Source organism: Pelobates fuscus, chromosome 3 (genome assembly GCF_036172605.1).
Source record: "Pelobates fuscus isolate aPelFus1 chromosome 3, aPelFus1.pri, whole genome shotgun sequence".
NCBI classification, from domain to species: Eukaryota; Metazoa; Chordata; class Amphibia; order Anura; family Pelobatidae; genus Pelobates; species Pelobates fuscus.
In genome coordinates this window covers 109,248,412-109,320,500 of record NC_086319.1, presented here as the reverse complement: position 1 = coordinate 109,320,500, position 72,089 = coordinate 109,248,412, and the positions used below count along the sequence as shown (strand labels likewise).

The window sequence follows — 72,089 nt, the reverse complement described above, 5'->3', positions numbered from 1 at the left end:
TTATTTATATTAATCTGAATGGAAACTTGGGACACCTAGCCAAGAGTATAACAAAGCTTTGTTCAGTTTCAATTTGATGTCCTTGAAGAAACATTACAATGGCTATTTAGACAGCACACGAATCAATTGTTTGGAGAACTAGGTTTGCAAATAACACAAAATGAGACAATATTGAGAACCCCATTACAGTGGGAAAATATATTTGTTTAGTAAAACTTCAGTAACCAATGCAACTTATGCTAGTGGTCAGAATAGTGAAAGTGTAAAACAAAAACAAATATCCACACAAGGACAGATGACATTTCTGGAATAAAATCATGTGTCTTTGGTCCAGGAGTAAAATTACAGTAGGGACCAAACCCCTCTATTCATTATGAAAAAGTTAGAGCCGTGAAAGCAAGTTAAACTGGAAAGAGATATAAAGTTAATTTTACTATAATTTTAAAATTATGTGGTGTTTTGGGACAGAAAAAGAAAACAAAATAAATAATTTTCAAAACAATTCTTTGTGTACGTGTTGAGATTACTAACCTTGTGCGTCCGCTTCCCCTTATTGAAGCTTTGCTCGGTCTGTTTCTGGGTCTCTTTTGGGTGCTGCTTAGGTGCAATCTTTTCAATCGTGGGCTGCTCTGCATTTTTGTACGGCCATCCAGGAATCTGGGACAACAGGTTTGAGTCCTTTTTTACAATAAGAGGTAACTGATCCTCAGGGTCACTAAGGGGTGAAAGAAGCCGCTTCATAGGAGTTAATAATGAGCGATAAAAAATCTTCCTGCTCAATGGAGGGTTTTAGAGGAGATGTTCTATTGCTCTCTGAATTTTTAGACGTTTGGACTAAAGATGTTTTAACAAACTCTCTGGACTTCTGAAGGGATTTAGGTAAAGACTTAGACTTTTTATTCTCTGCTGCAAGGCAGGGAGAGGATTTGGGTTCTTTCTTCATGTTGGGTTTGTGAGAGCCATTTGTAGAAGCATTGGGTCTGTTAGGGGGCATATTTGTAGTAATTTCTGCTGTAGTAGCAATTTCTATTTTGTGTGCTTCAACAGATGCCTTTTCAGCTTTTTTGGACAAAGTTCTCCTTTGTGTTGTGCTCTCATATTGAGCTGGAGACTTATGCCTGCCCTGGCTGCTTTCATTGCCTTTTTGTGCAGTGTTGGTGTTTTGGATGGGGGTAGAGGAAGTGGTGGACTCCTTTGGGCTACTTGATTCTGTATAACCTGCTTCAGTGCCCTGCCCCAACTGCCACTTATTTAAAGATGAAAGGTCAGCCTAAAAAAATAAATAAATAAATCAAAGTTAAAAAAATTATTGATCGTAAATTTTGACATTTACAAAGCTATGCAGACTATGTGAAAAACAAAAATATTCTATGTGCATGTGATAAGATTACGTACCATGTGCTTCCACTTCCCATTGTTGGAGCTCTTCACTGTCTGCTTCTTGGTTCCTTTTTGTTGCTTCTCAGGTTCTGTCTTTTCAACTTTGGGCTGCCCTGATTTTTTGTAAGGCTGTCCAGGTATTGGGGATAACAGGGTTAAGCCAGTCTTTACAATAAGAGATAACTGATCCTCTGGGTCTCTAAGGGGTGAAAGAAGCTTCTTCGTAGGAGTAAACAATGATGAAAAGTGAAAAAAACTATCATCCTCATCAATAGAGAGTTTTAGAGGAACACTCTCTATTTTGAGTCCATCTCGTGGTGCCTCTACATATTCCTTTGCAAAATGTCTGGACTGATTTTTCAAAATATCTGTCCTTAGTGTGGTGTTTTGAAATTGAGATGGAGACTTCTTTCTGCCTCGTCTTCTTTCAGAGCCTTTTTGTGCATTCTTGGTGTCTCGGGTGGGGGTAAAAGAAGTGGTAAACTCCTTTGGACCACATGATTCTGTATTTCCTGCTCTAGTGCCCTGCTCTTGATTCTCTTTGTTGTATCCATGGGATGATACCATATTAGTATCTAATGAAGATGCAAGAGACACTTTGTCTGGATTCCCCTTCTTCAACCAGTTACCCAAGTACCACTTATTTGATGATGGAGGGTCAGACTAAAAGAAAAGTTAAAATTAAATTAATTGCAATTTCTGACATTCATAAAGCAACAAATACAATGAACAAAAAAAACATTGTTATAAAGGACATTATAGATACTAAAAAGAGGCAGACATCTATCAGCAAAAATATTTTACCTCAATTTCCAAAAGAAGCCATGTCAAGCCACATAAATCACAAAACACACTACTGTAGGAATTTAAAGTTTGCACTTGATCATAGTAAACTAAGCTGTCCTCTACAGGTGTGCTGCGAGCAATAAAAACACTAACAATGTGATCAATTTAAATTCAAATCAATTACAAAAATTAAGTTGGAAGGTGACAATGAATTTATAATATATAATGGAATAAAATGATTTGTGGACCCAGGACATACTTGAAAACAAGACAAATATCAATGTATCTTTCCTGGTAAAATATTTTATAAATAAAATAATAAATAAATAATTGATTTTTCACAGCATGGTTGGTGTGCCTATGAGCAATAAAAACACCAACACTATGATCATTTTATATTCAAATCAATTGCAAAAATTAAGTTGGATGGTGACAATGAAGGTATGTTACATAATGAAATAATTTATTTTTCACAGCATTCCAGGTAGACCAAACACACAATATGAAACTGAAAACAGTTAGCAATATCTTTGTAATGTAAATTTGTACAGATTTTGTTTCTAAAATAATTAAATTATATTCAAATATAATGTGATTGAGGAGATGGCTCGGATTTAAGTTCACAATGGGAAAACAAATATTTTAGAAAACTTTAGAAATATTTAGGGAAGTTGTATTTTCCTTCTAAAATGGGGAATACAAGTACTTAATCTTACTGTACAATTAACAATGTCATCATTTTAAATTCAAATCAACTGCAAAAATTAAGTTGGAAGGTGACAATGATGGTATAATATATAATATAATAATTTATTTTTCATAGAATTCCAGGTAGACCAAAACACAATATGAAACTGAGAACAGTTAGAACTTTCTTTATAGTGGAAATTTGAACAGATTTTGTTTCTAAAATAATTAAATTATATTCAAATATAATGTGATTGAGGAGATGACTGGAATTTAAGTTCACAATGTGTAAAGCCACAAGCATCAAAAAACACACTGCTGTTTGAAGTCAAAATTTGCACAAAACAAGACTGAACTGTCCTCTACAGGTTTAGTTTCAATTTGTGAGATTTCATAAAATGTGGACTTTTATGGTCAGGTATGTAGTAGCCTATCCATTAAAAATTGCTTAAGATAAATCAACCAAAGACAATAACCTTCCTCAATTAGAATATTTGTAGGAGTTAGTATGCCTGCAAGCCATGAAAACACTAACAATATAATGTGTGAGGAAGGCTGAACTTGATGGACGCAAGTCTCTTTTCAGCTATCTAACTATGTAACTATGTAATTTTAATTCATATCTATTTCAAAAATTAAGTTGGAAGGTTACAATAAAAGTTTAATATGTAATGGGCTTAAGTTATTTTCCTCTCCATTCCAGGTTGACAAAACCCAATATTGAATATTTGTATGTTTCTAAAAGAAACAAATTGCCTTCAAATATAATGTGATTGAGGAGATGGCTGGAATTTAAGTTCAAAATGTGAAAACAATTACTATATAAAACTTTAGACATATTTAGGGAAGTTGTATTTTCCTTCTAAAATGGGGAATGCAAGTTCTTAATCTTACTGTACAATTAAAAGATCCCATTATATAGGATCATGCACACCAATATAAATACAATTTGTACTACAAGTGGTAATTGTGAATTCATAAAGCTATGAAGATTATGGAAAAAAACAACATTGTTATAGAAGACATTAAAGCTACTAAAAGAAAGCAGAAATCTATAAACAAACATATATTACCTAATGAAAACAGAAATTCAGGACAGCAGCCATGTCAAGCCACACAAATCACAAAACACTCTGCTCTATGAATTCAATGATTGCTCTTGGTCACAAAACAAGACTGAACTGTCCTCTAAAGGTTTAAGTACAATTTGAGAGATTTCATAAAATATAGACTTTTATAGTCAGGTATGTAGTAGCCTACCCATTAAAAATGTCTAAATGCAAATCAGCCAAAAACAAAGACAATAACTTTCTTCAATTAGAATATTTTTAGGAGTTGGTGTGCCTGGGAGCAATAAAAACACTAACAATGTGATCATTTTAAATTCAAATCAATTGCAAAAATTAAGTTGGAAGGTGACAATGAAGGTATCATGCAAAATTACAAAAAAAGCAAGTAAAAATGGCGCTATAAAATCAGTGAAAATAATTTGAAATATCACAACAAAGGCTAGCAAGCACTGATAAAATGTATTACCTCATGAAAACAGAAATTCAGGACAGCAGCTATGCCAAGCCACAAAAATCACAAAACATCCTTGCAGCCCTTCATCCCACTCACCCACCAATGATATGAAAGCTGAGTAGGAGCCTGCTGTTTTGGGCAGGCGCTTACTCTGCATTGCCGCCTTCGGGTACCTAAGCTGCCGACCGGTGTCAGCAGTGACCCCATAAGCGATCTGGCAACCTATGGCTGCGTGCCCACAGAGAGGGCTCGGCATGACAGCTGTGGCACGCGTGCCATAGGTTCGTAATCACTGCCCTAGGGTATTTCAAATGGTGGTATTTTAACACTTTCCATGCATTTTTTTGTGTTATTTTTCTCTCAAATTGTACTTTAGGCATGGATTCTCAGTTCCTGTTATGTGTTACTGACAAAGAACACCCCGATATGTGTTCAGCAACATCTCCTGAGTACAGTGATACCACCCATGTATAGGTGTGTTGGGTTCTCTGGGGACTAAAATACCTTATACATTTAACATGAATGTGTGTGTGTCTATATATACATATACAATATACAGGTTGTATGGGTTTTTGCAAACTTACAGCAGTCAAATGTAGGGCATATAATATGTGTGTATGTATGTGTTTGTGTATATATATTTACATAGAAACATAGAAACATAGAATGTGACGACAGATAAGAACCATTCGGCCCATCTAGTCTGCCCAATTTTCTAAATACTTTCATTAGTCTCTTATAGTTAGGATAGCCGTATGCCTATCCCAAGATATTTAGATATATGTGAATATATTTCAAAGTACACGTACAATGAAATCATATATATGCATTATATATGTATAATATATTATAAAATGCTTTAATAATTTTACAATATATTATACATATATAATACAGACACTCCTCACTTACCAACCGGATTAATTTCCTACGATCCAGTCGTAGAACGAATAGGTCGGTAAGTGAGGAATTAAGGGATATCCTGCTCTGGCACATTCGTCTATGTTCAGGGAAGTTTCTTAGCCCAGACAGTCCCCCTCAGAAGAAGACCAATTGGGGTTGGGATCATTATGTACGTGGGGAGGAATAGGGAGGGAGAGGGAATGAGGGTACAGGTGAATGTTTAAAAAATTGTATTATTTTATTTTTTTTATTTTATTTTAACTGAGTGCCTCGACCTCTTGAGGCACTCAGTACAGGCAGAGCATAGGAAGCCTGCCTGAAGGCTTCCAATGCTCTTCTCCACACTGCCTGGCACCAAGTGCAGCAACAAGGAAGTGATCGCTCCAAGGAGAGTGATCACTCAGGTCCCCGGCAGTGTGGGGAGTATTACACATGTCTCAATATTGAGGCATCTTTTCATGCCCTTAGGGCGGCTGGAAGGACCATTTTTTTGTCGGACGTAACTTATACGTCTGCGGTCCTTACGGTGTTGCCTGTGGCTGCTTTCACCTGCTCTGTCAATTAAACAACTCCTCCTAGATGCTACTTTAGCTGTTTTGTCTATAATTCAGTGATTCATGTTACTTTTTGCATTATATAGTTATTAAACATTGTAGCGGAGGCCTGGTATTCCACAGGTTAACTCCACTAAAGATCCCAGTGAGGCTCAGGAACAAGTAGTAAAAACACCATGAAGCAATAATTCCGGCAAACAAAGTAATCCACGAATATCCCCATACAGATCCCAATGACTGGACGACACACAGCATCAGGAGCAGAACTGACTTTTAATCCACACAGTCTCCTTATAAAGCATTCTCCCATGCAAGGGAGGGATTCACAGTAATTAGTTTAGTATCCAATAGTGTAAACGTTACCTCCCACACATCTCCTCCCCTCCGTATGACACTTAATCCCATTATACATACTGTAGTTTTCCCCGAGTTCTGAATGTACCATAAAACAAGTAGTAATAATAATACTGTGGGTACCCTGTGGTAGCCCTGATCTGGGTGACTAACATATTCAAAATTCACCCAGATCGGACCAGGGGTTCGAGAATTAGGTGGAGGGTGTAATTTGACCGACCGCACAGGGGCACCAAAAGGGTTCCATGGGTTTTGGCCCTGCGGTCGGTCTTCATTCGGGAAGTAAAACACATAAAATACTGCCATCCACGATTAATCTTGTATTCGTATGAATCCCCTTGATCGGTACTTTGAACCTACCGAACGGGAGGCTGATTAGCCTTCCAGTTTGGGAGTTACGGAGCCCTGGAGGTCTCAGCGGTGTTCGGGTAATCGAGTGTCCGATTTGAGTTCCAGACACTCGACGACCAAACACCACTGAGATTTTCGTGCGTAAGATGGCCGCCGCCACGTGTTCGTATACCGAACAGCGGCCACCCAGATACATCAATAAAGTACTGATTAACCTGCGGTTAGAGAAGTGTGAATGCTTAATAAGGTACACACTTCTCTCTGGCTGGTCTATTGGTTCAGTAGTTTACATTCGTATGGAGTACAGATGGAAACTACCGAACAATCATACGAATCCCACATACATTTTAACCATAGAAACAGAAACAACACACGAATTACAATATTATTACAGTCTTTTAGGACAGCCCTGGTACCATCTGCTACAAAAATATTAAGAAAAAAGGAGGAGGTGGAAAGGTATATTTGCTCTTTTTTGGTGTAATTTTCTCTTTTACTTCAACTGGCGTTACTCGGTACCTTTTGTTGCAGGTTGCTGCTACCACTTGCGGCTATTTCCCAGTGAGGGTCCACAAATACTTTTCGTAAATGCCGTAGCCACTTGACAAAGCTCCGCTTACTTCAGGCTTTATTGTACGCTGCAGCTATGCAGCGAAACTCTGCATGTTTCGGGCGCTTGTCTCCCAGACCCTGCCATACCACTACGCGAGGACATCCTCATGTCATCTCGTCCTGCCGGCTGGATGAACTGGCATGCCATTTCACTGCATATTTAAAAGGTTAGTTACGCCTAAATATAAATGTCTTTTCAATGCTTAAATATGAATTCAAATTTCTCTATACTGACTTCTAACTCAAGATATTATTATGTTTAAGCATCATTTACTTTACACCTGTTGTGTATTATATGTTCCAGCTATCTCAAATATTTTCAATTTACTATTTTACTTGATTTGAGATGGCCTGATAAAATTAATTTAACTGAGGATCATGCTTTTCCTGCCACTTTTGGTATCTCATATCATTTGACATTAATTCACAAATGATATCACTGATATCAATAGATTTTTTTATTTAAAATCTTTCCAATACAAATATGAATATGACTGTTTCTTACTCCCTCTCCCTAGTGAACACAACTGAGACATGTTATGGGGTGAGTGAAGCAGCAGAGGTATGTATAAATTCACTTCACTTCTGTGTCTAGGATGACTACATTGTTTAATGATACTCTGGGAGCAAATGCCATACAAGCACATGCACACTCTGGCATTCCTTGCTGAACATTGGCATATGACACTCATGCACTCCATGAGAACTACATTTAATTACATGATATGCTCTTGCTAAGGCAGGACAGCCACACACAATAAAAACTATAAAATAAAAATAGGTTTGGATTATTATAAAAAACACGCTTAATGCTTAGATCAGGGGTCAGCAACCTATCACTCGCGGTGCCTTTTCACAGCACTCAAGGCTGCTAGAGTCAAACAGGCTCTGGCCTATCAGGAGTCCCAGTGGGACTTCAGATTTCTGCCCGTGCAAACTGAGTAGTGATTGCAGGTGTTGAGGGGCAATCCTCAATTCATGTATTGCAGCTCTTGATTGCAATTCATGTATCTTGCAGCTCAGATTACTTCCTCTTGTGAATGGGAATCCACACTTGAGCAGAGCAGCCCCAGCAACTATCGCAGCTCATGCAATTGACCTGTACCATGCCAGCCCTGGCCCCACTAGATCCCATGAAAGCCACCCACACTGCTAGCTATACCCAGAGCTGCAGAAGATACCTCACCCTCTTTCAAACAGACACACAGTCCCCACAAACACAACACTCATAAACCCTCACATTCAATACCACAGGCAGCCACACATACATCCCGAAACACAAATTTATTTGAAAAAAATATGGGAAAATACACACCTCAGTTTTAAAAAATAGGAATTTATTACATAATAAGCTGCAACAGTTCTTGATCAGCATTTATTTATATGTACATTTTTAATCTTTACAAAAATCATAAAAAGAAAATGTGAGGTTTATCATGTAAAGTACATTGAAGATGCACAATCATAGGATTTTTAAAAAAAGAGAGTAATTTTTCTTACTGCTTCAAATGTCTCAAACTTTAGCGTTATCTTATTTTGGATTTCATCGTTTGATTTAATTATTTACCACAGCAAAAAGAAAGTGTAGACATATCATTTGTCAATGCCCTTTTAAATGCAGGCCATCATGTACTCATGACATCTTCTAAACTGCTGAAAGCATTTATATTAAATAAAAAAAAATAATAAAGAAAAACTCTCTCTATGGCAGATTTAACGTTTTCTTAAAATAAATAGTTTTAAAAATGTATTGTGCATGAAATCAAGAATTTGGATTCCTCAGGAATTTTTAAATAATTTATTGTTAAATAAAAATAAAGATAGTGTCTTTTAGCAAGATGAACAGCAAAGCTTATTTTTAAAGGATATGTGTGAAAAGAAGACGTGCAGAATTCTTTGTCCATCGTGACCAGCCAGTCTGTAAATTATGTCAGTCTTGCAATCTCAACAAAACACAGTGTTGTGGATACAGTTAGAGGCAGCAAGAAAGGATTCTAGTTGGTTGGGGTCATTAATGTTTCAACTTGGCATCAAGGCGTAACCAGTGCAGGCCTTGACGGGTGTAGCATACCAGTTCTGGGATGGTGCTGGAATGGAAGTTCAGGAGGCCCATAACTTTATCCAGTTCAGAAAAAAATTCTGGAGAGAAGAAATAAATAAAATGTAAATATGAGGCCAATATCCTTTTTTTCTAGTTATAATATTCCATGTCAAGCTGCATTCCAGTATCTAGTCTAAAATCAGAGCAAGGACCTCCTCATCTTTTTAAAGTATGTCTATACTAGTAGTTGTAATTGTAAACTATAAGAGCCCTTTAATCTAGAATAAATATAATAAATAATACAGAGAAACTAAGCAGTTTATTACATATTATGTAAATAATAAGAAACCTTACCACTTTGCTCTGTGCAGAGTTGTTCTGCTTGGTCCCAAATTTCAGTGGCATAAAGGAAGTTGGACGTGTCCTGGACATAGCTGGCTGTCATCTGGTGAATCTTCTGTGATATAGTCACAAATGACGTGTCTCCAGTAGTATTGGACACATTGGAGGAATAGCTATTAGAATTGCCCGGAGACAGCTTCGGAGACACTGGGAAAGGCATACTCACGGATTTGCTATATGATAAATGAAAAAGTCATTGTTAGGATTTAACTTTAGTCAAAAAGAGCATGCTGCCTCATTTATATAATTATACTTGCATTCAGTTCCATTTCAGAGCGATTAAATATAGAAAACACATATATTTTGATTGTTAAGAAGCCTAAAAATGAATGCATAGCCTTACATGTTTGCAAATGTTATGCCTTGCAGGTATAAAAGGAACACTTGAGTGGTTTAAAATACATTTATTTATAACTCCTGAGTGCTGGGCACTTTTCGAAGTTCATTTCAAATTTTAGGCCAAAGCAGGTTTGCTTTAAAACAAAAACTTTTAGTTTCTGTTTTCTAGACACATATTGCCCAAAAATACTTTCCAAGGCATGTTCCAAACATTTAACTACAAAGAAATGAAATCACGTAGTTAAAGCAAACGTCTTACCTTCCCCTGGTAGGAGATGGAGCTTGAGAATTACCGTAAGAGATCTGCAAAGGGAAAAAAAAACATGTTAAATATTGAATAAAATCCCTGGAATTACAGTGGGCCTTTATGATTTAATCCTCCAGGACCACAACCAGTCTATTATTATGTATATTATTATCCTCCTAATGTGAACTTCAGATAAGTAAAAAAATGTAATGAATACATCTACAAATAATGTCACCAACAAAATGTATAAAACAGAAGTATAAACATGTGAAGATGTACCTGTAATACCCAAGATTTGTACATGGAAGTTGAATCATGTACAATATTTAATTGTAGAAGGATTCAAACTTTGAACTATGGACCTGATAAGAATTACCCCTTACATCTACATTTCTATAAAATATTTAAATTTAAATCAGTCATTAGTATTCAAAAATATCAGTCCTAAACAAAATCACTGACAACACAAATATAGAAAAAAAGAATAACCCAAAGACCCTAAAAATACAATATATAGAAATACCAAGCAATTGCTACCATTCTGAAAAAGCTCTTACGTTTAAGTATTCAGTTAATGTCTTGGAATCTTCCAATGCACTCTCCTTCTTCAGTTTGAATAACCTCAAGTACAAAAGGGATTGACAGCAAAGACTGAGGAGACAACAAAATCAATCACTAAATATGCAGCATGTAAAATCTGTATTAGTTAGTAGACCAGGTATCTCACTGGCTGGATGATTCATTTTAGCATAGTGTTTTCTTAGTTGATAAATTTCTTTGTTAAAATATCTACCAGCAAAGGAAAACAATGTGGTACTAACTGTTGACATTGGTATTATTTTTCTCCTATTAGTACAGGTAGTCATGCTTACCAAACTGGTTGCAAATCTTAAGGGAGAATAGCACTTTGATTATAAAACTCCCTGCCATATATACCTAGAACTTTTAGTTATCTGTTCACATTTAGAAGTATCGGTACGCAATGTATGATTCACAAGCATCCGGTTTCAAACTGGCTATTCCAAACAGATCATATTTGTTAAGTCCAACCAATGACTACCTCACTGGCATACACTTTTATAGACATATCTACTGGAAAGTGAAGAAGTTGTGCATGGAGACAGGCAAAACATAGCATGGCTTATATTTCCACTTTTAGATATTTGCTCTACTATCTGCCTTCAGAATTAATATCAGATAACGCTCGGTTATGGTTTTCTGACAATGGTGTGATTTTGGTTTACAATGCAAGAGTGAAAAAATACATACAAAAGAACAGCAAGTCTCTTATCAGCTGATGTAGCATCAGGGGCTGCAGGACATGCCAATTTCAAGGTGTACCTAGAAAGGTAATGCAAACTTATTAAAATATAGTAAAATTAATTGTTGTAGTAGTATATTTGTAAGACATTAACGTTTACTTTCACCAAGCCTCACTGCACACATTTCTAACAACATTCTTCCACTACTAAGATTCCTAATAGAATAGACTACATCAGACCCCTGGTAGTATTTAAATCCATCATTCTAATCTGTATAGAATACAAAAGAGCAGGAGAAGAGCAGGAGTTGAGCAGGAGTTGAGCAGTGGCCAAAGAGGAAAGGCTAGGTGACACCCACCACAGGCTGCAGGAGTTATGGCAAGTATTACTAATATTAACACTGCCTTGTTCTGGTTTCCCTACAGCCTAATTTGGTTTTAAGCTGGATGCCATAAAAATAGAGCATCCACAGAAAAATGTTCCTATCTCTAATATATTACTTGATGCTCTGCACAAAACATGGGCAGTGATTTAAAAAAAAAAAAAACAAAAAAAAAACCTCAAACTACTGCTTAACAAGTAATAATATTACAAGCATATCACATCCCATAAAAATGAAAGTTCAAATTAAAATACATACTTTATTAACTCTAATGTTTCACCATACATCCGAAATGGAGATTTTGATTCGTCGACACTCTTCTCTAAAGCGTTTCCGCACTCAATGAAAAAAAGCACCGCATCAAGGTAGAGTACTGCTTTCTCGAATCTGTCTGACTACAAAGGAAAAAAAAAAAGATATTTTTTTTTGCCAGGTTGGAAAAATACAAAGACAAACCCACTGAAAAATTACAACAATACATGCAAAATCCGCTATCTTCCACCCACCAGAATAAACGTAAGCAAAGTAAAATGCACCTTTGTAAAGATTTGGGGGTACTTCATTACCAACGCATCAGCCTTGTGCTTTACTTTCTTCGCTTCCAGTAGATAGTGATCAGCCGAATGGGTTCTGGAAGAGACAAAATGGATTAAGAGATGTTTTCATACCATTTTTTTTATGAAACTACTCATTGCAAAGGAAATAAGTGATAAAACATATTGTCTAGTTTAACCATTTGAGTGCTGGAGAGAAAGCAAGGCATACAAATCATTATTACACTGATCCTCGGAGTTATGTCTATATGACAATTTATAAGGACAGAAGACAATGGCAGTTGGGCCCTAAGATCAGATTGTAGCCACCACCTACCCCCAGCATCCCCAAACCTCCCCAGAGATTGTTAATGTGTAGATCAAAAATATTCTTTTGCTGACAAACATTGTAAATGATTTACTTGTTTTGTGTTTTTGAGTTTTCTACAATCTTAAAGATGTATCTAATAGAGAGAGTTAAGTAATGTGTTATAACACCTGAAGTCTTATAACTAGAAGGTTACAATAGCACCGGGACCTTTAAAGCCATCTGTTGTATGGACAAATTTTGGTGTTTTTGAGTTTTCTAATGTGATGTGTTCATTTAAGCAATGTGTTTGTTTAACACTAGAAGTCAAAAGTTATAATAGCCCAGGGACCTTTAAAGTGAGCTCTTGCTGGACAACATGGTCGGCATTATTTTTTTCTATCCAACAAAAGCTGAAGTAGAATAGAACTGCAGATACATTAAATTGTTTTGAAAAGAAAAATGCTATTTAGTTTTATGAAAAAAGATAAAACATGTTGTCTTGTGTTACCATTTGAGAGTCCTTCCCAGAGATTGTTAAGGTGTAAATCCGATATGGTCAAAAAATATATTTTTTGCTGATTAACATGTTAAATAATTAACTTGTTTGTTTGTGCTTTCATGTTATAAACTACCATAAAGGTCTATCTGTACAACACCATGTTAAAGAGATGATTTTGTGTTTCAAATGCCTCACCTGTCTTCGAAGGTCAGTTTTGCTCTCCACAATTTTTTATCGATTGCTGGCACAAAAGCGACAGAAGCTGTATTACCTGAGGGTTTATCCTGGAAAGGAAGAAATGTACAATTCATTACACAAAGTAAAGTTTTGCGGACTATATTGTTGTTACTGCTGTTCCAATTGTGATGTCTACATCACTGAAAATCCTTTAAATAAATTAAAAACCTGAGTGGAATAGGCATTCTATTTATCTATTTATGAATGAGATCTAATCCAGACAGTGGAACTCTTCTTCACAACAATACATTGGGTGTCCCATAATGGACCAAGTTATATTGTCAGAACTGTAAGAAATGTGCTTCTGTTTTGTTCTATATCCATAAACTGGTTTAAAGTTAAACGCATGTTGGCTGAAAGCAACACATAAAACCTTGAAAATATATTGTCGGCTATTACGTTGCTTATTGACTTCATTACAGACTAAGGGTCTGTAGCTGAATCCAATTGGATTGGACGATGTACAGGTTTAACAATACTCAGCTGCACAATATTCCCATTGAAGAAGGATTTACTCAGTTTAAGACGTAAACATGTTCAACTTCGTAAACAAACAATGCAACATTTGTTGGATTTAACAATCCCTTAAGATATTAACTTGGGCAAATCAGGTTTTTGAAACTATCATCCCTAAGAATTTCTGTCTGGAAAACCATTGCAATGTTTACCTTTGTCTCCTCGGTGCTACTTTTTCTTTGCTTATCAGAAGACTTACTTTCAGTGCCACTATCCTTTGTGCTGCCACTGCTGCTGGATTTCTGAGATGAAGACTGGCTAATGGTTCTTTTTCGAGACCCATGTTCAGACTTGAAATCTTTCTGTAGAGCTGGGGTTGCAGATGAAGGGAGTAACTCTCTTTCCTTTACAGGATTTGGTTTTGACAACCTGAAACATGAAAAAACAAATATATTAATGAGGTGTTGCAACACAATGTACATGAGAGGTTACACAGACGCACACACAATACAAACATACACACATAGTGAATGAATAAACAAGATCAGATATAGTACTTAGTCTCTACTGGGCACTTTGTAGTTTGTGGTCTTTTCTTCTACTTTTTGTTTCTTGGCATCATTACCTTTTAATTCTTCATCATTCTGTTAAAAAAATGTACATATTCTATAAATATAAAATATTTTAAAATATCCAATCACAGTGTAAAGCTCGAGTTTTTAACCCTTTAAGGACCAAACTTTTGGAATAAAAGGGAATCATGACGTGTCAGACATGTCATGTGTCCTTAAGGGGTTAAAGACACCATTGTTTAGAAAAAATAAAAATCAGAATTTTCTATTGAATTCATGTCAGTCAATAAATCTTAACATTTATTATTTATATTAATCTGAATGGAAACTTGGGACACCTAGCCAAGAGTATAACAAAGCTTTGTTCAGTTTCAATTTGATGTCCTTGAAGAAACATTACAATGGCTATTTAGACAGCACACGAATCAATTGTTTGGAGAACTAGGTTTGCAAATAACACAAAATGAGACAATATTGAGAACCCCATTACAGTGGGAAAATATATTTGTTTAGTAAAACTTCAGTAACCAATGCAACTTATGCTAGTGGTCAGAATAGTGAAAGTGTAAAACAAAAACAAATATCCACACAAGGACAGATGACATTTCTGGAATAAAATCATGTGTCTTTGGTCCAGGAGTAAAATTACAGTAGGGACCAAACCCCTCTATTCATTATGAAAAAGTTAGAGCCGTGAAAGCAAGTTAAACTGGAAAGAGATATAAAGTTAATTTTACTATAATTTTAAAATTATGTGGTGTTTTGGGACAGAAAAAGAAAACAAAATAAATAATTTTCAAAACAATTCTTTGTGTACGTGTTGAGATTACTAACCTTGTGCGTCCGCTTCCCCTTATTGAAGCTTTGCTCGGTCTGTTTCTGGGTCTCTTTTGGGTGCTGCTTAGGTGCAATCTTTTCAATCGTGGGCTGCTCTGCATTTTTGTACGGCCATCCAGGAATCTGGGACAACAGGTTTGAGTCCTTTTTTACAATAAGAGGTAACTGATCCTCAGGGTCACTAAGGGGTGAAAGAAGCCGCTTCATAGGAGTTAATAATGAGCGATAAAAAATCTTCCTGCTCAATGGAGGGTTTTAGAGGAGATGTTCTATTGCTCTCTGAATTTTTAGACGTTTGGACTAAAGATGTTTTAACAAACTCTCTGGACTTCTGAAGGGATTTAGGTAAAGACTTAGACTTTTTATTCTCTGCTGCAAGGCAGGGAGAGGATTTGGGTTCTTTCTTCATGTTGGGTTTGTGAGAGCCATTTGTAGAAGCATTGGGTCTGTTAGGGGGCATATTTGTAGTAATTTCTGCTGTAGTAGCAATTTCTATTTTGTCTGCTTCAACAGATGCCTTTTCAGCTTTTTTGGACAAAGTTCTCCTTTGTGTTGTGCTCTCATATTGAGCTGGAGACTTATGCCTGCCCTGGCTGCTTTCATTGCCTTTTTGTGCAGTGTTGGTGTTTTGGATGGGGGTAGAGGAAGTGGTGGACTCCTTTGGGCTACTTGATTCTGTATAACCTGCTTCAGTGCCCTGCCCCAACTGCCACTTATTTAAAGATGAAAGGTCAGCCTAAAAAAATAAATAAATAAATCAAAGTTAAAAAAATTATTGATCGTAAATTTTGACATTTACAAAGCTATGCAGACTATGTGAAAAACAAAAATATTCTATGTGCATGTGATAAGATTACGTACCATGTGCTTCCACTTCCCATTGTTGGAGCTCTTCACTGTCTGCTTCTTGGTTCCTTTTTGTTGCTTCTCAGGTTCTGTCTTTTCAACTTTGGGCTGCCCTGATTTTTTGTAAGGCTGTCCAGGTATTGGGGATAACAGGGTTAAGCCAGTCTTTACAATAAGAGATAACTGATCCTCTGGGTCTCTAAGGGGTGAAAGAAGCTTCTTCGTAGGAGTAAACAATGATGAAAAGTGAAAAAAACTATCATCCTCATCAATAGAGAGTTTTAGAGGAACACTCTCTATTTTGAGTCCATCTCGTGGTGCCTCTACATATTCCTTTGCAAAATGTCTGGACTGATTTTTCAAAATATCTGTCCTTAGTGTGGTGTTTTGAAATTGAGATGGAGACTTCTTTCTGCCTCGTCTTCTTTCAGAGCCTTTTTGTGCATTCTTGGTGTCTCGGGTGGGGGTAAAAGAAGTGGTAAACTCCTTTGGACCACATGATTCTGTATTTCCTGCTCTAGTGCCCTGCTCTTGATTCTCTTTGTTGTATCCATGGGATGATACCATATTAGTATCTAATGAAGATGCAAGAGACACTTTGTCTGGATTCCCCTTCTTCAACCAGTTACCCAAGTACCACTTATTTGATGATGGAGGGTCAGACTAAAAGAAAAGTTAAAATTAAATTAATTGCAATTTCTGACATTCATAAAGCAACAAATACAATGAACAAAAAAAACATTGTTATAAAGGACATTATAGATACTAAAAAGAGGCAGACATCTATCAGCAAGCCACATAAATCACAAAACACACTACTGTAGGAATTTAAAGTTTGCACTTGATCATAGTAAACTAAGCTGTCCTCTACAGGTGTGCTGCGAGCAATAAAAACACTAACAATGTGATCAATTTAAATTCAAATCAATTACAAAAATTAAGTTGGAAGGTGACAATGAATTTATAATATATAATGGAATAAAATGATTTGTGGACCCAGGACATACTTGAAAACAAGACAAATATCAATGTATCTTTCCTGGTAAAATATTTTATAAATAAAATAATAAATAAATAATTGATTTTTCACAGCATGGTTGGTGTGCCTATGAGCAATAAAAACACCAACACTATGATCATTTTATATTCAAATCAATTGCAAAAATTAAGTTGGATGGTGACAATGAAGGTATGTTACATAATGAAATAATTTATTTTTCACAGCATTCCAGGTAGACCAAACACACAATATGAAACTGAAAACAGTTAGCAATATCTTTGTAATGTAAATTTGTACAGATTTTGTTTCTAAAATAATTAAATTATATTCAAATATAATGTGATTGAGGAGATGGCTCGGATTTAAGTTCACAATGGGAAAACAAATATTTTAGAAAACTTTAGAAATATTTAGGGAAGTTGTATTTTCCTTCTAAAATGGGGAATACAAGTACTTAATCTTACTGTACAATTAACAATGTCATCATTTTAAATTCAAATCAATTGCAAAAATTAAGTTGGAAGGTGACAATGATGGTATAATATATAATATAATAATTTATTTTTCATAGAATTCCAGGTAGACCAAAACACAATATGAAACTGAGAACAGTTAGAACTTTCTTTATAGTGGAAATTTGAACAGATTTTGTTTCTAAAATAATTAAATTATATTCAAATATAATGTGATTGAGGAGATGACTGGAATTTAAGTTCACAATGTGTAAAGCCACAAGCATCAAAAAACACACTGCTGTTTGAAGTCAAAATTTGCACAAAACAAGACTGAACTGTCCTCTACAGGTTTAGTTTCAATTTGTGAGATTTCATAAAATGTGGACTTTTATGGTCAGGTATGTAGTAGCCTATCCATTAAAAATTGCTTAAGATAAATCAACCAAAGACAATAACCTTCCTCAATTAGAATATTTGTAGGAGTTAGTATGCCTGCAAGCCATGAAAACACTAACAATATAATGTGTGAGGAAGGCTGAACTTGATGGACGCAAGTCTCTTTTCAGCTATCTAACTATGTAACTATGTAATTTTAATTCATATCTATTTCAAAAATTAAGTTGGAAGGTTACAATAAAAGTTTAATATGTAATGGGCTTAAGTTATTTTCCTCTCCATTCCAGGTTGACAAAACCCAATATTGAATATTTGTATGTTTCTAAAAGAAACAAATTGCCTTCAAATATAATGTGATTGAGGAGATGGCTGGAATTTAAGTTCAAAATGTGAAAACAATTACTATATAAAACTTTAGACATATTTAGGGAAGTTGTATTTTCCTTCTAAAATGGGGAATGCAAGTTCTTAATCTTACTGTACAATTAAAAGATCCCATTATATAGGATCATGCACACCAATATAAATACAATTTGTACTACAAGTGGTAATTGTGAATTCATAAAGCTATGAAGATTATGGAAAAAAACAACATTGTTATAGAAGACATTAAAGCTACTAAAAGAAAGCAGAAATCTATAAACAAACATATATTACCTAATGAAAACAGAAATTCAGGACAGCAGCCATGTCAAGCCACACAAATCACAAAACACTCTGCTCTATGAATTCAATGATTGCTCTTGGTCACAAAACAAGACTGAACTGTCCTCTAAAGGTTTAAGTACAATTTGAGAGATTTCATAAAATATAGACTTTTATAGTCAGGTATGTAGTAGCCTACCCATTAAAAATGTCTAAATGCAAATCAGCCAAAAACAAAGACAATAACTTTCTTCAATTAGAATATTTTTAGGAGTTGGTGTGCCTGGGAGCAATAAAAACACTAACAATGTGATCATTTTAAATTCAAATCAATTGCAAAAATTAAGTTGGAAGGTGACAATGAAGGTATCATGCAAAATTACAAAAAAAGCAAGTAAAAATGGCGCTATAAAATCAGTGAAAATAATTTGAAATATCACAACAAAGGCTAGCAAGCACTGATAAAATGTATTACCTCATGAAAACAGAAATTCAGGACAGCAGCTATGCCAAGCCACAAAAATCACAAAACATCCTTGCAGCCCTTCATCCCACTCACCCACCAATGATATGAAAGCTGAGTAGGAGCCTGCTGTTTTGGGCAGGCGCTTACTCTGCATTGCCGCCTTCGGGTACCTAAGCTGCCGACCGGTGTCAGCAGTGACCCCATAAGCGATCTGGCAACCTATGGCTGCGTGCCCACAGAGAGGGCTCGGCATGACAGCTGTGGCACGCGTGCCATAGGTTCGTAATCACTGCCCTAGGGTATTTCAAATGGTGGTATTTTAACACTTTCCATGCATTTTTTTGTGTTATTTTTCTCTCAAATTGTACTTTAGGCATGGATTCTCAGTTCCTGTTATGTGTTACTGACAAAGAACACCCCGATATGTGTTCAGCAACATCTCCTGAGTACAGTGATACCACCCATGTATAGGTGTGTTGGGTTCTCTGGGGACTAAAATACCTTATACATTTAACATGAATGTGTGTGTGTCTATATATACATATACAATATACAGGTTGTATGGGTTTTTGCAAACTTACAGCAGTCAAATGTAGGGCATATAATATGTGTGTATGTATGTGTTTGTGTATATATATTTACATAGAAACATAGAAACATAGAATGTGACGACAGATAAGAACCATTCGGCCCATCTAGTCTGCCCAATTTTCTAAATACTTTCATTAGTCTCTTATAGTTAGGATAGCCGTATGCCTATCCCAAGATATTTAGATATATGTGAATATATTTCAAAGTACACGTACAATGAAATCATATATATGCATTATATATGTATAATATATTATAAAATGCTTTAATAATTTTACAATATATTATACATATATAATACAGACACTCCTCACTTACCAACCGGATTAATTTCCTACGATCCAGTCGTAGAACGAATAGGTCGGTAAGTGAGGAATTAAGGGATATCCTGCTCTGGCACATTCGTCTATGTTCAGGGAAGTTTCTTAGCCCAGACAGTCCCCCTCAGAAGAAGACCAATTGGGGTTGGGATCATTATGTACGTGGGGAGGAATAGGGAGGGAGAGGGAATGAGGGTACAGGTGAATGTTTAAAAAATTGTATTATTTTATTTTTTTTATTTTATTTTAACTGAGTGCCTCGACCTCTTGAGGCACTCAGTACAGGCAGAGCATAGGAAGCCTGCCTGAAGGCTTCCAATGCTCTTCTCCACACTGCCTGGCACCAAGTGCAGCAACAAGGAAGTGATCGCTCCAAGGAGAGTGATCACTCAGGTCCCCGGCAGTGTGGGGAGTATTACACATGTCTCAATATTGAGGCATCTTTTCATGCCCTTAGGGCGGCTGGAAGGACCATTTTTTTGTCGGACGTAACTTATACGTCTGCGGTCCTTACGGTGTTGCCTGTGGCTGCTTTCACCTGCTCTGTCAATTAAACAACTCCTCCTAGATGCTACTTTAGCTGTTTTGTCTATAATTCAGTGATTCATGTTACTTTTTGCATTATATAGTTATTAAACATTGTAGCGGAGGCCTGGTATTCCACAGGTTAACTCCACTAAAGATCCCAGTGAGGCTCAGGAACAAGTAGTAAAAACACCATGAAGCAATAATTCCGGCAAACAAAGTAATCCACGAATATCCCCATACAGATCCCAATGACTGGACGACACACAGCATCAGGAGCAGAACTGACTTTTAATCCACACAGTCTCCTTATAAAGCATTCTCCCATGCAAGGGAGGGATTCACAGTAATTAGTTTAGTATCCAATAGTGTAAACGTTACCTCCCACACATCTCCTCCCCTCCGTATGACACTTAATCCCATTATACATACTGTAGTTTTCCCCGAGTTCTGAATGTACCATAAAACAAGTAGTAATAATAATACTGTGGGTACCCTGTGGTAGCCCTGATCTGGGTGACTAACATATTCAAAATTCACCCAGATCGGACCAGGGGTTCGAGAATTAGGTGGAGGGTGTAATTTGACCGACCGCACAGGGGCACCAAAAGGGTTCCATGGGTTTTGGCCCTGCGGTCGGTCTTCATTCGGGAAGTAAAACACATAAAATACTGCCATCCACGATTAATCTTGTATTCGTATGAATCCCCTTGATCGGTACTTTGAACCTACCGAACGGGAGGCTGATTAGCCTTCCAGTTTGGGAGTTACGGAGCCCTGGAGGTCTCAGCGGTGTTCGGGTAATCGAGTGTCCGATTTGAGTTCCAGACACTCGACGACCAAACACCACTGAGATTTTCGTGCGTAAGATGGCCGCCGCCACGTGTTCGTATACCGAACAGCGGCCACCCAGATACATCAATAAAGTACTGATTAACCTGCGGTTAGAGAAGTGTGAATGCTTAATAAGGTACACACTTCTCTCTGGCTGGTCTATTGGTTCAGTAGTTTACATTCGTATGGAGTACAGATGGAAACTACCGAACAATCATACGAATCCCACATACATTTTAACCATAGAAACAGAAACAACACACGAATTACAATATTATTACAGTCTTTTAGGACAGCCCTGGTACCATCTGCTACAAAAATATTAAGAAAAAAGGAGGAGGTGGAAAGGTATATTTGCTCTTTTTTGGTGTAATTTTCTCTTTTACTTCAACTGGCGTTACTCGGTACCTTTTGTTGCAGGTTGCTGCTACCACTTGCGGCTATTTCCCAGTGAGGGTCCACAAATACTTTTCGTAAATGCCGTAGCCACTTGACAAAGCTCCGCTTACTTCAGGCTTTATTGTACGCTGCAGCTATGCAGCGAAACTCTGCATGTTTCGGGCGCTTGTCTCCCAGACCCTGCCATACCACTACGCGAGGACATCCTCATGTCATCTCGTCCTGCCGGCTGGATGAACTGGCATGCCATTTCACTGCATATTTAAAAGGTTAGTTACGCCTAAATATAAATGTCTTTTCAATGCTTAAATATGAATTCAAATTTCTCTATACTGACTTCTAACTCAAGATATTATTATGTTTAAGCATCATTTACTTTACACCTGTTGTGTATTATATGTTCCAGCTATCTCAAATATTTTCAATTTACTATTTTACTTGATTTGAGATGGCCTGATAAAATTAATTTAACTGAGGATCATGCTTTTCCTGCCACTTTTGGTATCTCATATCATTTGACATTAATTCACAAATGATATCACTGATATCAATAGATTTTTTTATTTAAAATCTTTCCAATACAAATATGAATATGACTGTTTCTTACTCCCTCTCCCTAGTGAACACAACTGAGACATGTTATGGGGTGAGTGAAGCAGCAGAGGTATGTATAAATTCACTTCACTTCTGTGTCTAGGATGACTACATTGTTTAATGATACTCTGGGAGCAAATGCCATACAAGCACATGCACACTCTGGCATTCCTTGCTGAACATTGGCATATGACACTCATGCACTCCATGAGAACTACATTTAATTACATGATATGCTCTTGCTAAGGCAGGACAGCCACACACAATAAAAACTATAAAATAAAAATAGGTTTGGATTATTATAAAAAACACGCTTAATGCTTAGATCAGGGGTCAGCAACCTATCACTCGCGGTGCCTTTTCACAGCACTCAAGGCTGCTAGAGTCAAACAGGCTCTGGCCTATCAGGAGTCCCAGTGGGACTTCAGATTTCTGCCCGTGCAAACTGAGTAGTGATTGCAGGTGTTGAGGGGCAATCCTCAATTCATGTATTGCAGCTCTTGATTGCAATTCATGTATCTTGCAGCTCAGATTACTTCCTCTTGTGAATGGGAATCCACACTTGAGCAGAGCAGCCCCAGCAACTATCGCAGCTCATGCAATTGACCTGTACCATGCCAGCCCTGGCCCCACTAGATCCCATGAAAGCCACCCACACTGCTAGCTATACCCAGAGCTGCAGAAGATACCTCACCCTCTTTCAAACAGACACACAGTCCCCACAAACACAACACTCATAAACCCTCACATTCAATACCACAGGCAGCCACACATACATCCCGAAACACAAATTTATTTGAAAAAAATATGGGAAAATACACACCTCAGTTTTAAAAAATAGGAATTTATTACATAATAAGCTGCAACAGTTCTTGATCAGCATTTATTTATATGTACATTTTTAATCTTTACAAAAATCATAAAAAGAAAATGTGAGGTTTATCATGTAAAGTACATTGAAGATGCACAATCATAGGATTTTTAAAAAAAGAGAGTAATTTTTCTTACTGCTTCAAATGTCTCAAACTTTAGCGTTATCTTATTTTGGATTTCATCGTTTGATTTAATTATTTACCACAGCAAAAAGAAAGTGTAGACATATCATTTGTCAATGCCCTTTTAAATGCAGGCCATCATGTACTCATGACATCTTCTAAACTGCTGAAAGCATTTATATTAAATAAAAAAAAATAATAAAGAAAAACTCTCTCTATGGCAGATTTAACGTTTTCTTAAAATAAATAGTTTTAAAAATGTATTGTGCATGAAATCAAGAATTTGGATTCCTCAGGAATTTTTAAATAATTTATTGTTAAATAAAAATAAAGATAGTGTCTTTTAGCAAGATGAACAGCAAAGCTTATTTTTAAAGGATATGTGTGAAAAGAAGACGTGCAGAATTCTTTGTCCATCGTGACCAGCCAGTCTGTAAATTATGTCAGTCTTGCAATCTCAACAAAACACAGTGTTGTGGATACAGTTAGAGGCAGCAAGAAAGGATTCTAGTTGGTTGGGGTCATTAATGTTTCAACTTGGCATCAAGGCGTAACCAGTGCAGGCCTTGACGGGTGTAGCATACCAGTTCTGGGATGGTGCTGGAATGGAAGTTCAGGAGGCCCATAACTTTATCCAGTTCAGAAAAAAATTCTGGAGAGAAGAAATAAATAAAATGTAAATATGAGGCCAATATCCTTTTTTTCTAGTTATAATATTCCATGTCAAGCTGCATTCCAGTATCTAGTCTAAAATCAGAGCAAGGACCTCCTCATCTTTTTAAAGTATGTCTATACTAGTAGTTGTAATTGTAAACTATAAGAGCCCTTTAATCTAGAATAAATATAATAAATAATACAGAGAAACTAAGCAGTTTATTACATATTATGTAAATAATAAGAAACCTTACCACTTTGCTCTGTGCAGAGTTGTTCTGCTTGGTCCCAAATTTCAGTGGCATAAAGGAAGTTGGACGTGTCCTGGACATAGCTGGCTGTCATCTGGTGAATCTTCTGTGATATAGTCACAAATGACGTGTCTCCAGTAGTATTGGACACATTGGAGGAATAGCTATTAGAATTGCCCGGAGACAGCTTCGGAGACACTGGGAAAGGCATACTCACGGATTTGCTATATGATAAATGAAAAAGTCATTGTTAGGATTTAACTTTAGTCAAAAAGAGCATGCTGCCTCATTTATATAATTATACTTGCATTCAGTTCCATTTCAGAGCGATTAAATATAGAAAACACATATATTTTGATTGTTAAGAAGCCTAAAAATGAATGCATAACCTTACATGTTTGCAAATGTTATGCCTTGCAGGTATAAAAGGAACACTTGAGTGGTTTAAAATACATTTATTTATAACTCCTGAGTGCTGGGCACTTTTCGAAGTTCATTTCAAATTTTAGGCCAAAGCAGGTTTGCTTTAAAACAAAAACTTTTAGTTTCTGTTTTCTAGACACATATTGCCCAAAAATACTTTCCAAGGCATGTTCCAAACATTTAACTACAAAGAAATGAAATCACGTAGTTAAAGCAAACGTCTTACCTTCCCCTGGTAGGAGATGGAGCTTGAGAATTACCGTAAGAGATCTGCAAAGGGAAAAAAAAACATGTTAAATATTGAATAAAATCCCTGGAATTACAGTGGGCCTTTATGATTTAATCCTCCAGGACCACAACCAGTCTATTATTATGTATATTATTATCCTCCTAATGTGAACTTCAGATAAGTAAAAAAATGTAATGAATACATCTACAAATAATGTCACCAACAAAATGTATAAAACAGAAGTATAAACATGTGAAGATGTACCTGTAATACCCAAGATTTGTACATGGAAGTTGAATCATGTACAATATTTAATTGTAGAAGGATTCAAACTTTGAACTATGGACCTGATAAGAATTACCCCTTACATCTACATTTCTATAAAATATTTCAATTTAAATCAGTCATTAGTATTCAAAAATATCAGTCCTAAACAAAATCACTGACAACACAAATATAGAAAAAAAGAATAACCCAAAGACCCTAAAAATACAATATATAGAAATACCAAGCAATTGCTACCATTCTGAAAAAGCTCTTACGTTTAAGTATTCAGTTAATGTCTTGGAATCTTCCAATGCACTCTCCTTCTTCAGTTTGAATAACCTCAAGTACAAAAGGGATTGACAGCAAAGACTGAGGAGACAACAAAATCAATCACTAAATATGCAGCATGTAAAATCTGTATTAGTTAGTAGACCAGGTATCTCACTGGCTGGATGATTCATTTTAGCATAGTGTTTTCTTAGTTGATAAATTTCTTTGTTAAAATATCTACCAGCAAAGGAAAACAATGTGGTACTAACTGTTGACATTGGTATTATTTTTCTCCTATTAGTACAGGTAGTCATGCTTACCAAACTGGTTGCAAATCTTAAGGGAGAATAGCACTTTGATTATAAAACTCCCTGCCATATATACCTAGAACTTTTAGTTATCTGTTCACATTTAGAAGTATCGGTACGCAATGTATGATTCACAAGCATCCGGTTTCAAACTGGCTATTCCAAACAGATCATATTTGTTAAGTCCAACCAATGACTACCTCACTGGCATACACTTTTATAGACATATCTACTGGAAAGTGAAGAAGTTGTGCATGGAGACAGGCAAAACATAGCATGGCTTATATTTCCACTTTTAGATATTTGCTCTACTATCTGCCTTCAGAATTAATATCAGATAACGCTCGGTTATGGTTTTCTGACAATGGTGTGATTTTGGTTTACAATGCAAGAGTGAAAAAATACATACCAAAGAACAGCAAGTCTCTTATCAGCTGATGTAGCATCAGGGGCTGCAGGACATGCCAATTTCAAGGTGTACCTAGAAAGGTAATGCAAACTTATTAAAATATAGTAAAATTAATTGTTGTAGTAGTATATTTGTAAGACATTAACGTTTACTTTCACCAAGCCTCACTGCACACATTTCTAACAACATTCTTCCACTACTAAGATTCCTAATAGAATAGACTACATCAGACCCCTGGTAGTATTTAAATCCATCATTCTAATCTGTATAGAATACAAAAGAGCAGGAGAAGAGCAGGAGTTGAGCAGTGGCCAAAGAGGAAAGGCTAGGTGACACCCACCACAGGCTGCAGGAGTTATGGCAAGTATTACTAATATTAACACTGCCTTGTTCTGGTTTCCCTACAGCCTAATTTGGTTTTAAGCTGGATGCCATAAAAATAGAGCATCCACAGAAAAATGTTCCTATCTCTAATATATTACTTGATGCTCTGCACAAAACATGGGCAGTGATTTAAAAAAACAAAAACAAAAAAAAACCTCAAACTACTGCTTAACAAGTAATAATATTACAAGCATATCACATCCCATAAAAATGAAAGTTCAAATTAAAATACATACTTTATTAACTCTAATGTTTCACCATACATCCGAAATGGAGATTTTGATTCGTCGACACTCTTCTCTAAAGCGTTTCCGCACTCAATGAAAAAAAGCACCGCATCAAGGTAGAGTACTGCTTTCTCGAATCTGTCTGACTACAAAGGAAAAAAAAAAGATATTTTTTTTTGCCAGGTTGGAAAAATACAAAGACAAACCCACTGAAAAATTACAACAATACATGCAAAATCCGCTATCTTCCACCCGCCAGAATAAACGTAAGCAAAGTAAAATGCACCTTTGTAAAGATTTGGGGGTACTTCATTACCAACGCATCAGCCTTGTGCTTTACTTTCTTCGCTTCCAGTAGATAGTGATCAGCCGAATGGGTTCTGGAAGAGACAAAATGGATTAAGAGATGTTTTCATACCATTTTTTTTATGAAACTACTCATTGCAAAGGAAATAAGTGATAAAACATATTGTCTAGTTTAACCATTTGAGTGCTGGAGAGAAAGCAAGGCATACAAATCATTATTACACTGATCCTCGGAGTTATGTCTATATGACAATTTATAAGGACAGAAGACAATGGCAGTTGGGCCCTAAGATCAGATTGTAGCCACCACCTACCCCCAGCATCCCCAAACCTCCCCAGAGATTGTTAATGTGTAGATCAAAAATATTCTTTTGCTGACAAACATTGTAAATGATTTACTTGTTTTGTGTTTTTGAGTTTTCTACAATCTTAAAGATGTATCTAATAGAGAGAGTTAAGTAATGTGTTATAACACCTGAAGTCTTATAACTAGAAGGTTACAATAGCACCGGGACCTTTAAAGCCATCTGTTGTATGGACAAATTTTGGTGTTTTTGAGTTTTCTAATGTGATGTGTTCATTTAAGCAATGTGTTTGTTTAACACTAGAAGTCAAAAGTTATAATAGCCCAGGGACCTTTAAAGTGAGCTCTTGCTGGACAACATGGTCGGCATTATTTTTTTCTATCCAACAAAAGCTGAAGTAGAATAGAACTGCAGATACATTAAATTGTTTTGAAAAGAAAAATGCTATTTAGTTTTATGAAAAAAGATAAAACATGTTGTCTTGTGTTACCATTTGAGAGTCCTTCCCAGAGATTGTTAAGGTGTAAATCCGATATGGTCAAAAAATATATTTTTTGCTGATTAACATGTTAAATAATTAACTTGTTTGTTTGTGCTTTCATGTTATAAACTACCATAAAGGTCTATCTGTACAACACCATGTTAAAGAGATGATTTTGTGTTTCAAATGCCTCACCTGTCTTCGAAGGTCAGTTTTGCTCTCCACAATTTTTTATCGATTGCTGGCACAAAAGCGACAGAAGCTGTATTACCTGAGGGTTTATCCTGGAAAGGAAGAAATGTACAATTCATTACACAAAGTAAAGTTTTGCGGACTATATTGTTGTTACTGCTGTTCCAATTGTGATGTCTACATCACTGAAAATCCTTTAAATAAATTAAAAACCTGAGTGGAATAGGCATTCTATTTATCTATTTATGAATGAGATCTAATCCAGACAGTGGAACTCTTCTTCACAACAATACATTGGGTGTCCCATAATGGACCAAGTTATATTGTCAGAACTGTAAGAAATGTGCTTCTGTTTTGTTCTATATCCATAAACTGGTTTAAAGTTAAACGCATGTTGGCTGAAAGCAACACATAAAACCTTGAAAATATATTGTCGGCTATTACGTTGCTTATTGACTTCATTACAGACTAAGGGTCTGTAGCTGAATCCAATTGGATTGGACGATGTACAGGTTTAACAATACTCAGCTGCACAATATTCCCATTGAAGAAGGATTTACTCAGTTTAAGACGTAAACATGTTCAACTTCGTAAACAAACAATGCAACATTTGTTGGATTTAACAATCCCTTAAGATATTAACTTGGGCAAATCAGGTTTTTGAAACTATCATCCCTAAGAATTTCTGTCTGGAAAACCATTGCAATGTTTACCTTTGTCTCCTCGGTGCTACTTTTTCTTTGCTTATCAGAAGACTTACTTTCAGTGCCACTATCCTTTGTGCTGCCACTGCTGCTGGATTTCTGAGATGAAGACTGGCTAATGGTTCTTTTTCGAGACCCATGTTCAGACTTGAAATCTTTCTGTAGAGCTGGGGTTGCAGATGAAGGGAGTAACTCTCTTTCCTTTACAGGATTTGGTTTTGACAACCTGAAACATGAAAAAACAAATATATTAATGAGGTGTTGCAACACAATGTACATGAGAGGTTACACAGACGCACACACAATACAAACATACACACATAGTGAATGAATAAACAAGATCAGATATAGTACTTACTCTTTACTGGGCACTTTGTAGTTTGTGGTCTTTTCTTCTACTTTTTGTTTCTTGGCATCATTACCTTTTAATTCTTCATCATTCTGTTAAAAAAAATGTACATATTCTATAAATATAAAATATTTTAAAATATCCAATCACAGTGCAAAGCTCGAGTTTTTAAAGACACCCTTATTTAGAAAAAATAAAAATCTGAATTTTCTATTGAAATAAATAAATCTTAACATTTATTATTTATATTAATCTGAATGGAAACTTGGGACACCTAGCCAAGAGTATAACAAAGCTTTGTTCAGTTTCAATTTGATGTCCTTGAAGAAACATTACAATGGCTATTTAGACAGCACACGAATCAATTGTTTGGAGAACTAGGTTTGCAAATAACACAAAATGAGACAATATTGAGAACCCCATTACAGTGGGAAAATATATTTGTTTAGGAAAACTTCAGTAACCAATGCAACTTATGCTAGTGGTCAGAATAGTGAAAGTGTAAAACAAAAACAAATATCCACACAAGGACAGATGACATTTCTGGAATAAAATCATGTGTCTTTGGTCCAGGAGTAAAATTACAGTAGGGACCAAACCCCTCTATTCATTATGAAAAAGTTAGAGCCGTGAAAGCAAGTTAAACTGGAAAGAGATATTAAAGTTAATTTTACTATAAGTTTAAAATTATGTGGTGTTTTGGGACAGAAAAAGAAAACAAAATAAATCATTTTCAAAACAATTCTTTGTGTACGTGTTGAGATTACTAACCTTGTGCGTCCGCTTCCCCTTATTGAAGCTTTGCTCGGTCTGTTTCTGGGTCTCTTTTGGGTGCTGCTTAGGTGCAATCTTTTCAATCGTGGGCTGCTCTGCATTTTTGTACGGCCATCCAGGAATCTGGGACAACAGGTTTGAGTCCTTTTTTACAATAAGAGGTAACTGATCCTCAGGGTCACTAAGGGGTGAAAGAAGCCCCTTCATAGGAGTTAATAATGAGCGATAAAAAATATCTTCCTGCTCAATGGAGGGTTTTAGAGGAGATGTTCTATTGCTCTCTGAACTTTTAGACGTTTGGACTAAAGATGTTTTAACAAACTCTCTGGACTTCTGAAGGGATTTTGATAAAGGCTTAGACTTTTTATTCTCTGCTGCAAGGCAGGGAGAGGATTTGGGTTCTTTCTTCATGTTGAGTTTGTGAGAGCCATTTGTAGAAGCATTTGGTCTGTTAGGGGGCATATTTGTAGTAATTTCTGCTGTAGTAGCAATTTCTATTTTGTGTGCTTCAACAGATGCCTTTTCAGCTTTTTTGGACAAAGTTCTCCTTTGTGTTGTGCTCTCATATTGAGCTGGAGACTTATGCCTGCCCTGGCTGCTTTCATTGCCTTTTTGTGCAGTGTTGGTGTTTTGGATGGGGGTAGAGGAAGTGGTGGACTCCTTTGGGCTACTTGATTCTGTATAACCTGCTTCAGTGCCCTGCCCCAACTGCCACTTATTTAAAGATGAAAGGTCAGCCTAAAAAATAAATAAATAAATCAAAGTTAAAAAAATAATTGATCGTAAATTTTGACATTTACAAAGCTATGCAGACTATGTGAAAAACAAAAATATTCTATGTGCATGTGATAAGATTACGTACCATGTGCTTCCACTTCCCATTGTTGGAGCTCTTCACTGTCTGCTTCTTGGTCTCTTTTTGTTGCTTCTCAGGTTCTGTCTTTTCAACTTTGGGCTGCCCTGATTTTTTGTAAGGCTGTCCATGTTTTGGGGTAACAGGGTTAAGCCAGTCTTTACAATAAGAGATAACTGATCCTCTGGGTCCTTAAGGGGTGAAAGAAGCTTCTTCATAGGAGTAAACAATGATGAAAAGTGAAAAAAACTATCATCCTCATCAATAGAGAGTTTTAGAGGAACACTCTCTATTTTGAGTCCATCTCGTGGTGTCTCTACAGATTCCTTTGCAAAATGTCTGGACTGATTTTTCAAAATATCTCTCCTTAGTGTGGTGTTTTGAAATTGAGATGGAGACTTCTTTCTGCCTCGTCTGCTTTCAGAGCCTTTTTGTGCATTCTTGGTGTCTCGGGTGGGGGTAAAAGAAGTGGTAAACTCCTTTGGACCACATGATTCTGTATTTCCTGCTCTAGTGCCCTGCTCTTGATTCTCCTTGTTGTATCCATGGGATGATACCATATTAGTATCTAATGAAGATGCAAGAGACACTTTGTGTGGATTCCCCTTCTTCAACCAGTTACCCAAGTACCACTTATTTGATGATGGAGGGTCAGACTAAAAGAAAAGTTAAAATTAAATTAATTGCCATTTCTGACATTCATAAAGCAACAAATACAATGAACAAAAAAAAACATTGTTATAAAGGACATTATAGATACTAAAAAGAGGCAGACATCTATCAGCAAAAATATATTACCTCAATTTCCAAAAGAAGCCATGTCAAGCCACATAAATCACAAAACACACTACTGTAGGAATTTAAAGTTTGCACTTGATCATAGTAAACTAAGCTGTCCTCTACAGGTGTGCTGCGAGCAATAAAAACACTAACAATGTGATCAATTTAAATTCAAATCAATTACAAAAATTAAGTTGGAAGGTGACAATGAATTAATAATATATAATGGAATAAAATGATTTGTGGACCCAGGACATACTTGAAAACGAGACAAATCTCAATGTACCTTTCCTGGTAAAATATTTTATGAATAAAATAATAAATAAATAATTGATTTTTCACAGCATTCAAGGTAGACCAAAACACAATATGAAACTGAGAACAGTTAGCACATTCTTCTGAAGTGGAAATTGTACAGATTTTGTTTCTAAAATAATTCAATTATATTCAAATATAATGTGATTGAGGAGATGACTGGAATTTAAGTTCACAATGTGAAAACAATTACTATATAAAACTTTAGAAATATTTAGGGAAGTTGTATTTTCCTTCTAAAATGGGGAATATAAGTACCTAATCTTACTGTACAATTAAAAGATCCCATTATATTGGATCATGCAGACCAATATAAACACAATTTGTACTACAAGTGGTAATGGTGAATTCATAAAACTATGAAGATTATGGAAAAAAACAACATTGTTATAGAAAACATTAAAGCTGCTCGAAGAAAGCAGAAATCTATTAACAAAAATATATTACCTCATGAAAACAGAAATTCAGGACAACAGCCATGTCAAGCCACACAAATCACAAAACACTCTGCTCTATGAATTCAATGATTGCTCTTGGTCACAAGACAAGACTGAACTGTCCTCTAAAGGTTTAAGTACAATTTGAGAGATTTCATAAAATATGGACTTTTATAGTCAGGTATGTAGTAGCCTACCCATTAAAAATGTCTAAATGCAAATCAGCCAAAAACAAAGACAATAAAGTTCCTCAATTAGAATATGTATAAGAGATGGTGTGCCTGGGAGCCATACAAACACTAACAATGTAATCAATTTAAATTCAAATCAATTGCAAAAATTAAGTTGGGAGGTTACAATAACAGTTTAATATATAATGGGATTAAGTTACTTTTCTCTGCATTCCAGGTACACCAAAACACAATATGAAACTGAGAACAGTTAGCACTTTCTTTGTAATAGAAATGTATTCGTGTTTTTATTTCTAAAATAGTTAAATTATATTCCAATATAATGTGATTAATGAGATGGCTGGAATTTAAGTTCACAATAGGAAAACAAATACTTTATAAAACTTTAGAAATATTTAGGGAAGTTGTATTTTCCTTCTAAAATGGGGAATACAAATACTTAATCTTACTGTACAATTAACAATGTCATCATTTTAAATTCAAATCAATTGCAAAAAATAAGTTGGAAGGTGACAATGAAGTTATAATATATAATATAATAATTTATTTTTCATAGAATTCCAGGCAGACCAAAGCACAATATGAAACTGAGAACAGTTAGAACTTTCTTTATAGTGGAAATTTGAACAGATTTTGTTTCTAAAATATTTAAAATATATTCAAATATAATGTGATTGAGGAGATGATGGAATTTAAGTTTACAATAGGAAAACAAATACTTTATAAAACTTTAGAAATATTAAGAGAAGTTGTATTTTCCTTCTAAAATGGGGAATACAAATACTTAATCTTAACTTTTCCAGTTTTAGAGCTAAGTTATTAATCTATTTATTGATTAATTATACCAAATCTGTCTGTCTTATTCCCTCTTCTTTCTTTTCTGCTATATTCACTTGTGGATATCAGGATTTTTTTTTTATTACTTAATCTTACTGTACAATTAAAAGATCCCATTATATTGGATCATGCAGACCAATATAAACACAGTTTGTACTACAATTGGTAATTGTGAATTCATAAAGCTATGAAGATTATGGAAAAAAACAACATTGTTATAGAAGACATTAAAGCTACTAAAAGAAAGCAGAAATCTATTAACAAAAATGTATTACCTCATGAAAACAGAAATTCAGGACAGCAGCCATGTCAAGCCACAAAAATCACAACACACACTGCTGTATGAATTCAAAGATTGCTCTTGGTCACAAAACAAGATTGAACTGTCATCTACAGGTTTAAGTACAATTTGTGAGATTTCATAGAATGTGGACTTTTATAGTGAGGTATGTAATAGCCTATCCAATAAAAATGGCTAAATGCAAATCAACTAAAAACAAAGACAATAACCTTTCTCAATTAGAATATGTATAAGAGTTGGTGTGCCTGGGAGCCATACAAACACTAACAATGTGATCAATTTAAATTCAAATCAATTGCAAAAATTAAGTTGGGAGGTTACAATAATAGTTTAATATATAATGGGATTAAGTTATTTTTGTCTGCATTCCAGGTACACCAAAACACAATATGAAACTGAGAACAATTAGCACTTTCTTTGTAATGTAAATTTGTTTGTTTTTCATTTCTAAAATAGTTAAATTATATTCAAATATAATGTGATTAAGGAGATGGGTGGAATTTAAGTTCACAATAGGAAAACAAATACTTTATAAAACTTTAGAAATATTTAGGGAAGCTGTATTTTCCTTCTAAAATGGGGAATACAAGTATTTAATCTTAACTTTTCCAGTTTTAAAGCTAAGTTATTAATCTATTTATTGATTAATTATACCTAATCTGTCTGTCTTATTCCCTCTCCTTTCTTTTCTGCTATATTCACTTGTGGATATCAGGATTTTTACATTTTTTACTTAATCTTATTGTACAATTAAAAGATCCCATTATATTGGATCATGCAGACCAATATAAACAGAATTTGTACTGCAAGTGGTAATTGTGAATTCATAAAGCTATGAAGATTATGGAAAAAAAACAACATTGTTATAGAAGACATTAACGCTACTAAAAGAAAGCAGAAATCTATAAACAAACATATATTACCTCATAAAAACAGAAATTCAGGACAGCAGCCATGTCAAGCCACAAAAATGACAAAACACACTGCTGTATGAAGTCAAAGAATGCACTTTGTCACCAAACAAGACTTAACTGTCCTCTAAAGGTTTAAGTACAATTTGAGAGATTTCATAGAATATGGACTTTTATAGTCAGGTATATAGTAGCCTACCTGTTAAAAATGTCTAAATGCAAAGCAACCAAAAACAAAGACAATAACTTTCCTTAATTAGAGTATATTTTTAAGAGTTGGTGTGCCTGCGAGCAATAAAAACACTAACAATATAATCATTTTAAATTCAAATCAATTGCAAAAATTAGGTTTGAAGGTGACAATGAAGGTATCATATATAATGAAATAATTTATTTTTCACATCATTCCAGGTAGATCAAAACACAATATGAAACTGAGAACAGTTAGAACTTTCTTTATAGTGGGAATTTGAAAAGATTTTGTTTCTAAAATAATTTAATTATATTCAAATATAATGGGATTGAGGAGATGATGGAATTTAAGTTCACAATTTGAAAAGCCACAAGCATCACAAAACACACTGCTGTATGAAGTCAAAGATTGCACTTGTTCACAAAACAAGGCTGAACTGTCCTCTACAGATTTAGGTTCAGTTTGTGAGATTTATTAAAATGTGGACTTTTATGGTCAGGTATGTAGTAGCCTATCCATTAAAAATTGCTTAAGATAAATCAACGAAAGACAATAACCTTCCTCAATTAGAATATTTTTAGGAGTTAGTATGCCTGCAAGCCATGGAAACACTAACAATATAATCAATGTTAGTTCATATCTATTTCAAAAATTAAGTTGGAAGGTTACAATAAAAGTTTAATATTTAATTGGCTTAAGTTATTTTCCTCTGCATTCCAGCTTGACAAAAACTCAATATTTAATATTTTTATGTTTCTAAAAGAAACAAATTGCATTCAAATATAATGTGATTGAGAAGATGGCTGCAATTTAAGTTCACAATGTGTAAACAATTACTATATAAAACTTCAGAAATATTTAGGGAAGTTGTATTTTCCTTCTAAAATTGGGAATACAAGTACTTAATCTTACTGTACAATTAAAAGATCCCATTATATGGGATCACGCAGACTAATATAAACAAAATTTGTACTACAAGTGGTAATGGTGAATTCATAAAACTATGAAGATTATGGAAAAAAACAACATTGTTATAGAAAACATTAAAGCTGCTCGAAGAAAGCAGAAATCTATTAACAAAAATATATTACCTCATGAAAACAGAAATTCAGGACAGCTGCCATGATAAGCCACAAAATTCACAAAACACACTGCTGTATGAATTCAAAGATTGCTCTTGGTCACAAAACGGGACTGAACTGTCCTCTACAGGTTTTAGTAGAATATGTGAGATTTCATAGAATGTGGACTTTTATAGTCAGATATGTAATAGCCTATCCAATAGAAATGGCTAAATGCAAATCAACTAAAAACAAAGACAATAACCTTCCTCAATTAGAATATTTTTAAGAGTTGGTGTGCCTGGAAGCCATACAAACACTAAAAATGTGATCAATTTAAATTCAAATCAATTGCAAAAATTAAGTTGGAAGGTTACAATAACAGTTTAATATATAATGGGATTAAGTTATTTTCCTCTGCATTCCAGGTACACCAAAACACAATATGAAACTGAGAACAGTTAGCACTTTCTTTGGAATGGAAATGTATTCGTGTTTTTATTTCTAAAATAGTTAAATTATATTCCAATATAATGTGATTAATGAGATGGCTGGAATTTAAGTTCACAATAGGAAAACAAATACTTTATAAAACTTTAGAAATATTTAGAGAAGTTGTATTTTCCTTCTAAAATGGGGAATACAAATACTTAATATTACTGTACAAGTAACAATGTCATCATTTTAAATTCAAATCAATTGCAAAAATTAAGTTGGAAGGTGACAATGAAGTTATAATATATAATATAATAATTTATTTTTTATAGAATTCCAGGCAGACCAAAGCACAATATGAAACTGAGAACAGTTAGAACTTTCTTTATAGTGGAAATTTGAACAGATTTTGTTTCTAAAATATTTAAAATATATTCAAATATAATGTGATTGAGGAGATGATGGAATTTAAGTTCACAATGTGAAAAGCCACAAGCATCACAAAACACACTGCTGTATGAAGTCAAAGATTGCACTTGTTCACAAAACAAGGCTGAACTGTCCTCTACAGGTTTAGGTTCAGTTTGTGAGATTTCTTAAAATGTGGACTTTTATGGTCAGGTATGTAGTAGCCTATTCATTAAAAATTTCTTAAGATAAATCAACCAAAGACAATAACCTTCCTCAATTAGAATATTTTTAGGAGTTAGTATGCCTGCAAGCCATGGAAACACTAACAATATAATCAATTTTAGTTCATATCTATTTCAAAAATTAAGTAGGAAGGTTACAATAAAAGTTTAATATTTAATGGGCTTAAGTTATTTTCCTCTGCATTCCAGCTTGACAAAAACTCAATATTTAATATTTTTATGTTTCTAAAAGAAACAAATTGCATTCAAATATAATGTGATTGAGAAGATGGCTGGAATTGAAGTTCACAATGTGAAAACAATTACTATATAAAACTTTAGAAATATTTAGGGAAGTTGTATTTTCCTTCTAAAATTGGGAATACAAGTACTTAAACTTACTGTACAATTAAAAGATACCAATATATGGGATCACGCAGACCAATATAAACACAATTTGTACTACAAGTTGTAATGGTGAATTCATAAAGCTATGAATATTATGTTAAAAACCAACATTGTTAAAAAAGACATTGAAGCTACTAAAAAAAAGCAGAAATCTATTAACAAAAATATATTGCCTCATGAAAACAGAAATTCAGGACAGCAGCCATGTCAAGCCACAAAAATCACAAAACACACTGCTGTATGAATTCAAAGATTGCTCTTGGTCACAAAACAAGACTGAACTGTCCTCTAAAGGTTTTAGTAGAATTTGTGAGATTTCATAGAATGTGGACTTTTTTTAGTCAGGTATGTAATAGCTTATCCAATAAAAATGGCTAAATGCAAATCAACTAAAATTCAGGACAGCAGCCATGTCAAGCCACGAAAATGACAAAACACACTGCTGTATGAAGTCAAAGAATGCACTTGGTTACAAAACAAGACTCAACTGTCCTCTAAAGGTTTAAGTACAAGTTGAGAGATTTCATAGAATATGGACTGTGACAGACCCATCCGTCTGGACTAAATATACTGTGGTCTTTTGCCATTTGCCTGTATTCCCCGTTCGTATGTCTGGATTAAGGGAATACATTTGTTTGCCGACCGCAACTACCGAACGGACGGCCACCCAGGAGAGAAGTGTGCTGCTCGTTAACCTATTGATCCCAATTAGAACGTTGAGGTTAACCACAGCCACTTCTCCATTAAGACCGAAGACAGGGTGGTCGTCGTTCGTATGTCGACCACGAGGCGGCGGCCATTTTGACTATGCGAAAGCCCAGCGGTGTTCGACGGTTATTCCATGGAACTCAAAATGGACACTTCATCGACCGAACACCGCTGAGGCCATCAACCTTCCCTTCTCCATCGACCGGGATATACGAACGCTGGCCGTTCGGGAACTTTAGCAGCACAAATAGACTTGAACTCAGATAGCCGTCCCATGGAGTCAATCGCATACCGAAGGACTATAACAGACTTTGACTCCATGGCGATTGAACTATACGTATGGGATCTGAGCGCTATTCGTCAATAATACGCACTCAGATCCAGGCTATCTGGGGATGGGTTATGCGAATACAATATGTTCGGCAGTTGTAAAGTTATAGATTTTAATGTCTTTTATAACTTGAAGTTAAAATGGCGATGTGCCTCTGCTCGAGGAGATAATTGAATTACTTCCCAATTATCTCCCGAGCAGAGGAAAGGAAACTGTGATGCATGCTGGGAATATTGGGGGGGATGTATGTCTGAAATGTCCCCATGTCCTTCTGTTATTTCAGTCTTCCATTTGGTCCCCTAGGGGAGTCCAACCAAGTGGGAGACCTGCATAAATACGGGCAGGTAGCCCACAGTAAACTCAGTTCATGTTTTACCCTCATAATGGAGCTTGGTCTCGTTATTGGAGGGGATTTTATTACCAGCGACTAGAGACTGCTTGTGGGGATTATATGCCGCTTAGGTCCTATTGCCGTTTGGCTGTAAGTGGCGGTTCGTGTGACTGAAGCTCAAGAAGGTAGAAAGCCGTACCGTACCGTTCGAGAGTTTGGAGGATTCCCTAACTCGCGGTTCGCATGGTTATACTGTATACGCTACCGACTACAGTATTGTACCGGGGAATATCCACTAAACGGCGGTTTGGGCATTTATTACAGGAGGTACCGTAACATGGTCTTTTATAGTCAGGTATGTAGTAGCCTACCCATTAAAAATGTCTAAATGCAAATCAACCAAAAACAAAGACAATAACCTTCCTCAATTAGACTATATTTTGGAGTTGGTGTGCCTACGAGCAATAAAACCACTAACAATGTGATCAGTTTAAATTTAAATCAATTACAAAAATTAAGTTGGAAGGTGACAATGAAGGAATAATATATAATGGAGTAATTTATTTTTCACAGCATTCCAGGTAGACCAAAACACAATATGAAACTGAGAACAGTTAGCACTTTCTTTGTAGTGGAAATTTGAACAGATTGTCTGCTCGCTGTTTAGGTGACATGCCCCTACTGCAGGGAGGGGGGGCTGGCACAGGTAGGGGCAGCAATATTTTACCTGTGCCAGCCCCCCCATTTATTGCACTAGTGACTGGGCAGCAAAAGCTGTCCAGTCACTTGTAATTTTAAATTTGTTTAGGTAATATTCCCCTACTAATCTCCCTGTTATCAATATGGGGGTCAGAGTGACCCCCATATTGATTTATAATTAGTGTGTAATGACAGTGAGCAGCCAATGGCTGCTCGCTGTTTAGTTGGCAATGCCGCGAGTAGGGGCATTCAGGAGGATTTAACCTCCCATTTATTTAAATGGGGGTCATAGTGACCCCATGGATTTTAATGCAGGGGGGGTAGTAATATGTTTTTTACAAGAAGGGAGTGGGTAGAGATGTCGGCTTCCTCCTTGCTTTTTTTTTGCGCACGCGGAGTGCTGTTTTCGTCCTAATGGATGAAAACGAACACATTTTTAACGATTTTCGTCCGAAAGCGAATGGTTTGAAGACGAAATTCGGGATTGACGAATTACATTTTTATTTAAAACGAAATCTTTCGTAGAAAACGAAAATTTCATTGGTGCACATGTCTACATATTACAAATAATGATCGGTAATTTGAACCTACCGAACGGGAGGCTGATTAGCATTCCAGTTTGGGAGTTACGGAGCCCTGGAGGTCTCAGCGGTGTTCGGGTAATCGAGTGTCCGATTTGAGTTCCAGACACTCGACGACACCACTGAGATTTTCGTGCGTAAGATGGCCACCCAGATACATCAATAAAGTACTGATTAACCTGCGGTTAGAGAAGTGTGAATGCTTAATAAGGTACACACTTCTCTCTGGGTGGTCTATTGGTTCAGTAGTTTACATTCGTATGGAGTACAGATGGAAACTACCGAACAATCATACGAATCCCACATACATTTTAACCATAGAAACAGAAACAACACACGAATTACAATATTATTACAGTCTTTTAGGACAGCCCTGGTACCATCTGCTACAAAAATATTAAGAAAAAAGGAGGAGGTGGAAAGGTATATTTGCTCTTTTTCTGTGTAATTTTCTCTTTTACTTCAACTGGCGTTACTTGGTACCTTTTGTTGCATATCAAGCATTTTGATCGCATGCAATTTGGTCGCATGCATATTGGTCGTGACAAATTGGTCGAATTACACTGTTTGTGCATTTTGATCGCATGCAATTTGGTCGCCATTCATTTTGGCCGCATTTTGATATAAGGTGTCATTTGGGTAATATAAGGTGTCAATATCTTAGGGTAAGCGTTAGGGTAAGGGTAAGGGTAAGGGTTAGGGTTAGGGTAAGGGATAGGGATAGGGTTAGGGTTCCCCCTGACATAACAAAGTGGCGAGAAAATGCTCAGTAACTGGGTCCTTACTGTCAGGGTACTCACCTGTGAGACAGACGGCCAGACGTGGTCGCCCCTGGAATTCCCAACAGGGGACTTGAACCGGGGTACTTATCTATCCCAGTCCTGCTCTCTGCCTCTGAGCCACAGCAGCTTTACCTGAGACTTCTGATTCCGGTCTTGTTCATCCTGGCTTGGCTACTACACCGGGGGCTGCACCATGACTTGTCTGCTTCTCACCTGACTCTGATCTTCATTAGCAGGGTATTTAAACCCAGCCTCGCCCTGCACTCATTGTCAAGTCTTTGATCTGTGTTCCTGTGTCGTACCAGTGTTCCTGTTTATTCTGCTTCGTATATTTGACCTCGGCTTGTGACTACGTTTATTCTAACCTCTGGCATCCTTTGACCTCGGCTATCCCTCGACTATCCTGCTGGTTCTGTCCTTGCCTGTCCTGCGAATTTGGTACTGCATCCTGCACAGCCCCCGTGCACAGACCCACAGGCCAGGTGAATTCTTACCTGACCACCTCGGCCTGTGGCTATCTGCAAGGGTGAGCGACATATCTGCGCTACAGACTCCCAACTCAGGTAAGACCCTGACAAAAGACTTGACCATTATGGAGTCCGCAGAAATGTGCTCACCCTCACTCCAGCAAGTGTCCAGCCTGGCCCAGATTGTTTCGGAGTTGCAGCAGGAACTTTTTTCTCTTAAAGGCGCAGTACATCCAGCTCCGGAACCCTTTGTCATCATGCCCGACAGATTTGATGGTAACTACATGTCCTTCCAGTCATTCAGGATGGATTGCGAGGTATTGTTCTCTTTAAAGCCTCGAACTTACGCCACGGATTTCATCAGGGTCAGAGCGGCTATCAACCTGTTGTCTGGACGCATTAAAGTTTGGGCTTACCAAATGTTGCAGAGGAAGAGTCCTGTCCTTGTCAGCTGGGAGTCCTTTATTATTGCTTTGGACTCACAGTGCAGGACCACTAAGCCCAAGCCAGCTCCACCTACTAAAAAATCGCGGAGTCTACGTCACCACACCCCGGTGATACCCTCTTATGATCCAGTTCCCAGGAGAACTCCAGAGGTATCCTGTGTTCAACTTGATCCTGAGGAACCTATGCAAATTGGACGTGTCCACTGCAAAGTCACACCGGGGGAGAGGGACCGAAGGAGAAGCCATGGTCTGTGTTTTTACTGTGGAGAAGGTGGACACTTCATTACGCTTTGTCCTGTTCGCTCTCCTAGACCTCCTGCTCCAGAGTCGTCTGCCTTTACTACCAAAGTTGCTTCCTGTATTACCACCACTACTTCCTGCCCACTTGAAAAGGATTTACCTAAGGATTGTGTCATTGCTTCTAATGGCACTACGGTCTGTAAAAAAGACTTGGAAGTGTTCGAAAAAGCACTGCTAGCTGCGAGCACTGTCCCTCCCGAAGTTGTGGAAGTTTTTGTCACCCCTACCCGGAACCTAGACCGATCGTCAGCTGTACCAGAAGCTGGTACTGGGAAATCCCGAGCTAATCAGGGATCCCATACTGAGGACTTTCACTATGGGGACTCGACGGATTCTGAGAGTGACTCTGGAGAGACGGATTGTTTCAATGAGGAGCCTACCTACGCCCAGAGGTCGTTTTTGAAGGGGGAGGTACTGTCAGGGTACTCACCTGTGAGACAGACGGCCAGACGTGGTCGCCCCTGGAATTCCCAACAGGGGACTTGAACCGGGGTACTTATCTATCCCAGTCCTGCTCTCTGCCTCTGAGCCACAGCAGCTTTACCTGAGACTTCTGATTCCGGTCTTGTTCATCCTGGCTTGGCTACTACACCGGGGGCTGCACCATGACTTGTCTGCTTCTCACCTGACTCTGATCTTCATTAGCAGGGTATTTAAACCCAGCCTCGCCCTGCACTCATTGTCAAGTCTTTGATCTGTGTTCCTGTGTCGTACCAGTGTTCCTGTTTATTCTGCTTCGTATATTTGACCTCGGCTTGTGACTACGTTTATTCTAACCTCTGGCATCCTTTGACCTCGGCTATCCCTCGACTATCCTGCTGGTTCTGTCCTTGCCTGTCCTGCGAATTTGGTACTGCATCCTGCACAGCCCCCGTGCACAGACCCACAGGCCAGGTGAATTCTTACCTGACCACCTCGGCCTGTGGCTATCTGCAAGGGTGAGCGACATATCTGCGCTACAGACTCCCAACTCAGGTAAGACCCTGACACTTACATAGTGTTGTGGTGAGTGTGGCTGACAAAGTTTGTTCTAAAACATTTAATGAAGGGGCGGGGCTTAGCGGCGGACTGGAGCGGACGCCATACTGTGGAGCTCTGCGACCACCGCGGCTAATCGGGCAAACATCGAGCTCATCTCACAACATTACCCTGCAGTACTAACCCCATCTGCTGCAGGGCATCAACCCCTACAGATCGATGCCCTTTGTGTACGGATCCGGTTCAAAACGCGCGACAAAAATGCTTTGTGTACGGATCCGGTTCAAAACGCGCGACAAAAATGCATGCAATCACAATGCCATGCGACCAAAATGCATGGCGACCAGATTGCCTCGACCAAAATGCATGCGACCAAAATGCCCTAAACCCTTTTGTTGCGGGTTGCTGCTACCACTTGCGGCTATTTCCCAGTGAGGGTCCACAAATACTTTTCGTAAACGCCGTAGCCACTTGACAAAGCTCAGCTTACTTCAGGCTTTATTGTACGCTGCAGCTATGCAGCGAAACTCTGCATGTTTCGGGCGCTTGTCTCCCAGACCCTGCCATACCACTACGCGAGGACATCCTCATGTCATCTCGTCCTGCCGGCTGGATGAACTGGCATGCCATTTCACTGCATATTTAAAAGGTTAGTTGCGCCTAAATATAAATGTCTTTTCAATGCTTAAATATGAATTCAAATTTCTCTATACTGACTTCTAACTCAAGATATTATTATGTTTAGGCATCATTTACTTTACACCTGTTGTGTATTATATGTCCCAGCTATCTCAAATATTTTCAATTTACTATTTTACTTGATTTGAGATGGCCTGATAAAATTAATTTAACTGAGGATCATGTAAGCTTTTCCTGCCACTTTTGGTATCTCATATCATTTGACATTAATTCACAAATGATATCACTGATATCAATAGATTTTTTTATTTAAAATCTTTCCAATACAAATATGAATATGACTGTTTCTTATTCCCTCTCCCTAGTGAACACAACTGAGACATTTTATGGGGTGAGTGAAGCAGCAGAGGTATGTATAAATTCACTTCACTTCTGTGTCTAGGGTGACTACATTGTTTTATGATACTCTGGGAGCAAATGCCATACAAGCACATGCACACTCTGGCATTCCTTGCTGAACATTGGCATATGACACTCATGCACTCCATGAGAACTACATTTAATTACATGATATGCTCTTGCTAAGGTAGGACAGCCACACACAATAAAAACTATGAAATAAAAATAGGTTTGGATTATTATAAAAAACACGCTTAATGCTTAGATCAGGGGTCAGCAACCTATCACTCGCGGTGCCTTTTCACAGCACTCAAGGCTGCTAGAGTCAAACAGGCTCTGGCCTATCAGGAGTCCCATTGGGACTTCAGATTTCTGCCCGTGCAAACTGAGTAGTGATTGCAGGTGTTGAGGGGCAATCTTCAATTCATGTATTGCAGCTCTTGATTGCAATTCATGTATCTTGCAGCTCAGATTACTTCCTCTTGTGAATGGGAATCCACACTTGAGCAGAGCAGCCCCAGCAACTATCGCAGCTCATGCAATTGACCTGTACCATGCCAGCCCTGGCCCCACTAGATCCCATGAAAGCCACCCACACTGCTAGCTATACCCAGAGCTGCAGAAGATACCTCGCCCTCTTTCAAACAGACACACAGTCCCCACAAACACAACACTCATAAACCCTCACATTCAATACCACAGGCAGCCACACATACATCCCGAAACACAAATTTATTTGAAAAAAATATGGGAAAATACACACCTCAGTTTTTAAAAATAGGAATTTATTACATAATAAGCTGCAACAGTTCTTGATCAGCATTTATTTATATGTACATTTTTAATCTTTACATATTAAAAATGAATGGAGCTTTAACCTGGTCTCCGACAAAATCAAACCATGAAAAGCCAAAAAATCATAAAAAGAAAATGTGAGGTTTATCATGTAAAGTACATTGAAGATGCACAATCATAGGATTTTTAAAAAAAGAGAGTAATTTTTCTTACTGCTTCAAATGTCTCAAACTTCAGCGTTATCTTATTTTGGATTTCATCGTTTGATTTAATTATTTACCACACCAAAAAGAAAGTGTAGACATATCATTTGTCAATGCCCTTTTAAATGCAGGCCATCATGTACTCATGACATCTTCTAAACTGCTGAAAGCATTTATATTAAATAAAAAAAATAATAAAGAAAAACTCTCTCTATGGCAGATTTAACGTTTTCTTAAAATAAATAGTTTTAAAAATGTATTGTGCATGAAATCAAGAATTTGGATTCCTCAGGAATTTTTAAATAATTTATTTTTAAATAAAAATAAAGATAGTGTCTTTTAGCAAGATGAACAGCAAAGCTTATTTTTAAAGGATATGTGTGAAAAGAAGACGTGCAGAATTCTTTGTCCATCGTGACCAGCCAGTCTGTAAATTATGTCAGTCTTGCAATCTCAACAAAACACAGTGTTGTGGATACAGTTAGAGGCAGCAAGAAAGGATTCTAGTTGGTTGGGGTCATTAATGTTTCAACTTAGCATCAAGGCGTAACCAGTGCAGGCCTTGACGGGTGTAGCATACCAGTTCTGGGATGGTGCTGGAATGGAAGTTCAGGGGGCCCATAACTTTATCCAGTTCAGAAAAAAATTCTGGAGAGAAGAAATAAATAAAATGTAAATATGAGGCCAATATCCTTTTTTCCTAGTTATAATATTCCATGTCAAGCTGCATTCCAGTATCTAGACTAAAATCAGAGCAAGGACCTCCTCATCTTTTTAAAGTATGTCTATACTAGTAGTTGTAATTGTAAACTATAAGAGCCCTTTAATCTAGAATAAATTTAATACATAATACAGAGAAACTAAGCAGTTTATTACATATTATGTAAATAATAAGAAACCTTACCACTTTGCTCTGTGCAGAGTTGTTCTGCTTGGTCCCAAATTTCAGTGGCATAAAGGAAGTTGGACGTGTCCTGGACATAGCTGGCTGTCATCTGGTGAATCTTCTGTGATATAGTCACAAATGACGTGGCTCCAGTAGTATTGGACACATTGGAGGAATAGCTATTAGAATTGCCGGGAGACAGCTTCGGAGACACTGGGAAAGGCATACTCACGGATTTGCTATATGATAAATGAAAAAGTCATTGTTAGGATTTAACTTTAGTCAAAAAGCGCATGCTGCCTTTTTTATATAATTATACTTGCATTCAGTTCCATTTCAGAGCGATTAAATATAGAAAACACATATATTTTGATTGTTAAGAAGCCTATAAATGACTGCATAACCTTACGTGTTTGCAAATGTTATGCCTTGCAGGTATAAAAGGAACACTTGAGTGGTTTAAAATACATTTATTTATAACTCCTGAGTGCTGGGCACTTTTCGAAGTTCATTTCAAATTTTAGGCCAAAGCAGGTTTGCTTTAAAACAAAAACTTTTAGTTTCTGTTTTCTAGACACATATTGCCCAAAAATACTTTCCAAGGCATGTTCCAAACATTTAACTACAAAGAAATGAAATCACGTAGTTAAAGCAAACGTCTTACCTTCCCCTGGTAGGAGATGGAGCTTGAGCATTACCGTAAGAGATCTGCAAAGGGAAAAAAAAACATGTTAAATATTGAATAAAATCCCTGGAATTACAGTGGGCCTTTATGATTTAATCCTCCAGGACCACAACCAGTCTATTATTATGTATATTATTATCCTCCTAATGTGAACTTCAGATAAGTAAAAAAATGTAATGAATACATCTACAAATAATGTCACCAACAAAATGTATAAAACAGAAGTATAAACATGTGAAGATGTACCTGTAATACCCAAGATTTGTACATGGAAGTTGAATCATGTACAATATTTAATTGTAGAAGGATTCAAACTTTGAACTATGGACCTGATAAGAATTACCCCTTACATCTACATTTCTATAAAATATTTCAATTTAAATCAGTCATTAGTATTCAAAAATATCAGTCCTAAACAAAATCACTGACAACACAAATATAGAAAAAAAGAATAACCCAAAGACCCTAAAAATACAATATATAGAAATACCAAACAATTGCTACCATTCTGAAAAAGCTCTTACGTTTAAGTATTTAGTTAATGTCTTGGAATCTTCCAATGCACTCTCCTTCTTCAGTTTGAATAACCTCAAGTACAAAAGGGATTGACAGCAAAGACTGAGGAGACACAACAAAATCAATCACTAAATATGCAGCATGTAAAATCTGTATTAGTTAGTAGACCAGGTATCTCACTGGCTGGATGATTCATTTTAGCATAGTGTTTTATTAGTTGATAAATTTCTTTGTTAAAATATCTACCAGCAAAGGAAAACAATGTGGTACTAACTGTTGACATTGGTATTATTTTTCTCCTATTAGTACAGGTAGTCATGCTTACCAAACTGGTTGCAAATCTTAAGGGAGAATAGCACTTTGATTATAAAACTCCCTGCCATATATACCTAGAACTTTTAGTTATCTGTTCACATTTAGAAGTATCTGTACGCAATGTATGATTCACAAGCATCCGGTTTCAAACTGGCTATTCCAAACAGATCATATTTTTTTAAGTCCAACCAATGACTACCTCACTGGCATACACTTTATAGACATATCTACTGGAAAGTGAAGAAGTTGTGCATGGAGACAGGCAAAACATAGCATGGCTTATATTTCCACTTTTAGATATTTGCTCTACTATCTGCCTTCAGAATTAATATCAGATAACGCTCGGTTATGGTTTTCTGACAATAGTGTGATTTTGGTTTACAATGCAAGAGTGAAAAAATACATACCAAAGAACAGCAAGTCTCTTATCAGCTGATGTAGCATCAGGGGCTGCAGGGCATGCCAATTTCAAGGTGTACCTAGAAAGGTAATGCAAACTTATTAAAATATAGTAAAATTAATTGTTGTAGTAGTATATTTGTAAGACATTAACGTTTACTTTCACCAAGCCTCACTGCACACATTTCTAACAACATTCTTCCACTACTAAGATTCCTAATAGAATAGACTACATCAGACCCCTGGTAGTATTTAAATCCATCATTCTAATCTGTATAGAATACAAAAGAGCAGGAGAAGAGCAGGAGTTGAGCAGTGGCCAAAGAGGAAAGGTTAGGTGACACCCACCACAGGCTGCAGGAGTTATGGCAAGTATTACTAATATTAACACCGCCTTGTTCTGGTTTCCCTACAGCCTAATTTGGTTTTAAGCTGGATGCCATAAAAATAGAGCATCCACAGAAAAATGTTCCTATCTCTAATATATTACTTGATGCTCTGCACAAAACATGGGCAGTGATTTAAAAAAAACAAAACAAAAAAAAAAACCCTCAAACTACTGCTTAACAAGTAATAATATTACAAGCATATCACATCCCATAAAAATGAAAGTTCAAATTAAAATACATACTTTATTAACTCTAATGTTTCACCATACATCCGAAATGGAGATTTTGATTCGTCGACACTCTTCTCTAAAGCGTTTCCGCACTCAATGAAAAAAAGCACCGCATCAAGGTAGAGTACTGCTTTCTCGAATCTGTCTGACTACAAAGGAAAAAAAAAAAGATATTTTTTTTGCCAGGTTGGAAAAATACAAAGACAAACCCACTGAAAAATTACAACAATACATGCAAAATCCGCTATCTTCCACCCGCCAGAATAAACGTAAGCAAAGTAAAATGCACCTTTGTAAAGATTTGGGGGTACTTCATTACCAACGCATCAGCTTTGTGCTTTACTTTCTTCGCTTCCAGTAGATAGTGATCAGCCGAATGGGTTCTGGAAGAGACAAAATGGATTAAGAGATGTTTTCATACCATTTTTTTTATGAAACTACTCATTGCAAAGGAAATAAGTGATACAACATATTGTCTAGTTTAACCATTTGAGTGCTGGAGAGAAAGCAAGGCATACAAATCATTATTACACTGATCCTCGGAGTTATGTCTATATGACAATTTATAAGGACAGAAGACAATGGCAGTTGGGCCCTAAGATCAGATTGTAGCCACCACCTACCCCCAGCATCCCCAAACCTCCCCAGAGATTGTTAATGTGTAGATCAAAAATATTCTTTTGCTGACAAACATTGTAAATGATTTACTTGTTTTGTGTTTTTGAGTTTTCTACAATCTTAAAGATGTATCTAATAGAGAGAGTTAAGTAATGTGTTATAACACCTGAAGTCTTATAACTAGAAGGTTACAATAGCACCGGGACCTTTAAAGCCATCTGTTGTATGGACAAATTTTGGTGTTTTTGAGTTTTCTAATGTGATGTGTTCATTTAAGCAATGTGTTTGTTTAACACTAGAAGTCAAAAGTTATAATAGCCCAGGGACCTTTAAAGTGAGCTCTTGCTGGACAACATGGTCGGCATTATTTTTTTCTATCCAACAAAAGCTGAAGTAGAATAGAACTGCAGATACATTAAATTGTTTTGAAAAGAAAAATGCTATTTAGTTTTATGAAAAAAGATAAAACATGTTGTCTTGTGTTACCATTTGAGAGTCCTTCCCAGAGATTGTTAAGGTGTAAATCCGATATGGTCAAAAAATATATTTTTTGCTGATTAACATGTTAAATAATTAACTTGTTTGTTTGTGCTTTCATGTTATAAACTACCATAAAGGTCTATCTGTACAACACCATGTTAAAGAGATGATTTTGTGTTTCAAATGCCTCACCTGTCTTCGAAGGTCAGTTTTGCTCTCCACAATTTTTTATCGATTGCTGGCACAAAAGCGACAGAAGCTGTATTACCTGAGGGTTTATCCTGGAAAGGAAGAAATGTACAATTCATTACACAAAGTAAAGTTTTGCGGACTATATTGTTGTTACTGCTGTTCCAATTGTGATGTCTACATCACTGAAAATCCTTTAAATAAATTAAAAACCTGAGTGGAATAGGCATTCTATTTATCTATTTATGAATGAGATCTAATCCAGACAGTGGAACTCTTCTTCACAACAATACATTGGGTGTCCCATAATGGACCAAGTTATATTGTCAGAACTGTAAGAAATGTGCTTCTGTTTTGTTCTATATCCATAAACTGGTTTAAAGTTAAACGCATGTTGGCTGAAAGCAACACATAAAACCTTGAAAATATATTGTCGGCTATTACGTTGCTTATTGACTTCATTACAGACTAAGGGTCTGTAGCTGAATCCAATTGGATTGGACGATGTACAGGTTTAACAATACTCAGCTGCACAATATTCCCATTGAAGAAGGATTTACTCAGTTTAAGACGTAAACATGTTCAACTTCGTAAACAAACAATGCAACATTTGTTGGATTTAACAATCCCTTAAGATATTAACTTGGGCAAATCAGGTTTTTGAAACTATCATCCCTAAGAATTTCTGTCTGGAAAACCATTGCAATGTTTACCTTTGTCTCCTCGGTGCTACTTTTTCTTTGCTTATCGGAAGACTTACTTTCGGTGCCACTATCCTTTGTGCTGCCACTGCTGCTGGATTTCTGAGATGATGACTGGCTAATGGTTCTTTTTCGAGACCCATGTTCAGACTTGAAATCTTTCTGTAGAGCTGGGGTTGCAGATGAAGGGAGTAACTCTCTTTCCTTTACAGGATTTGGTTTTGACAACCTGAAACATGAAAAAACAAATATATTAATGAGGTGTTGCAACACAATGTACATGAGAGGTTACACAGACGCACACACAATACAAACATACACACATAGTGAATGAATAAACAAGATCAGATATAGTACTTACTCTTTACTGGGCACTTTGTAGTTTGTGGTCTTTTCTTCTACTTTTTGTTTCTTGGCATCATTACCTTTTAATTCTTCATCATTCTGTTAAAAATTTTTTACATATTCTATAAATATAAAATATTTTAAAATATCCAATCACAGTGCAAAGCTCGAGTTTTTAAAGACACCCTTATTTAGAAAAAATAAAAATCTGAATTTTCTATTGAATTCATGTCAGTCAATAAATCTTAACATTTATTATTTATATTAATCTGAATGGAAACTTGGGACACCTAGCCAAGAGTATAACAAAGCTTTGTTCAGTTTCAATTTGATGTCCTTGAAGAAACATTACAATGGCTATTTAGACAGCACACGAATCAATTGTTTGGAGAACTAGGTTTGCAAATAACACAAAATGAGACAATATTGAGAACCCCATTACAGTGGGAAAATATATTTGTTTAGGAAAACTTCAGTAACCAATGCAACTTATACTAGTGGTCAGAATAGTGAAAGTGTAAAACAAAAACAAATATCCACACAAGGACAGATGACATTTCTGGAATAAAATCATGTGTCTTTGGTCCAGGAGTAAAATTACAGTAGGGACCAAACCCCTCTATTCATTATGAAAAAGTTAGAGCCGTGAAAGCAAGTTAAACTGGAAAGAGATATTAAAGTTAATTTTACTATAAGTTTAAAATTATGTGGTGTTTTGGGACAGAAAAAGAAAACAAAATAAATAATTTTCAAAACAATTCTTTGTGTACGTGTTGAGATTACTAACCTTGTGCGTCCGCTTCCCCTTATTGAAGCTTTGCTCGGTCTGTTTCTGGGTCTCTTTTGGGTGCTGCTTAGGTGCAATCTTTTCAATCGTGGGCTGCTCTGCATTTTTGTACGGCCATCCAGGAATCTGGGACAACAGGTTTGAGTCCTTTTTTACAATAAGAGGTAACTGATCCTCAGGGTCACTAAGGGGTGAAAGAAGCCCCTTCATAGGAGTTAATAATGAGCGATAAAAAATATCTTCCTGCTCAATGGAGGGTTTTAGAGGAGATGTTCTATTGCTCTCTGAACTTTTAGACGTTTGGACTAAAGATGTTTTAACAAACTCTCTGGACTTCTGAAGGGATTTTGATAAAGACTTAGACTTTTTATTCTCTGCTGCAAGGCAGGGAGAGGATTTGGGTTCTTTCTTCATGTTGAGTTTGTGAGAGCCATTTGTAGAAGCATTTGGTCTGTTAGGGGGCATATTTGTAGTAATTTCTGCTGTAGTAGCAATTTCTATTTTGTGTGCTTTAACAGATGCCTTTTCAGCTTTTTTGGACAAAGTTCTCCTTTGTGTTGTGCTCTCATATTGAGCAGGAGACTTATGCCTGCCCTGGCTGCTTTCATTGCCTTTTTGTACAGTGTTGGTGTTTTGGATGGGGGTAGAGGAAGTGGTGGACTCCTTTGGGCTACTTGATTCTGTATAACCTGCTTCAGTGCCCTGCCCCAACTGCCACTTATTTAAAGATGAAAGGTCAGCCTAAAAAATAAATAAATAAATCAAAGTTAAAAAAATTGATCGTAAATTTTAACATTTACAAAGCTATGCAGACTATGTGAAAAACAAAAATATTCTATGTGCATGTGATAAGATTACGTACCATGTGCTTCCACTTCCCATTGTTGGAGCTCTTCACTGTCTGCTTCTTGGTCTCTTTTTGTTGCTTCTCAGGTTCTGTCTTTTCAACTTTGGGCTGCCCTGATTTTTTGTAAGGCTGTCCATGTTTTGGGGATAACAGGGTTAAGCCAGTCTTTACAATAAGAGATAACTGATCCTCTGGGTCTCTAAGGGGTGAAAGAAGCTTCTTCATAGGAGTAAACAATGATGAAAAGTGAAAAAAACTATCATCCTCATCAATAGAGAGTTTTAGAGGAACACTCTCTATTTTGAGTCCATCTCGTGGTGTCTCTACAGATTCCTTTGCAAAATGTCTGGACTGATTTTTCAAAATATCTCTCCTTAGTGTGGTGTTTTGAAATTGAGATGGAGACTTCTTTCTGCCTCGTCTGCTTTCAGAGCCTTTTTGTGCATTCTTGGTGTCTCGGGTGGGGGTAAAAGAAGTGGTAAACTCCTTTGGACCACATGATTCTGTATTTCCTGCTCTAGTGCCCTGCTCTTGATTCTCCTTGTTGTATCCATGGGATGATACCATATTAGTATCTAATGAAGATGCAAGAGACACTTTGTGTGGATTCCCCTTCTTCAACCAGTTACCCAAGTACCACTTATTTGATGATGGAGGGTCAGACTAAAAGAAAAGTTAAAATTAAATTAATTGCAATTTCTGACATTCATAAAGCAACAAATACAATGAACAAAAAAAAACATTGTTATAAAGGACATTATAGATACTAAAAAGAGGCAGACATCTATCAGCAAAAATATATTACCTCAATTTCCAAAAGAAGCCATGTCAAGCCACATAAATCACAAAACACACTACTGTAGGAATTTAAAGTTTGCACTTGATCATAGTAAACTAAGCTGTCCTTTACAGGTGTGCTGCGAGCAATAAAAACACTAACAATGTGATCAATTTAAATTCAAATCAATTACAAAAATTAAGTTGGAAGGTGACAATGAATTTATAATATATAATGGAATAAAATGATTTGTGGACCCAGGACATACTTGAAAACGAGACAAATCTCAATGTACCTTTCCTGGTAAAATATTTTATGAATAAAATAATAAATAAATAATTGATTTTTCACAGCATTCCAGGTAGACCAAAACACAATATGAAACTGAGAACAGTTAGCACATTCTTCTGAAGTGGAAATTGTACAGATTTTGTTTCTAAAATAATTCAATTATATTCAAATATAATGTGATTGAGGAGATGACTGGAATTTAAGTTCACAATGTGAAAACAATTACTATATAAAACTTTAGAAATATTTAGGGAAGTTGTATTTTCCTTCTAAAATGGGGAATATAAGTACCTAATCTTACTGTACAATTAAAAGATCCCATTATATTGGATCATGCAGACCAATATAAACACAATTTGTACTACAAGTGGTAATGGTGAATTCATAAAACTATGAAGATTATGGAAAAAAACAACATTGTTATAGAAAACATTAAAGCTGCTCGAAGAAAGCAGAAATCTATTAACAAAAATATATTACCTCATGAAAACAGAAATTCAGGACAACAGCCATGTCAAGCCACACAAATCACAAAACACTCTGCTCTATGAATTCAATGATTGCTCTTGGTCACAAGACAAGACTGAACTGTCCTCTAAAGGTTTAAGTACAATTTGAGAGATTTCATAAAATATGGACTTTTATAGTCAGGTATGTAGTAGCCTACCCATTAAAAATGTCTAAATGCAAATCAGCCAAAAAGAAAGACAATAAAGTTCCTCAATTAGAATATGTATAAGAGATGGTGTGCCTGGGAGCCATACAAACACTAACAATGTAATCAATTTAAATTCAAATCAATTGCAAAAATTAAGTTGGGAGGTTACAATAACAGTTTAATATATAATGGGATTAAGTTACTTTTCTCTGCATTCCAGGTACACCAAAACACAATATGAAACTGAGAACAGTTAGCACTTTCTTTGTAATAGAAATGTATTCGTGTTTTTATTTCTAAAATAGTTAAATTATATTCCAATATAATGTGATTAATGAGATGGCTGGAATTTAAGTTCACAATAGGAAAACAAATACTTTATAAAACTTTAGAAATATTTAGGGAAGTTGTATTTTCCTTCTAAAATGGGGAATACAAATACTTAATCTTACTGTACAATTAACAATGTCATCATTTTAAATTCAAATCAATTGCAAAAATTAAGTTGGAAGGTGACAATGAAGTTATAATATATAATATAATAATTTATTTTTCATAGAATTCCAGGCAGACCAAAGCACAATATGAAACTGAGAACACTTAGAACTTTCTTTATAGTGGAAATTTGAACAGATTTTGTTTCTAAAATATTTAAAATATATTCAAATATAATGTGATTGAGGAGATGATGGAATTTAAGTTTACAATAGGAAAACAAATACTTTATAAAACTTTAGAAATATTAAGAGAAGTTGTATTTTCCTTCTAAAATGGGGAATACAAATACTTAATCTTAACTTTTCCAGTTTTAGAGCTTAAGTTATTAATCTATTTATTGATTAATTATACCAAATCTGTCTGTCTTATTCCCTCTTCTTTCTTTTCTGCTATATTCACTTGTGGATATCAGGATTTTTTTTTTTTTACTTAATCTTACTGTACAATTAAAAGATCCCATTATATTGGATCATGCAGACCAATATAAACACAGTTTGTACTACAATTGGTAATTGTGAATTCATAAAGCTATGAAGATTATGGAAAAAAACAACATTGTTATAGAAGACATTAAAGCTACTAAAAGAAAGCAGAAATCTATTAACAAAAATATATTACCTCATGAAAACAGAAATTCAGGACAGCAGCCATGTCAAGCCACAAAAATCACAACACACACTGCTGTATGAATTCAAAGATTGCTCTTGGTCACAAAACAAGATTGAACTGTCATCTACAGGTTTAAGTACAATTTGTGAGATTTCATAGAATGTGGACTTTTATAGTGAGGTATGTAATAGCCTATCCAATAAAAATTGCTAAATGCAAATCAACTAAAAACAAAGACAATAACCTTTCTCAATTAGAATATTTATAAGAGTTGGTGTGCCTGGGAGCCATACAAACACTAACAATGTGATCAATTTAAATTCAAATCAATTGCAAAAATTAAGTTGGGAGGTTACAATAATAGTTTAATATATAATGGGATTAAGTTATTTTTGTCTGCATTCCAGGTACACCAAAACACAATATGAAACTGAGAACAATTAGCACTTTCTTTGTAATGTAAATTTGTTTGTTTTTCATTTCTAAAATAGTTAAATTATATTCAAATATAATGTGATTAAGGAGATGGGTGGAATTTAAGTTCACAATAGGAAAACAAATACTTTATAAAACTTTAGAAATATTTAGGGAAGCTGTATTTTCCTTCTAAAATGGGGAATACAAGTATTTAATCTTAACTTTTCCAGTTTTAAAGCTAAGTTATTAATCTATTTATTGATTAATTATACCTAATCTGTCTGTCTTATTCCCTCTCCTTTCTTTTCTGCTATATTCACTTGTGGATATCAGGATTTTTACATTTTTTACTTAATCTTATTGTACAATTAAAAGATCCCATTATATTGGATCATGCAGACCAATATAAACAAAATTTGTACTACAAGTGGTAATTGTGAATTCATAAAGCTATGAAGATTATGGAAAAAAAACCAACATTGTTATAGAAGACATTAACGCTACTAAAAGAAAGCAGAAATCTATAAACAAACATATATTACCTCATAAAAACAGAAATTCAGGACAGCAGCCATGTCAAGCCACAAAAATGACAAAACACACTGCTGTATGAAGTCAAAGAATGCACTTTGTCACCAAACAAGACTTAACTGTCCTCTAAAGGTTTAAGTACAATTTGAGAGATTTCATAGAATATGGACTTTTATAGTCAGGTATATAGTAGCCTACCTGTTAAAAATGTCTAAATGCAAAGCAACCAAAAACAAAGACAATAACTTTCCTTAATTAGAGTATATTTTTAAGAGTTGGTGTGCCTGCGAGCAATAATAACACTAACAATATAATCATTTTAAATTCAAATCATTTGCAAAAATTAAGTTTGAAGGTGACAATGAAGGTATCATATATAATGAAATAATTTATTTTTCACATCATTCCAGGTAGACCAAAACACAATATGAAACTGAGAACAGTTAGAACTTTCTTTATAGTGGAAATTTGAAAAGATTTTGTTTCTAAAATAATTTAATTATATTCAAATATAATGTGATTGAGGAGATGATGGAATTTAAGTTCACAATTTGAAAAGCCACAAGCATCACAAAACACACTGCTGTATGAAGTCAAAGATTGCACTTGTTCACAAAACAAGGCTGAACTGTCCTCTACAGATTTAGGTTCAGTTTGTGAGATTTCTTAAAATGTGGACTTTTATGGTCAGGTATGTAGTAGCCTATCCATTAAAAATTGCTTAAGATAAATCAACCAAAGACAATAACCTTCCTCAATTAGAATATTTTTAGGAGTTAGTATGCCTGCAAGCCATGGAAACACTAACAATATAATCAATTTTAGTTCATATCTATTTCAAAAATTAAGTTGGAAGGTTACAATAAAAGTTTAATATTTAATGGGCTTAAGTTATTTTCCTCTGCATTCCAGCTTGACAAAAACTCAATATTTAATATTTTTATGTTTCTAAAAGAAACAAATTGCATTCAAATATAATGTGATTGAGAAGATGGCTGCAATTTAAGTTCACAATGTGTAAACAATTACTATATAAAACTTCAGAAATATTTAGGGAAGTTGTATTTTCCTTCTAAAATTGGGAATACAAGTACTTAATCTTACTGTACAATTAAAAGATCCCATTATATGGGATCACGCAGACCAATATAAACACAATTTGTACTACAAGTGGTAATGGTGAATTCATAAAGCTATAAAGATTATGTTAAAAACAACATTGTTATAGAAGACATTGAAGCTACTAAAAGAAAGCAGAAATCTATTAACAAAAATATATTACCTCATGAAAACAGAAATTCAGGACAGCTGCCATGATAAGCCACAAAATTCACAAAACACACTGCTGTATGAATTCAAAGATTGCTCTTGGTCACAAAACGGGACTGAACTGTCCTCTACAGGTTTTAGTAGAATATGTGGGATTTCATAGAATGTGGACTTTTATAGTCAAATATGTAATAGCCTATCCAATAGAAATGGCTAAATGCAAATCAACTAAAAACAAAGACAATAACCTTCCTCAATTAGAATATTTTTAAGAGTTGGTGTGCCTGGGAGCCATACAAACACTAACAATGTGATCAATTTAAATTCAAATCAATTGCAAAAATTAAGTTGGAAGGTTACAATAACAGTTTAATATATAATGGGATTAAGTTATTTTCCTCTGCATTCCAGGTACACCAAAACACAATATGAAACTGAGAACAGTTAGCACTTTCTTTGTAATGTAAATTTGTTTGTTTTTCATTTCTAAAATAGTTAAATTATATTCAAATATAATGTGATTAAGTTGATGGGTGGAATTTAAGTTCACAATAGGAAAACAAATACTTTATAAAACTTTAGAAATATTTAGGGAAGCTGTATTTTCCTTCTAAAATGGGGAATACAAGTATTTAATCTTAACTTTTCCAGTTTTAAAGCTAAGTTATTAATCTATTTATTGATTAATTATACCTAATCTGTCTGTCTTATTCCCTCTCCTTTCTTTTCTGCTATATTCACTTGTGGATATCAGGATTTTTACATTTTTTACTTAATCTTATTGTACAATTAAAAGATCCCATTATATTGGATCATGCAGACCAATATAAACAGAATTTGTACTACAAGTGGTAATTGTGAATTCATAAAGCTATGAAGATTATGGAAAAAAAACCAACATTGTTATAGAAGACATTAACGCTACTAAAAGAAAGCAGAAATCTATAAACAAACATATATTACCTCATAAAAACAGAAATTCAGGACAGCAGCCATGTCAAGCCACAAAAATGACAAAACACACTGCTGTATGAAGTCAAAGAATGCACTTTGTCACCAAACAAGACTTAACTGTCCTCTAAAGGTTTAAGTACAATTTGAGAGATTTCATAGAATATGGACTTTTATAGTCAGGTATATAGTAGCCTACCTGTTAAAAATGTCTAAATGCAAAGCAACCAAAAACAAAGACAATAACTTTCCTTAATTAGAGTATATTTTTAAGAGTTGGTGTGCCTGCGAGCAATAAAAACACTAACAATATAATCATTTTAAATTCAAATCAATTGCAAAAATTAGGTTTGAAGGTGACAATGAAGGTATCATATATAATGAAATAATTTATTTTTCACATCATTCCAGGTAGATCAAAACACAATATGAAACTGAGAACAGTTAGAACTTTCTTTATAGTGGAAATTTGAAAAGATTTTGTTTCTAAAATAATTTAATTATATTCAAATATAATGTGATTGAGGAGATGATGGAATTTAAGTTCACAATTTGAAAAGCCACAAGCATCACAAAACACACTGCTGTATGAAGTCAAAGATTGCACTTGTTCACAAAACAAGGCTGAACTGTCCTCTACAGATTTAGGTTCAGTTTGTGAGATTTCTTAAAATGTGGACTTTTATGGTCAGGTATGTAGTAGCCTATCCATTAAAAATTACTTAAGATAAATCAACCAAAGACAATAACCTTCCTCAATTAGAATATTTTTAGGAGTTAGTATGCCTGCAAGCCATGGAAACACTAACAATATAATCAATTTTAGTTCATATCTATTTCAAAAATTAAGTTGGAAGGTTACAATAAAAGTTTAATATTTAATTGGCTTAAGTTATTTTCCTCTGCATTCCAGCTTGACAAAAACTCAATATTTAATATTTTTATGTTTCTAAAAGAAACAAATTGCATTCAAATATAATGTGATTGAGAAGATGGCTGCAATTTAAGTTCACAATGTGTAAACAATTACTATATAAAACTTCAGAAATATTTAGGGAAGTTGTATTTTCCTTCTAAAATTGGGAATACAAGTACTTAATCTTACTGTACAATTAAAAGATCCCATTATATGGGATCACGCAGACTAATATAAACAAAATTTGTACTACAAGTGGTAATGGTGAATTCATAAAACTATGAAGATTATGGAAAAAAACAACATTGTTATAGAAAACATTAAAGCTGCTCGAAGAAAGCAGAAATCTATTAACAAAAATATATTACCTCATGAAAACAGAAATTCAGGACAGCTGCCATGATAAGCCTCACAATTCACAAAACACACTGCTGTATGAATTCAAAGATTGCTCTTGGTCACAAAACGGGACTGAACTGTCCTCTACAGGTTTTAGTAGAATATGTGAGATTTCATAGAATGTGGACTTTTATAGTCAGATATGTAATAGCCTATCCAATAGAAATGGCTAAATGCAAATCAACTAAAAACAAAGACAATAACCTTCCTCAATTAGAATATTTTTAAGAGTTGGTGTGCCTGGGAGCCATACAAACACTAAAAATGTGATCAATTTAAATTCAAATCAATTGCAAAAATTAAGTTGGAAGGTTACAATAACAGTTTAATATATAATGGGATTAAGTTATTTTCCTCTGCATTCCAGTTACACCAAAACACAATATGAAACTGAGAACAGTTAGCACTTTCTTTGGAATGGAAATGTATTCGTGTTTTTATTTCTAAAATAGTTAAATTATATTCCAATATAATGTGATTAATGAGATGGCTGGAATTTAAGTTCACAATAGGAAAACAAATACTTTATAAAACTTTAGAAATATTTAGGGAAGTTGTATTTTCCTTCTAAAATGGGGAATACAAATACTTAATCTTACTGTACAATTAACAATGTCATCATTTTAAATTCAAATCAATTGCAAAAATTAAGTTGGAAGGTGACAATGAAGTTATAATATATAATATAATAATTTATTTTTCATAGAATTCCAGGCAGACCAAAGCACAATATGAAACTGAGAACAGTTAGAACTTTCTTTATAGTGGAAATTTGAACAGATTTTGTTTCTAAAATATTTAAAATATATTCAAATATAATGTGATTGAGGAGATGATGGAATTTAAGTTCACAATGTGAAAAGCCACAAGCATCACAAAACACACTGCTGTATGAAGTCAAAGATTGCACTTGTTCACAAAACAAGGCTGAACTGTCCTCTACAGGTTTAGGTTCAGTTTGTGAGATTTCTTAAAATGTGGACTTTTATGGTCAGGTATGTAGTAGCCTATCCATTAAAAATTGCTTAAGATAAATCAACCAAAGACAATAACCTTCCTCAATTAGAATATTTTTAGGAGTTAGTATGCCTGCAAGCCATGGAAACACTAACAATATAATCAATTTTAGTTCATATCTATTTCAAAAATTAAGTAGGAAGGTTACAATAAAAGTTTAATATTTAATGGGCTTAAGTTATTTTCCTCTGCATTCCAGCTTGACAAAAACTCAATATTTAATATTTTTATGTTTCTAAAAGAAACAAATTGCATTCAAATATAATGTGATTGAGAAGATGGCTGGAATTGAAGTTCACAATGTGAAAACAATTACTATATAAAACTTTAGAAATATTTAGGGAAGTTGTATTTTCCTTCTAAAATTGGGAATACAAGTACTTAAACTTACTGTACAATTAAAAGATACCAATATATGGGATCACGCAGACCAATATAAACACAATTTGTACTACAAGTGGTAATGGTGAATTCATAAAGCTATGAATATTATGTTAAAAACCAACATTGTTAAAAAAGACATTGAAGCTACTAAAAAAAAGCAGAAATCTATTAACAAAAATATATTGCCTCATGAAAACAGAAATTCAGGACAGCAGCCATGTCAAGCCACAAAAATCACAAAACACACTGCTGTATGAATTCAAAGATTGCTCTTGGTCACAAAACAAGACTGAACTGTCCTCTAAAGGTTTTAGTAGAATTTGTGAGATTTCATAGAATGTGGACTTTTATAGTCAGGTATGTAATAGCTTATCCAATAAAAATGGCTAAATGCAAATCAACTAAAATTCAGGACAGCAGCCATGTCAAGCCACGAAAATGACAAAACACACTGCTGTATGAAGTCAAAGAATGCACTTGGTTACAAAACAAGACTCAACTGTCCTCTAAAGTTTTAAGTACAAGTTGAGAGATTTCATAGAATATGGACCGTGACAGACCCATCCGTCTGGACTAAATATACTGTGGTCGTCTGTTTTGCCATTTGCCTGTATTCCCCGTTCGTATGTCTGGATTAAGGGAATACATTTGTTTGCCGACCGCAACTACCGAACGGACGGCCACCCAGGAGAGAAGTGTGCTGCTCGTTAACCTATTGATCCCAATTAGAACGTTTAGGTTAACCACAGCCACTTCTCCATTAAGACCGAAGACAGGGTGGTCGTCGTTCGTATGTCGACCACGAGGCGGCGGCCATTTTGACTATGCGAAAGCCCAGCGGTGTTCGACGGTTATTCCATGGAACTCAAAATGGACACTTCATCGACCGAACACCGCTGAGGCCATCAACCTTCCCTTCTCCATCGACCGGGATATACGAACGCCGGCCATTCGGGAACTTTAGCAGCACAAATAGACTTGAACTCAGATAGCCGTCCCATGGAGTCAATCGCATACCGAAGTACTATAACAGACTTTGACTCCATGGCGATTGAACTATACGTATGGGATCTGAGCGCTATTCGTCAATAATACGCACTCAGATCCAGGCTATCTGAGGATGGGTTATGCGAATACAATATGTTCGGCAGTTGTAAAGTTATAGATTTTAATGTCTTTTATAACTTGAAGTTAAAATGGCGATGTGCCTCTGCTCGAAGAGATAATTGAATTACTTCCCAATTATCTCCCGAGCAGAGGAAAGGAAACTGTGATGCATGCTGGGAATATTGGGGGGGATGTATGTCTGAAATGTCCCCATGTCCTTCTGTTATTTCAGTCTTCCATTTGGTCCCCTAGGGGAGTCCAACCAAGTGGGAGACCTGCATAAATACGGGCAGGTAGCCCACAGTAAACTCAGTTCATGTTTTACCCTCATAATGGAGCTTGGTCTCGTTATTGGGGGGGATTTTATTACCAACGACTAGAGACTGCTTGTGGGGATTATATGCCGCTTAGGTCCTATTGCCGTTTGGCTGTAAGTGGCGATTCGTGTGACTGAAGCTCAAGAAGGTAGAAAGCCGTACCGTACCGTTCGAGAGTTTGGAGGATTCCCTAACTCGCGGTTCGCATGGTTATACTGTATACGCTACCGACTACAGTATTGTACCGGGGAATATCCACTAAACGGCGGTTTGGGCATTTATTACAGGAGGTACCGTAACATGGACTTTTATAGTCAGGTATGTAGTAGCCTACCCATTAAAAATGTCTAAATGCAAATCAACCAAAAACAAAGACAATAACCTTCCTCAATTAGACTATATTTTGGAGTTGGTGTGCCTACGAGCAATAAAACCACTAACAATGTGATCAGTTTAAATTTAAATCAATTACAAAAATTAAGTTGGAAGGTGACAATGAAGGAATAATATATAATGGAGTAATTTATTTTTCACAGCATTCCAGGTAGACCAAAACACAATATGAAACTGAGAACAGTTAGCACTTTCTTTGTAGTGGAAATTTGAACAGATTGTCTGCTCGCTGTTTAGGTGACATGCCCCTACTGCAGGGAGGGGGGGCTGGCACAGGTAGGGGCAGCAATATTTTACCTGTGCCAGCCCCCCCATTTATTGCACTAGTGACTGGGCAGCAAAAGCTGTCCAGTCACTTGTAATTTTAAATTTGTTTAGGTAATATTCCCCTACTAATCTCCCTGTTATCAATATGGGGGTCAGAGTGACCCCCATATTGATTTATAATTAGTGTGTAATGACAGTGTTTAGTTGGCAATGCCGCGAGTAGGGGCATTCAGGAGGATTTAACCTCCCATTTATTTAAATGAGTGTCATAGTGACCCCATGGATTTTAATGCAGGGGGGGTAGTAATATGTTTTTTACAAGAAGGGAGTGGGTAGAGATGTCGGCTCCCTCCTTGCTTTTTTTTTCGCGCACGCGCAGTGCTGTTTTCGTCCTAATGGATGAAAACGAACACATTTTTAACGATTTTCGTCCGAAAGCGAATGGTTTGAAGACGAAATTCGGGATTGACGAATTACATTTTTATTTAAAACGAAATCTTTCGTAGAAAACGAAAATTTCATTGGTGCACATGTCTACATATTACAAATAATGATCGGTAATTTGAACCTACCGAACGGGAGGCTGATTAGCATTCCAGTTTGGGAGTTACGGAGCCCTGGAGGTCTCAGCGGTGTTCGGGTAATCGAGTGTCCGATTTGAGTTCCAGACACTCGACGACACCACTGAGATTTTCGTGCGTAAATGGCCGCCGCCACGTGTTCGTATACCGAACGGCGGCCACCCAGATACATCAATAAAGTACTGATTAACCTGCGGTTAGAGAAGTGTGAATGCTTAATAAGGTACACACTTCTCTCTGGGTGGTCTATTGGTTCAGTAGTTTACATTCGTATGGAGTACAGATGGAAACTACCGAACAATCATACGAATCCCACATACATTTTAACCATAGAAACAGAAACAACACACGAATTACAATATTATTACAGTCTTTTAGGACAGCCCTGGTACCATCTGCTACAAAAATATTAAGAAAAAAGGAGGAGGTGGAAAGGTATATTTGCTCTTTTTCTGTGTAATTTTCTCTTTTACTTCAACTGGCGTTACTCGGTACCTTTTGTTGCGGGTTGCTGCTACCACTTGCGGCTATTTCCCAGTGAGGGTCCACAAATACTTTTCGTAAACGCCGTAGCCACTTGACAAAGCTCAGCTTACTTCAGGCTTTATTGTACGCTGCAGCTATGCAGCGAAACTCTGCATGTTTCGGGCGCTTGTCTCCCAGACCCTGCCATACCACTACGCGAGGACATCCTCATGTCATCTCGTCCTGCCGGCTGGATGAACTGGCATGCCATTTCACTGCATATTTAAAAGGTTAGTTGCGCCTAAATATAAATGTCTTTTCAATGCTTAAATATGAATTCAAATTTCTCTATACTGACTTCTAACTCAAGATATTATTATGTTTAGGCATCATTTACTTTACACCTGTTGTGTATTATATGTCCCAGCTATCTCAAATATTTTCAATTTACTATTTTACTTGATTTGAGATGGCCTGATAAAATTAATTTAACTGAGGATCATGTAAGCTTTTCCTGCCACTTTTGGTATCTCATATCATTTGACATTAATTCACAAATGATATCACTGATATCAATAGATTTTTTTATTTAAAATCTTTCCAATACAAATATGAATATGACTGTTTCTTATTCCCTCTCCCTAGTGAACACAACTGAGACATTTTATGGGGTGAGTGAAGCAGCAGAGGTATGTATAAATTCACTTCACTTCTGTGTCTAGGGTGACTACATTGTTTTATGATACTCTGGGAGCAAATGCCATACAAGCACATGCACACTCTGGCATTCCTTGCTGAACATTGGCATATGACACTCATGCACTCCATGAGAACTACATTTAATTACATGATATGCTCTTGCTAAGGCAGGATAGCCACACACAATAAAAACTATGAAATAAAAATAGGTTTGGATTATTATAAAAAACACGCTTAATGCTTAGATCAGGGGTCAGCAACCTATCACTCGCGGTGCCTTTTCACAGCACTCAAGGCTGCTAGAGTCAAACAGGCTCTGGCCTATCAGGAGTCCCAGTGGGACTTCAGATTTCTGCCCGTGCAAACTGAGTAGTGATTGCAGGTGTTGAGGGGCAATCCTCAATTCATGTATTGCAGCTCTTGATTGCAATTCATGTATCTTGCAGCTCAGATTACTTTCTCTTGTGAATGGGAATCCACACTTGAGCAGAGCAGCCCAGCAACTATCGCAGCTCATGCAATTGACCTGTACCATGCCAGCCCTGGCCCCACTAGATCCCATGAAAGCCACCCACACTGCTAGCTATACCCAGAGCTGCAGAAGATACCTCGCCCTCTTTCAAACAGACACACAGTCCCCACAAACACAACACTCATAAACCCTCACATTCAATACCACAGGCAGCCACACATACATCCCGAAACACAAATTTATTTGAAAAAAATATGGGAAAATACACACCTCAGTTTTTAAAAATAGGAATTTATTACATAATAAGCTGCAACAGTTCTTGATCAGCATTTATTTATATGTACATTTTTAATCTTTACATATTAAAAATGAATGGAGCTTTAACCTGGTCTCCGACAAAATCAAACCATGAAAAGCCAAAAAATCATAAAAAGAAAATGTGAGGTTTATCATGTAAAGTACATTGAAGATGCACAATCATAGGATTTTTAAAAAAAGAGAGTAATTTTTCTTACTGCTTCAAATGTCTCAAACTTCAATCTTATTTTGGATTTCATCGTTTGATTTAATTATTTACCACAGCAAAAAGAAAGTGTAGACATATCATTTGTCAATGCCCTTTTAAATGCAGGCCATCATGTACTCATGACATCTTCTAAACTGCTGAAAGCATTTATATTAAATAAAAAAAATAATAAAGAAAAACTCTCTCTATGGCAGATTTAACGTTTTCTTAAAATAAATAGTTTTAAAAATGTATTGTGCATGAAATCAAGAATTTGGATTCCTCAGGAATTTTTAAATAATTTATTTTTAAATAAAAATAAAGATAGTGTCTTTTAGCAAGATGAACAGCAAAGCTTATTTTTAAAGGATATGTGTGAAAAGAAGACGTGCAGAATTCTTTGTCCATCGTGACCAGCCAGTCTGTAAATTATGTCAGTCTTGCAATCTCAAAAAACACAGTGTTGTGGATACAGTTAGAGGCAGCAAGAAAGGATTCTAGTTGGTTGGGGTCATTAATGTTTCAACTTGGCATCAAGGCGTAACCAGTGCAGGCCTTGACGGGTGTAGCATACCAGTTCTGGGATGGTGCTGGAATGGAAGTTCAGGGGGCCCATAACTTTATCCAGTTCAGAAAAAAATTCTGGAGAGAAGAAATAAATAAAATGTAAATATGAGGCCAATATCCTTTTTTTCTAGTTATAATATTCCATGTCAAGCTGCATTCCAGTATCTAGACTAAAATCAGAGCAAGGACCTCCTCATCTTTTTAAAGTATGTCTATACTAGTAGTTGTAATTGTAAACTATAAGAGCCCTTTAATCTAGAATAAATTTAATACATAATACAGAGAAACTAAGCAGTTTATTACATATTATGTAAATAATAAGAAACCTTACCACTTTGCTCTGTGCAGAGTTGTTCTGCTTGGTCCCAAATTTCAGTGGCATAAAGGAAGTTGGACGTGTCCTGGACATAGCTGGCTGTCATCTGGTGAATCTTCTGTGATATAGTCACAAATGACGTGTCTCCAGTAGTATTGGACACATTGGAGGAATAGCTATTAGAATTGCCGGGAGACAGCTTCGGAGACACTGGGAAAGGCATACTCACGGATTTGCTATATGATAAATGAAAAAGTCATTGTTAGGATTTAACTTTAGTCAAAAAGAGCATGCTGCCTCTTTTATATAATTATACTTGCATTCAGTTCCATTTCAGAGTGATTAAATATAGAAAACACATATATTTTGATTGTTAAGAAGCCTAAATATGACTGCATAACCTTACGTGTTTGCAAATGTTATGCCTTGCAGGTATAAAAGGAACACTTGAGTGGTTTAAAATACATTTATTTATAACTCCTGAGTGCTGGGCACTTTTCGAAGTTCATTTCAAATTTTAGGCCAAAGCAGGTTTGCTTTAAAACAAAAACTTTTAGTTTCTGTTTTCTAGACACATATTGCCCAAAAATACTTTCCAAGGCATGTTCCAAACATTTAACTACAAAGAAATGAAATCACGTAGTTAAAGCAAACGTCTTACCTTCCCCTGGTAGGAGATGGAGCTTGAGAATTACCGTAAGAGATCTGCAAAGGGAAAAAAAAACATGTTAAATATTGAATAAAATCCCTGGAATTACAGTGGGCCTTTATGATTTAATCCTCCAGGACCACAACCAGTCTATTATTATGTATATTATTATCCTCCTAATGTGAACTTCAGATAAGTAAAAAAATGTAATGAATACATCTACAAATAATGTCACCAACAAAATGTATAAAACAGAAGTATAAACATGTGAAGATGTACCTGTAATACCCAAGATTTGTACATGGAAGTTGAATCATGTACAATATTTAATTGTTGAAGGATTCAAACTTTGAACTATGGACCTGATAAGAATTACCCCTTACATCTACATTTCTATAAAATATTTAAATTTAAATCAGTCATTAGTATTCAAAAATATCAGTCCTAAACAAAATCACTGACAACACAAATATAGAAAAAAAGAATAACCCAAAGACCCTAAAAATACAATATATAGAAATACCAAGCAATTGCTACCATTCTGAAAAAGCTCTTACGTTTAAGTATTCAGTTAATGTCTTGGAATCTTCCAATGCACTCTCCTTCTTCAGTTTGAATAACCTCAAGTACAAAAGGGATTGACAGCAAAGACTGAGGAGACACAACAAAATCAATCACTAAATATGCAGCATGTAAAATCTGTATTAGTTAGTAGACCAGGTATCTCACTGGCTGGATGATTCATTTTAGCATAGTGTTTTCTTAGTTGATAAATTTCTTTGTTAAAATATCTACCAGCAAAGGAAAACAATGTGGTACTAACTGTTGACATTGGTATTATTTTTCTCCTATTAGTACAGGTAGTCATGCTTACCAAACTGGTTGCAAATCTTAAGGGAGAATAGCACTTTGATTATAAAACTCCCTGCCATATATACCTAGAACTTTTAGTTATCTGTTCACATTTAGAAGTATCGGTACGCAATGTATGATTCACAAGCATCCGGTTTCAAACTGGCTATTCCAAACAGATCATATTTGTTAAGTCCAACCAATGACTACCTCACTGGCATACACTTTTATAGACATATCTACTGGAAAGTGAAGAAGTTGTGCATGGAGACAGGCAAAACATAGCATGGCTTATATTTCCACTTTTAGATATTTGCTCTACTATCTGCCTTCAGAATTAATATCAGATAACGCTCGGTTATGGTTTTCTGACAATGGTGTGATTTTGGTTTACAATGCAAGAGTGAAAAAATACATACCAAAGAACAGCAAGTCTCTTATCAGCTGATGTAGCATCAGGGGCTGCAGGGCATGCCAATTTCAAGGTGTACCTAGAAAGGTAATGCAAACTTATTAAAATATAGTAAAATTAATTGTTTTAGTAGTATATTTGTAAGACATTAACGTTTACTTTCACCAAGCCTCACTGCACACAGCGGCCACACATTTCTAACAACATTCTTCCACTACTAAGATTCCTAATAGAATAGACTACATCAGACCCCTGGTAGTATTTAAATTCATCATTCTAATCTGTATAGAATACAAAAGAGCAGGAGTTGAGCAGTGGCCAAAGAGGAAAGGCAAGGTGACACCCACCACAGGCTGCAGGAGTTATGGCAAGTATTACTAATATTAACACTGCCTTGTTCTGGTTTCCCTACAGCCTAGTTTGGTTTTAAGCTGGATGCCATAAAAATAGAGCATCCACAGAAAAATGTTCCTATCTCTAATATATTACTTGATGCTCTGCACAAAACATGGGCAGTGATTTAAAAAAAACAAAACAAAAAAAAACCCTCAAACTACTGCTTAACAAGTAATAATATTACAAGCATATCACATCCCATAAAAATGAAAGTTCTAATTAAAATACATACTTTATTAACTCTAATGTTTCACCATACATCCGAAATGGAGATTTTGATTCGTCGACACTCTTCTCTAAAGCGTTTCCGCACTCAATGAAAAAAAGCACCGCATCAAGGTAGAGTACTGCTTTCTCGAACCTGTCTGACTACAAAGGAAAAAAAAAAAAGATATTTTTTTTTGCCAGGTTGGAAAAATACAAAGACAAACCCACTGAAAAATTACAACAATACATGCAAAATCCGCTATCTTCCACCCGCCAGAATAAACGTAAGCAAAGTAAAATGCACCTTTGTAAAAATTTGGGGGTACTTCATTACCAACGCATCAGCCTTGTGCTTTACTTTCTTCGCTTCCAGTAGATAGCGATCAGCGGAATGGGTTCTGGAAGAGACAAAATGGATTAAGAGATGTTTTCATACCAATTTTTTATGAAACTACTCATTGCAAAGGAAATAAGTGATAAAACATATTGTCTAGTTTAACCATTTGAGTGCTGGAGAGAAAAGCAAGGCATACAAATCATTATTACACTGATCCTCGGAGTTATGTCTATATGACAATTTATATGGACAGAAGACAATGGCAGTTGGGCCCTAAGATCAGATTGTAGCCACCACCTACCCCCAGCATCCCCAAACCTCCCCAGAGATTGTTAATGTGTAGATCAAAAATATTCTTTTGCTGACAAACATTGTAAATGATTTACTTGTTTTGTGTTTTTGAGTTTTCTACAATCTTAAAGATGTATCTAATAGAGAGAGTTAAGTAATGTGTTATAACACCTGAAGTCTTATAACTAGAAGGTTACAATAGCACCGGGACCTTTAAAGCCATCTGTTGTATGGACAAATTTTGGTGTTTTTGAGTTTTCTAATGTGATGTGTTCATTTAAGCAATGTGTTTGTTTAACACTAGAAGTCAAAAGTTATGATAGCCCAGGGACCTTTAAAGTGAGCTCTTGCTGGACAACATGGTCGGCATTATTTTTTTCTATCCAACAAAAGCTGAAGTAGAATAGAACTGCAGATACATTAAATTGTTTTGAAAAGAAAAATGCTATTTAGTTTTATGAAAAAAGATAAAACATGTTGTCTTGTGTTACCATTTGAGAGTCCTTCCCAGAGATTGTTAAGGTGTAAATCCGATATGGTCAAAAAATATATTTTTTGCTGATTAACATGTTAAATAATTAACTTGTTTGTTTGTGCTTTCATGTTATAAACTACCATAAAGGTCTATCTGTACAACACCATGTTAAAGAGATGATTTTGTGTTTCAAATGCCTCACCTGTCTTCGAAGGTCAGTTTTGCTCTCCACAATTTTTTATCGATTGCTGGCACAAAAGCGACAGAAGCTGTATTACCTGAGGGTTTATCCTGGAAAGGAAGAAATGTACAATTCATTACGCAAAGTAAAGTTTTGCGGACTATATTGTTGTTACTGCTGTTCCAATTGTGATGTCTACATCACTGAAAATCCTTTAAATAAATTAAAAACCTGAGTGGAATAGGCATTCTATTTATCTATTTATGAATGAGATCTAATCCAGACAGTGGAACTCTTCTTCACAACAATACATTGGGTGTCCCATAATGGACCAAGTTATATTGTCAGAACTGTAAGAAATGTGCTTCTGTTTTGTTCTATATCCATAAACTGGTTTAAAGTTAAACGCATGTTGGCTGAAAGCAACACATAAAACCTTGAAAATATATTGTCGGCTATTACGTTGCTTATTGACTTCATTACAGACTAAGGGTCTGTAGCTGAATCCAATTGGATTGGACGATGTACAGGTTTAACAATACTCAGCTGCACAATATTCCCATTGAAGAAGGATTTACTCAGTTTAAGACGTAAACATGTTCAACTTCGTAAACAAACAATGCAACATTTGTTGGATTTAACAATCCCTTAAGATATTAACTTGGGCAAATCAGGTTTTTGAAACTATCATCCCTAAGAATTTCTGTCTGGAAAACCATTGCAATGTTTACCTTTGTCTCCTCGGTGCTACTTTTTCTTTGCTTATCAGAAGACTTACTTTCGGTGCCACTATCCTTTGTGCTGCCACTGCTGCTGGATTTCTGAGATGAAGACTGGCTAATGGTTCTTTTTCGAGACCCATGTTCAGACTTGAAATCTTTCTGTAGAGCTGGGGTTGCAGGTGAAGGGAGTAACTCTCTTTCCTTTACAGGATTTGGTTTTGACAACCTGAAACATGAAAAAACAAATATATTAATGAGGTGTTGCAACACAATGTACATGAGAGGTTACACAGACGCACACACAATACAAACATACACACATAGTGAATGAATAAACAAGATCAGATATAGTACTTACTCTTTACTGGGCACTTTGTAGTTTGTGGTCTTTTCTTCTACTTTTTGTTTCTTGGCATCATTACCTTTTAATTCTTCATCATTCTGTTAAAAAGATGTACATATTCTATAAATATAAAATATTTTAAAATATCCAATCACAGTGCAAAGCTCGAGTTTTTAAAGACACCCTTATTTAGAAAAAATAAAAATCTGAATTTTCTATTGAATTCATGTCAGTCAATAAATCTTAACATTTATTATTAATATTAATCTGAATGGAAACTTGGGACACCTAGCCAAGAGTATAACAAAGCTTTGTTCAGTTTCAATTTGATGTCCTTGAAGAAACATTACAATGGCTATTTAGACATCACACAAATCAATTGTTTGGAGAACTAGGTTTGCAAATAACACAAAATGAGACAATATTGAGAACCCCATTACAGTGGGAAAATATATTTGTTTAGGAAAACTTCAGTAACCAATGCAACTTATGCTAGTGGTCAGAATAGTGAAAGTGTAAAACAAAAACAAATATCCACACAAGGACAGAT

General features: G+C 35.7%; 3 protein-coding genes and 2 pseudogenes across 3 annotated transcripts in view; all 5 read right to left on the bottom strand.

Annotated features, from left to right (window-relative positions):
* LOC134601659 (AF4/FMR2 family member 4-like) overlaps positions 1-7,299 on the bottom strand; it is a 13,283-nt pseudogene extending 5,984 nt beyond the window's left edge.
* A 1,863-nt stretch (positions 7,300-9,162) lies between these two features.
* LOC134601658 (AF4/FMR2 family member 4-like) lies at positions 9,163-19,280 on the bottom strand (annotated as a pseudogene).
* Positions 19,281-23,858: 4,578 nt separating this feature from the next.
* Positions 23,859-32,295, bottom strand: LOC134601657 (AF4/FMR2 family member 4-like). The gene is made up of 13 exons (XM_063446175.1): positions 32,263-32,295; positions 31,007-31,376; positions 29,865-30,361; positions 29,103-29,185; positions 28,754-28,970; positions 28,044-28,132; positions 27,073-27,136; positions 26,766-26,902; positions 26,146-26,217; positions 25,434-25,527; positions 24,889-24,932; positions 24,243-24,463; positions 23,859-23,986 (listed from the first exon to the last, which is right to left on the bottom strand). Exons 1-13 carry the CDS (start codon positions 32,293-32,295, stop codon positions 23,859-23,861), a joined length of 2,049 nt encoding a protein of 682 aa, XP_063302245.1.
* A 13,105-nt stretch (positions 32,296-45,400) lies between these two features.
* Positions 45,401-53,849, bottom strand: LOC134601656 (AF4/FMR2 family member 4-like). Its single transcript, XM_063446174.1, has 13 exons — positions 53,817-53,849; positions 52,561-52,930; positions 51,421-51,917; positions 50,650-50,732; positions 50,301-50,517; positions 49,591-49,679; positions 48,620-48,683; positions 48,313-48,449; positions 47,690-47,761; positions 46,976-47,069; positions 46,431-46,474; positions 45,785-46,005; positions 45,401-45,528 (listed from the first exon to the last, which is right to left on the bottom strand). The coding sequence occupies exons 1-13, from the start codon at positions 53,847-53,849 to the stop codon at positions 45,401-45,403; spliced, it is 2,049 nt and encodes a 682-aa protein (XP_063302244.1).
* Positions 53,850-66,305: 12,456 nt separating this feature from the next.
* Positions 66,306-72,089, bottom strand: part of LOC134601655 (AF4/FMR2 family member 4-like) — an 8,457-nt gene continuing 2,673 nt past the window's right edge. Inside the window, exons 4-13 of the mRNA XM_063446173.1 lie at positions 71,555-71,637; positions 71,206-71,422; positions 70,496-70,584; positions 69,525-69,588; positions 69,216-69,352; positions 68,595-68,666; positions 67,881-67,974; positions 67,336-67,379; positions 66,690-66,910; positions 66,306-66,433 (exon numbers count right to left, since the gene is read on the bottom strand). Coding sequence (XP_063302243.1) covers positions 66,306-66,433; positions 66,690-66,910; positions 67,336-67,379; positions 67,881-67,974; positions 68,595-68,666; positions 69,216-69,352; positions 69,525-69,588; positions 70,496-70,584; positions 71,206-71,422; positions 71,555-71,637 — 1,149 coding nt within the window. The remainder of the gene's footprint in view (positions 66,434-66,689; positions 66,911-67,335; positions 67,380-67,880; positions 67,975-68,594; positions 68,667-69,215; positions 69,353-69,524; positions 69,589-70,495; positions 70,585-71,205; positions 71,423-71,554; positions 71,638-72,089) is intronic.

Excerpts from the sequence above, each read along its gene's own strand:
- LOC134601657 (XM_063446175.1), bottom strand. The coding sequence starts at position 32,295 with ATGGCTGTTGTCCTGAATTTCTGTTTTCATGAG. Across the intron at positions 31,377-32,262 it reads TGAATTTCTGTTTTCATGAG|TCTGACCCTCCATCATCAAA; the intron begins GTAATATATTTT and ends CTTTTCTTTTAG. Across the intron at positions 27,137-28,043 it reads AAACTGACCTTCGAAGACAG|AACCCATTCGGCTGATCACT; the intron begins GTGAGGCATTTG and ends TGTCTCTTCCAG.
- LOC134601656 (XM_063446174.1), bottom strand. The coding sequence starts at position 53,849 with ATGGCTGTTGTCCTGAATTTCTGTTTTCATGAG. Across the intron at positions 48,684-49,590 it reads AAACTGACCTTCGAAGACAG|AACCCATTCGGCTGATCACT; the intron begins GTGAGGCATTTG and ends TGTCTCTTCCAG. Across the intron at positions 47,070-47,689 it reads AAGAGACTTGCTGTTCTTTG|TCTTTGCTGTCAATCCCTTT; the intron begins GTATGTATTTTT and ends GTGTCTCCTCAG.